We start from the raw sequence: 72,089 nt of genomic DNA on the forward strand, positions 1-72,089 counted from the left end.
ACGCTGACAGCTGACAGTTGACAGGTCACCGTTCGTCCGGGCGAATCGGGCAATTTACGATGTAGCTGCAGTGAAAATATTTCTTTTTTATCGACGCATGTGAACACTGCAACTGTAACATGACAAAGGTTTAGAGACAAATTAATTCAATAAAATTGTGGAGCATGTTCGTTTGAATCGGACTGTCTTTGCTGGATCTAAACTCTTTTAGAATTTTCTATGTCATATTAGGTATATTATTATTAATATTTTGAATGATTTATTGGTTATTAACAGTATATAATATTAACTCTAAACGCTCTAAAAAGGATAAAAGAATACGACATAAAAAACATATCAGTTTTTCCAATTCAGAAGAAAACATACAACATCACATACCTACATGTTATCGTATCTCGTTCAATTATTCTGATACGAAGCCCCGTTCAACCGTAGCTAGTATATACGATCATAAAATAAATTGATATAAATACCGCCATTCCATAGATGTCGAAATTGTGAAAAAAATAAACAGGCATTACACATCATAAAAGTCGGTAGCGCCTCACGAGGGGCGCGCCGTTCCCTGTAACGACCACGTCTTTCATATTTTGAATACTCACTCGAGTTATAAGAATTTACGTCGCTCTTAGACCCCGGTAATGGACATATAAAATCTTATGACCACTCCGCTCTTATGTATTGACTTTTACGGGCCCTTTCGTGTTCCAGCCGTTTTAAGGTTTCAATTCCTCGTAGTTATCTAGGGAGCCGTAAACAAGCGTTTGTGCTGCGATTTTTATGAGCTATTTAATAAACGTTGGTTATGTACTTGGTATTGAATCAGGTTATTTACATAGACGTATCATTTTTCGGTTAGTAATATAATTTTTATACGGCACCCGAAAAGTTTAGGAAAATTAGCTGTGCTTACTTATGAGATATCATTCACGATAATTATGACAAGAGAGTTAGATAGTTAATAAGTACGTAAATAATATCTTTTTATAATATTATGTTCGCAATTTCTTTTCATTGACTTATTAGAAATGAATGTCAAAACACCTACCGTATAGCGTTTTTAGAAAACACGTGATTATGAAATTATTTTATCATTGTCCTGTCAATGGATAAAGTAGTTCTGTTTCCATTCAACACATTAAACAAACAATGGACATTTGCATATCATAATAAGCAATATCTAATAAGAGTTTATTAAACTCTCCTTTCAATATGTCAATAAAATTTCGCGTGTACAAGCGCGTAACAAATCATTTTGTCATAAACGACATGTGTGCTAACAAAGCAGATAAAATAAACAATAGACAGGGAATCTATTAACTATAAATCAAATGCTAGGACGCAACACGATTGAGCAATAAATATCAATGAGTTTAATGTTCCCGCGCAACACACGATAACTGTCAAGCGACGCCATGTTGGAAGCCATATTGATTTATGACATTTTATTGTGAGCTGTCAATATGTTGCATGGAGTTATGAAAGGAAGCTTTGGAGATTAATTGTTCATTAATTAACTATGTTTCTTCTATTAAAATTAATTGTAGTGTCTGCGAGTGTTTAGTGAAATTAATTACTAACATTAGAATAAGAAATTATTAACAATCTTGATATCTCATATGGTGCAAAACCTCTTGGAATCCATATAAAAAATAATGAACCTAGTCAGGCATATAATAAGAAAACTACAAGATAAATATGTAGTCTAATTAACAATTATAGGCGAACAATTCTTTCAAATAAATAATAATAAAAAGCTTTTAGGAATAAGCTGGTGTCCCACAACACAGTAAAGTTCTCGAAAGGGCCTCTGCGTGTTGGATCCGTGTCCCCACGTAAGCCTTCCAAAGGACCGGGTACCTTCCTTATGATGGTACCCGTGTATTATGGAATTGAGATACATAAGCTTTTAGGAATAATGAATATGTTATTAATTTCACAGAAAATTGTGACGGTATTATCCGTTAAACATTGATTTCATTTGTCCATATATTAAATAAGACAGCAACACAATTTCTTTGCATTTATTCATAATAATTAGGTATTATTCCTATATTATCTCTTTTTCTACGACCTCCAAGCAGTTGTAACGTTTCGTAGCTTCATGTTGTTACGCAAGGCGATAATGGCGGCTCGTAACTCCCAATTGATTCTATGACTTTTCTATCAACAATCTTGACTTTACGTGCGACAGACCATTCGAAATTACGTAGAGATCATCAATCTCTATTAGCAGGCTCAATGTAGAGCTTCCGTAGGTATTAAAAATATTGTTTCATGCTTTGTATATTTTGAGTAGTTGTTAAGATGGTTTTATAAGTGTTGGTCTTGTCAAGTATACGCAATAGCTATGTTATAATAAAAACGATTATTTAAATAAATAAAAATTTATAACAAAATTATTACACAGTTATCCTATTTTTATCTAGATAGACCGTAGATTTATATAATAGAGCATAGACTATAGATTTTTCATGATGGAATAATACTTATATAGTATATTTGGTATATACTATATCAGCTAATTAAACAAATCCTTTGAAAGCCAAAGAACCTTGGAAAAATATCCACTAAGAAGGTGTTTTTTGTTGTATTGTATAATAACAATTGACTGATTTTTTTATCATTGTAAATGAATTTTAAATAAAATAGGTATTTGTTGAGAACGGTTAGCTTTCTCTTGAAATGCTGCTTATAATTATAACAAACAGACAGATAAACTTAGTAATATTAATGACGATTGCATTATTTACACATTCATTGTATTTTTTATGTATCATATTTTTTAGTACTATTACGATAAAGTTAAATTATTTTGCACTGAATTATGGACATTAAAAAATACTGACATTTAAATACCTACCTACAGATAAAAACTAAATAAGCGCAAGTTATGCGCTACCACAGTCAATTAATAATAATAAATTAAGTTTATCGCAAGAAATATTGCTTGTAATATTTCTGTCCTGTTTTTATAATAAATTGTTGCGACCTCGATAATTAAATGCTGTTTAATGATTTATATCCAATAATTTGTTATTAATTAGCTTTCGTGTAATATGAGACAACTAGTAAAAAATTATATTTTCTTTTAAAATGTTAATGTCACTGATTACTTTGACTTTTTTGTTCATTGATTTCTAGTAGTTTTTACTTTTATTAAGTTACAGTAAAACATTTGACATTAAAACCAATTTGAATACAACTACCAAGTACCTATTACTCAGCTGAATATTATTGAAAAGGGGCTGAATTTTCAATCCTTGGTTAATACTTATTCGTCGAATAACGTATTGAACTACCATTTCAAAAACGTATTCTTTGCCCGTATTTGACGGTTTACGGGTGATATTTTAATATTATCGTGTAATACTTTATTGGGTGGCCATAAGTTTTAACCATGGATTGAAAAATCGGCCCTAAATAGTCTTGGCGACTACATCTCTTTTGATTACTCTTAGTCTGCGTGCTCGACATTCCCTGCGAAAACAGCACAATATCAGCCAGTTAAATAAAACAGCTAATTTAAAAAATTCAAATAAAAAATTGAACAGTAGCTTTTATTGATGTTATAAACATTAGAAAACCAATCGAATGTCGGTCCGTTTATTGATATAAAGAGATTTATGTCTCCGTTCGTCCGCCGGATGAATGTGCATAAAATTTTATTTATTTCTCACCTTTGATTGATTCATGGCTTTTATCGGAAACTAATAAAATCCCAAATAAAACTTAAATATTTTAAACAACTCGCTTGTTTTTATAGAGGCAAGCTTCTAGGAGTTGGCTTAGTTTTTAGCAAGTAATTTATGTAAATTCTTAAATATTGTTTATAGAGTTGTTTATTCAAAATAAATAACATACTTAAATTCTTTTTAACTTAACAAGATCAATGGGAAATTAAAACAGCGTTTTTCGAGAGACTTGTCTCTCATTACATACATTATAAAATCTATAAAATTTTCGCTACATATTTATTTCGAGATTTTGCGAGCGTCTAATTATCCTTTCTGTGTCATAAATTTGTATCTTAATAATAAAATAAAATTTGAAATTAACAATGACGACTAAATTCCACTTAAAACGTTTTCCTTGATCACTAAACATACTGGACAATCCTAATTGAATTTGAAGTTGAACCAATAGCAAATAGAACCAAATAGTTTAAGATGTTAATAATCTAAATTCTAAATAAAGATTTTTGTAAAGCAAATGAACATATTTCATGTCTTGAAATAAAATTATTTTTTGTACAGTTATTTTTTGTACAAATCAATTTCAATACTCCCGAAATGTAATCAAACCCCTCTCCTATTAGGGGTCATTATCTGAATATAAAAATTTAAACTGCCACCGCCTGACGGCTGTCAAACTTTTTCTATCAACTTCTCAGCGTCATTTGACAGCGCATTCATAAAGCATGATGAATGAACTGTTTTAGTTTAATAAAAGTGCTATAAATGTAGGTAGGTAGAGTAGGGGTTGCATTGACATGACTGCTATCCAATTGCTAGTTTGTTGATGAATTTCTTCAAGCGTCATAGCACTTTTAGGTTATATATTATTAGGTAGGTATACAATTTTTAATCGTGGGCGCATACAATCTAGTTCAAGATGAAATAGTTTAAAAATCTAGGGATCTGTTTTACGACTTGCGGATTAAGTCAACAAAAGCCTATTTCACTTGTTTTTCTAACTGACAGATAAGATTTTACAGAACATAACGAAGTTATGAAAAAGGCTTTGAGTAAAATAATATAATTTATTTTAAGTAACAATAATATCATGGGTCTACATTGCTCTATAAACAATGCTTTAGGGATTTATTATTGACTTGTAACCCGACACCGTTCAAAGAAAACACACGTTATTAACACTGTGTGACAAGTTATTAACACTGTATGAAAATTACCCTAATAATACGTACTTCGTCGCTGGTGATTTTAACCTACCTTTTATTTCATGGAGTGATAACTTCACGTACAATTTAACTAGTAACAATAACTCTCATTGTTCGGAAGCTGCATTGGAACTTTTAAATATTATAAATTTAATGGGGGCGCGACAGTATAATTTCTCTCCAAACTGTTGTGGTAATATCCTAGATCTTATATTTTCGAATTTATTAATAGAATGTAATAACATTGTGTGCTCCGATTCACTTGTAAATATAGACCGCTATCACTGGCCCCTAGTTATAACCATAAATGATATTTATATTAAACCTTTTAGACCTAAATTTATTAAATTAAAAAAATTCTTTAGTGCGAATTATGATGTAATAAATATTGAAATCAGCAAAGTTAATTGGGGTTCACTTCTAAATTCGGGTTCGGTCGATGAAGCTACTGCTTGTCTTTATAGCGTATTAAATAATGTGATCGATAGGTTTGTACCAACAATAAAAATTTCATCACGTCATAGATATCCTAAATGGTACACTCCAGCTTTAATTAACATGATTAAAGAAAAATATAAATTTCATTCGCGATGGAAAACTCATAAAAATCCTAACGACTATGCGGCTTTTTCGTTACTTAGAACTAGAGTTAAAAAAATACAAAAAGAATCATATACGAGATACATTCAGCGTTGTCAAAATTCAATTAAATCCACGCCTAAGGAATTTTGGAAATACATAAACAACAAACGAAGTAACTGTACCTATCCTTGTAGTATGGTTTACCGGGATCGTAACTTAACGAATGGACATGACATCTGTTCGGCGTTTAGCGAATACTTTCAGTCTGTTTTTCAATCTGATAATCCTTCGGATTCTCTGCCCTCGGTATGTGAGTCTCCTTTTACTAGCAATTTATGTACCATCACCATAGAAGATAAGGATCTCAAGATGCTATTCAAACAATTAGACGGTCGGAAGGGAGCGGGTTCTGACGGTATACCAGCAATTTTTATCAAACGCTGTCATACTAGTCTTCTCGCTCCTTTACGTATTCTTTTCCAACGATCTATAGACGAAGGCATCTTTCCAAATTGCTGGAAAGAAGCATTAATAATACCTATTCATAAAAAAAATTCCAAAAAATGTATAACAAACTATAGAGGGATATCACTACTGAATATATTCGCAAAAATGTTAGAAAAATTAGTATACCGACAGATTTATAACCATACTATAAGCTGCATTCCTTCCGAGCAACATGGATTTATTAAATCGCGCAATGTCGTAACAAACCTACTTGAATTAACACATTACATAAATAATAATATGAATAACCGTGTTCAGATCGACGTCATATACACGGATTTTGAGAAAGCTTTTGACAGGGTTAGCTACAATGTCTTAATGCGTAAACTTTTTGCAGCCGGAATACGGGGAAATCTCCTTAGGTGGACAGAATCATATATCCGAAACAGGTGTCAATCAGTCGTACTGGGAGGCTTTAAATCCAACTTTGTCGATGTAACCTCAGGAGTTCCTCAGGGCTCACATCTCGGCCCCTTATTATACAATTTATATTTATTTGATATTGTTAACTGCTTTTTGAATTCAAAATTCTTGTTGTATGCCGACGATAAAAAAATTTTTAGGAAAATAAACACATTAGAAGACTGCTTTTTACTTCAGGAAGACCTAAATAGACTTTCGAATTATTATAAAAATAATAAAATATCTGTAAATATCCAAAAATGTCAAAAAATATCATTCTCTCGTAATAAATCTATTATATCTTTCAACTACAAAATCTGCGATGAAATTATTCCGGCTGCTGCAACTGTAAGGGACCTAGGTGTGATCCTTGATGAAAAACTTTCTTATAACATACACATTGATACAATAACCCAAAAGGCATATAAAAATCTAGGTTTTATTCTTCGCCAGGCAGATCCGTTTGATGATATCCTTTGTCTTAAAGTAATTTATTTTGCTTATGTTCGCAGCATCCTCGAATTTGCTAGTGTCATTTGGCGTCCAATATACAAATGCCACATCGAGAAAATAGAAAGGCTTCAAAAAATTTTTATTAAGAAATTAAGTTTTAAAACTAAATATTTCTCACCAAATTACCCAGAGGCTTGTTTACACTTTAATTTAAATACTTTAGAAGATAGAAGAAATCTTATTGATATGATGCTATTGCATGATATTGTAAGTAATAAGTTTGATTTCTTATCTGCGCTCTCAAACATCAACTTTTGCACCCCTACTCGGAGAACTCGCCACACACCCCTATTCCATGTACCGGCTGTATCAACAAATTATCTTAAAAACACACCGTTTCTAAGACTTCCCAACGTTTACAATGATAAATTCTCATCTGTTGACATTTTCCACTTATCTCGCGCTAAATTTAAAACTGCGATCCTTGATTTGATTAATTTAGAATATAACAAATAATTTGCATACCTAGTTACACTATATCTACTAATATCAATATACTCCCTCATAGACACTCTCATTCACCCACTCACACCCACACACACACACACACACACACACACACACACACACACACACACACACACACACACACATACACGTACATACACATACTTGTTTAGGGTTGAAATTTGCTTTTTAATTATAAAAACCAATTCCAATTTGTATAATTTTAAGTACTTTAAACACTGTTTCTATAATTTCTTTGTTTTTGTCACTTACGTTGAACTGATAATGGTGTACCTTGTTATTGGCGTACTTAATTATTAATTTACTATTTCTTGTATTATAAGCTGTAAGGTACCTTTTTATAAATAAAATAAAATAAATAAAATAAAATAAAAGCAATAATCCAAAACCCTTATTTAATACCAGCATGACCCTGAACTATAACAATTTTGTTTAAAAACACAGTTAATGATACTGCAATAAAATGTGTTTATTCGTACAGACTCCACACTTTTGCTTTTACACGGTATAATAGTTTTAACCAAAAGCTAACTTACAGCTAAAGACATAAGGTTTACAATCCCATCCAAATATTTCTTTAATTGATGCAGATTGTGTGATCGAGTGTACATTTTATACGTGTGTAACCCAGTAGGAAGGGAACAGTAGTAATTAAACTTTTTATTGAACATGTGGGTTTTTATATATCCATAAATTTAAATAATCTGTTGTTTGAACGTTGTAAACTTCGGAATTGCTCGGATCGTATTTTAATGAGAAAAAACAATTCAGCATTTTAAATAGTAGGTAAACGATTATTTACAGAATATTAACATAAATATTTTATGCACAATACTGATAAATAAGATAACTTTGCATATGTCAAGACAAAAATACTTCACACAATAATTATACAGAAGAAAAAGTGTTACCTAGTTGTTTTTTTTTTATTTTTAGCTATTTTAAAAGCTTTAGCGGTCCGCCCTGGCTCCGCTTATTTCTATTTGGGATAAAAAGCTAGCCTATGTCAGGAATGTGGGTAACTATCTTTTAGTTAAATAATCTTAAACATTGAAAATGGATAATTTTGCAACTTATTTTTAACAAACAAACGATAAACTTACATACCCATGTTCTATGTAAATAAATCGAGTTATGCAATTAAATAATATCAATTAAAGGCCATTTAAATTCTAATGTTTATTTTTTATCTTTATTACGTAAATAGCGTATAATTAAACACAATAATGCTATGATAATACATAAGAATAATAAATTAGATATGCACTTTTTAAATTAATGTAATCAATATAAAGTGTACCTATTATTGCTCTATTACTTACTGATTAGTTAAATGGGTGTGATAATAAATATACTAACGGTATTTTCCTTCCTCAGTCGTTTTGGCAGTTTAACTGCACGTAGCTAGACTAAATCCATACTAATATTATAAATGCGAACAGCGAAAGTAACTCTGTCTGTCTGTCTGTTACTCAATCACGCCTAAACTACTGAACCAATTTGCATGAAATTTGGTATGGAGATATTTTGATACCCGAGAAAGGACATAGGCTACTTTTTATTGCGAAATATGTACCACGGGCGAAGCCGGGGCGGACCACTAGTATATTATAAAGCTGAAGAGTTTGTTTGTTTGAACGCGCTTATCTCAAGAACTACTTACTTGTCCGATTTGAAAAATTCTATCGTTGTTGTTGTTAGATAGCCCATTTATTCAGGAAGGCTATTTGCAATAACAAATAATAATATATAATCACGCAGACCAACAGGAGCGCAGCGATGCGGTTAAAACCGCGGGGCACAGCTAGTGTCGTATAATACCTATGGAATGATAAATTCCTGAAAAACATTAACCTCTATCACACGATGTCAAACACATAAAACAGGGAATTAAAATATAACAAAAGAGCAGTTTACAAACAACAATTAAATGTTTACAGTACTATTAACGTTATAATTTTTATATACGTCGTAAATGCATTAAGTACAGAGTATTTACGAGATCAATAGGAACATAAGCGTACGTGTAAATATATTCCGAACAGTAAAGTCGCATTTAATACAATTACCGTGAGGATATATTGGTGTTTATTTGAGAAGGCAAGCGTTTGACCCCGTAAGTTTTCTGATGGTTTCTAGTACGAACTGTTGCGTGAAGGACTATCAGGGAAATGTAACGGGAGTTATAGATCATAGAAGCCTTTAGTTTTTTACAATATTAATAATTATGAAGATTAAGTAAGGACCCGATTATCAAAGACATTTTTTTTTTATGGGAAGAGCAGGCAAACGAGCAGACGAGTCATCTGATGGTAAATGATCATCGTCGCCCACTTGCACCCACAATACCAGGGGTATGGCGAGTGTGTTGCCGGCCTTTAAGGTAGGTGTTCGCTCTTTTTTTGAAGGTCCCCAAATCAAAATCAAAAATCAAAATGTCGAACATTTGCCATCAGCTTTAATTCATTATCCTGAATTACATCTTGTTTATAATTATAACCTAAGATGGATACCTACCGCAAGCGAATTATTTAGCAACAAAAATGCGGCGCCTGGTGTATATTTTTAAGTCACTTAATGCTGTGGCCAACAAGAACATCTTGATTCTGGCCTACAAAGCGTTGTGCGAAAGTCTGCTTCGCTACTGCATATGCACTTGGGGTGGTATGGCAAAAACGCATTTAATTCAAGATGAACGAGCGCAACGCTGTCTCATTAAAGTTGCCTTGAAACTACCATTTAGATGTCCTACCACTGCAGTTCTCAAAGAAGCACAGGTGCTTAGTGTCCGCAAATTATTTTTCTTAAATATTCTACAGAGATACCATATCAATACTGTACCCACGCTTCAAGTAACGAATAAACGGATAGATCGATGCGCTGTACCTGCTATTAAAAGTAAATTTGCTAACAAATCATACAGAGTACTAGCTCCTCGTATATATGTCGTGGTCATATCGTAGATTTGATCATTTCATGATATGAGTGGCCATTTCACGAAATGGTCGCATATCGTGAAATGGCCAACATAGTTTGATCAGATCGTTAAATCGTCAACGTTTCACGATTTGGTCATCCACATTTGGCCAGATCGTATAAAATATAAAGAGTCCATAAAATATTAAAAAATTTCAGAATAACTATATTCTAAAAACTTGTTTAATGTCATTTAAGTTAGTGCCGCGGCAGCGGCCGGCGCGGGCGAATGCCAGAAGCGAATCGTTTTTGCAATAGAAAACAGTTAGGTTAGGTTAGGTTAGACTTTGATAAACAACGCACGAGCCGAGCGAGCAAAGCGAGCGTGCCGCGGCAGCGGCCGGCGAGTGCCAGAAGCGGATCGCTTTTTAAAAAACAAACAATTATAATAATATAGTAGTAGTTTCTTAAATTATTTTATTTAAGTCGCATTTTTTCTTAAATACATATAAGATATCCACATTTTCCATAGTACTCGTACCTCTTCTTCGTAAATTCTTTGCTATGACTTTCTTCATAATATTGTTATTAAACGAATTATGAAGTTTTTAACTGCGAATAATTTAATTTTCGCCAGCGGCCGCCATCTTATCACATAAACACAGAGCTTGCAGCGCCTCTACCAACGATTAATGTAACTATTTTACGATATGATCAAATAATTTTGATCATTTCATGAAAAAACCGTGCGTTAATTGGCCATATCGTGAAACGATTTCTTATCATTGATCTGCCCAAACCACATCATGATGTGGCCATACTAAATTGGCCATTTCATGATATGCGACCATTTCGTGAAATGGCCACTCATATCATGAAATGATCAAATCTACGATATGACCACGACATATACAACAAGTCGAACAATATTAATGTTAAAAAGCTAAATAGGAACGCCTTCAAGAAAACGGTTTTATCATGGCTAGACGACTATGATTACGATGGCATAGAAAATCTCCTTATCTCACAAGTTAAATAAATTATTAATGTAACTCAACTCACCGTAATAATACAGATTACACAACATGTTCACTCGTTACCCAGATAATTTAAACACACACTCCCACAAAACTCAAACACACATCCACCCACACTCATTCACATACATGCACATACACACACACGTACACACACACAAACACACACACACACACACACACACACACACACACAAACACAAACACTCACACCACACATTCATTGGGTTGGCTATCCCCCTTTTATTTTTAATTTTTGCCTTTGTACAAATTTTCTTTTTGTTTTAACCTTTATCTAGACCACAATGTATTAAGGGAAGGGACTGGCTTTCTTAACACAGGCTATGCCTAGCAAGAGAGCCAGAGCCTCATAATCAATATTGTATATTTTAAAGGTGAAATAAAGATTTATTTTATTATTATTATTTTTTTTATCCTTTTTACTTGTAGGTAATTGTGTGTGAACCAATACCTGTGTCACTTAACACAGTAGTGGTTCGGATACAAAATTACAATATCAATAGATTTATAAAGTATCTCGCTTATCTTATACCATGTACCAAGCAAAAATCAGCATCCATAAACGTACATCACTGTTATTTGTGGGAGTGATTCGCTAAGCGCTCGCGAGTGACTCCTGAAGTCGCAGTGAAAACGATTTGCTACCGTCTGAAACATCTTTATTGCGTTAAGAGCGCTTATTCAATTTAACGCAAGTCAAAATCTCCGCGATCTATTACGATACATCGCGGCTTGCGCTATCCTTTTACTATGAACAGCATAGGTCCACAGGAGAGCGCCGAGCAACATGTCCTCTCTCTGGGAAGGCTCGCTGCCGACTGATTTTAATCGGGTCGCGCGCAGTGTTTTATAGTACTTTAAAAAAAATTGTAGAAAAATAATAGAGGTACCTTAGTTGATTTTTTAAATTTTGTCTTATAAGTAATACGTTCTTTTATTGCAATATGTATAAATTATATTCAACTAAGTCAAATATCTTGGTGAAAATAATCATTTTGTCGAGTATAATTTCTAAAAAAATTCACATTGTTCGGATTTTAATTTCGTAAGTTAGGAGTCCAAATTAAAAAAATCTTTTAACTAACTATTTTAATAAGGATTTTTGCAGTTAGTTAAAAAAAAATGTGTGTTAGATCTGTCAGCAATTTCAGATATTTTTAGCTTCGAAATTGACACTAAAAGTGAAATCAAGTAATCATCGGCTCAGTTATCTTGATGGTATTCACAAATACTGTATTAATTGAAAAAAACTCTTAACTAACTATATAGACAATAAAATTCCCTAAAATTATTAGTAATTCATATGTTTGTAAGATAAGTGGTTGATGGACAATCTGGTTTGAAAAATCACATATTTGAGCCAAACAGCGCACGGACCGCGTACACGGCCTTAAGGCTCTTCAGACGGAGCTCTAGCTGGTTTATATAGCATGAAATAATGGATTGTTTGATTGAAACTTTTGATTGGGAAAATCTGCAGCTTCTTGTTTTCTGAAACATCTTTACTTTGAGAGAACTACATCAGATTACAGATTAATACCATATTAACTGCGTTAATAACAACGGAACTATTTTAACAATTGGTTTTGACAATAATTCATTATAGAAGGAGAAAATTTTAAATTCAGTGAAGATGTAGTAATGTTTGTTTTAGCTGTTCTGTTACTAGTGTAAATTATTAATACCTCATTCAACCATTAATCACTGTTAATTAATTAAATAAATAAGGTACTGAAATTTATGAATCCACACATAAATAAAGTAAAACTATATAAACATCGTTCATCTCAAAACCCTTTGATCAATTTATCTGCATCTTGCAAAACTCGACGACAGTGCGACAACGACACGTTTACGACATCGACGACAAAATTATCGTCGCCAGCTATCAGGTGTCGAGTGAAATATCGTCATCCTGTTCCGAATAATTTATGGCCCTGATGAATGAAAGAGATGGCATGTGTGAGTGCAATACCTAATCAAAAGATGAAAATAAATTAGTCCAATACAGCCGTAAATGACATGAGTTGCGATCCATTTATTTTCATTTATAGCCAAGATAAGCAGGGCTCTATCAATTAGGTTTAGACTCTACGATGGATTTTAAATGCGTTATATTCGTTGTGTTGTTTAATAAAGCGTATCAACTTTTAGATAATACTATCTAATCTTTTATATAATATAAGCTGTCAATACCTTTAAAGCATAAATAGGACTACATTAAAAAGATAATACGGCTGTGATCCCATGTGATTTTTCCAAAATATAACTAAAATAGGTGTAAAAAAAAATAGTCTAAAATTATATACAAAAGTCATTCACACCTCCTAAACCTAATTTAGGTTAAGGATAGTTTAGGATTAGGATTAAACAACGATTCTCTACACACACAGATAATTTAAATACACCTTTTTATGCCAGAGCATGCAAAGGCCAAAGGAGCTCGTGGTTCGTCTGATGAAAAGCAATCTCCACCGTCCACGCATTTTTGCAGCTGTTAAGCCTTTAAAGGGTAGGTGTAAGGACAGTATCAATTTTTTCATTATTATTCCTTCTCCATCACCCAGAAAAGTTCCATTAGCCACAAAGCTCACAATGCTGGTGTCGTATATTGGCTGTACCGACAGGCGTCACTTGTTACTGCAACTTAACAAGCTAGCGATATGCTTGGAACTGCGATAGTGTGGATTAGGCTTTTTATTTGAATCGTTTCTATTCATTTTGTAAATGAGGCTTTGATACATATCTATTTAATGTAGTTTTGTAAACATTTTTAGTTGAAATCCACTTTAAGTGTACAGCAAACTATATAGATTAACATTATTAGAAAATAAGAAGGTACGTATTATTATTATTTATTTAAATTTAGAAACTTCAATGAGAGTTAATTTTTTTATATGAAAAAAGGTATTACCTACACTTCACAATATTACGGTTATAATCAAAGTTATAAATAAAATAAAATTAACGATGCAATAAAATGGATAATATATATTCAGGAGACAATAATGAAGTGAAACAAAAAAACAACGCAAAATATTTTAATGTCGTACTGATTTCAAAGAATTGAAATTTTATCGGCCATTTACATGAAGTAAACAAATAAATAACATACTTCATGGTCATTTCGCGGAAACACAATGATTGATTTGGAAAAGTATTTATAGTAAAATGTGTGGTATTTAATTGTTGTGTCAATGTTGAGAATTTAAATAATATATTTTGTTATTTCTATGGAATTTTATATTTATTTATTCATAATTATACGAGTTGAATTTGAATGATAAATTTTGTGCAACTCGAGCATGTTTTGGAATGAGTAGTCGTTGATATTGCAACGTCACATTATCACGAATTAGAGACTACATATTAGCAATATTTTAGTTTTCAACCAAATTGTAGTATTGCTTGATCGAGTACCTAATTCGATAAAGCAATAAACATATTTTGATCTGAACAGTAGAAAATAATACACATTACAAATTAATGGGAAAATATTCCTGAATTTCAATTCTTATCTTTACTTTGCTCACTCACAGTATTATGATTGTTATTGGTGTACCTTTTAATTGGCGTATTGAAATGTTAATGTTATTTCTATTGTAAGATTAGCTGTAAGGTACCTGTACATAAATAAATAAAAGAGCCATCTCCATATAACGTAGCGTCGTCTCAGCAAGGTGCTTGTTACGGGGTTGTTTACCTCCACCCTGCGTTGTGTTGGTGATTGCTTCCACGACACTACTATCGGATTTGCGAGTTATCAACGATACCGTCATATTTCTCTTGTCATCTTTGAATAGTTTAACGCTACTTGGATTGTGTTAAGTTTTCATTACTTTATCGATCTTCTACGTATAGGATTGACATCTAATGAAATGTTTTAGTGTATCAATAATGATGTATACCAAAATCTAATTCTGATACAATTCTATAAGCTACACGATAAGGAAATAAATAATGTATTATGCTGAATAGACCAACGTTAGATAAAGTTTAATTAAGAGTATTATTGTATATACGCAAATTCTGTTCAACCAAACTATTACATATAAGCCACTATTGAAACCAGCATTTCTCTGAAGAACTAGCGTTCCAAAAACTAAAGCCAAGAAACAAACCGAAGCAAGACATCTCAAACACGATCGATCAATTGTCGCAAACATCGGCTAACAATGTTGACATGCACACGTCGCCTCGCCAATTACTGGGACTGTTGGAACAGCTTGCAAGCGCAAACAAAATCTATGTTAGTTTGAGCGGCTTTGAGGAAACTATTATCGGTAGCGTCAGTGGATGTTTAGGCTAGACAAATGAAATTATTAAATGAAGCGGGCACAGAAATGTTAATTATACTTGTATACATAGTGTATTATTATTAGTCTGTGATTATACTAAAGCTCTGATACTGAAAGTTAACACCATAATATGACATCACCGAAGAAAGTATTAAAGGTACAAAAAAATTTAAATGTCAATACAGTGATAATCTAACATTTTAAATAATATGAGTCAAGCAATGGTACTTATATGTTAAAAATATATTATGTTATGACGATTCTAGAAGAAGTCTTATTGAATAAATAAATGTTTGAGTTTGATTTGCAATGAGCATAAATTAAATTGCAAGAAAGAATACAAGCAAATATATTATAAATGTCGATACAATGTTTGTAATGTAAAACCTACCGTTAAGATATAAAAACTCCACATCTAAGATACATATTAGGATACAAAGCAGGTTAAACAGTAATTAGTAATGCATGATGATTATTAAGGTCAATGACATTGCAAATTAATCAAAAACAATGTAATATGTAAAACAAAGTATGGATCAATTATTTTTAAAAGATCCGCTACAAGTTATAGGTAATTATTTCTTAGCATTTCAAATGAATATGGTTTCACAATAAGTGAATTCAGTGCCAAACGTTATATTGTCTCGAAGTAAAGTTCTTTGCCCAAATAACACAAATTTACTGACTTACTGACTACTGTGAGCGTGTAACCGTTAAGACATGCATAGGCTGGTTATTTAGCAGCGTGTAAGGAATAAGGATACGTATTATTTCAAACAACACGGGAAATCTCAAAAAAATTGTTGATGATATTTTGTGACTTTTCTAAAGCATTTGACAGCGTATAAGTAAAACATTACACTTTATAGTGTTATAACTCAATTAATATGGAAATAAAGGTTTAAAACATAACCGAATGGCTTCATTATTTCATAATAAGATATAGGGCGTTATTGATAAAGAAGAAAGGTCTTGTGGTGCATCGATTAACATTGGTGTTCCACAGGGATCTATTCTTGGTCACTGTTTGTTTTTGATATAAACTAATGATCTACTTTTTAATTGTCCCTTATTAATTTCTATATTATATTCCTTTCGTAAGATTGTTCTATTGTAAACGAACTTTTGAAAGCATTTATTTTCTTTCTTAGATATAAATATTAAAGTTCAGCGCTAGACCAGTTCGCATGTAGTCCGCCTTACAAATTCATGCACAATTTACTCCGCGTCGCGCGAGACAGGCCCGCCATTCCGTCAGATTTACAACACGACTGACATTTTAACGATAATACGTATTTACGACTATTTATGTGTATTTACGCGTATTACGACCGGCGTAAAAGCACGCCCGTTTAATTGTGAAATAAAATTGAATTTACGCGATACGTTTATAACGTTTTATGACTGGATGGCGGAAATAGGACGCGCTGATTTCGACTGCAGTGATTTAGTGAAGATTCATTGGTTTCAGCGACGATTTGGCGGAACCGTTTTGTGAAACGATGTTTTTATTTTTAATTTTACGACTTTTCGTAATGGATTAAGTCTATATTGTTGAATTGTTTATGGACTATTAGGACTTGTGCTTTTAAAGTTTATAAAATTATAACAATTCGCAGAAGCATCGTTCGAATTGAATAAAATAAAGTGTGTTCGTTTTTTTATAAGAAATTATGCGGATAAAGTAGATAATCAAAATTCCTGTTTATAAAATCGATTTTAAAATCGTTAAGGCATCTTATAATAGTTTTGTAAAATGGCTTAGAAGAAGGTTTTACAAAATTAAGGCTGTTGGTAACAAGGAATAAGATTATTGAAAATACCGTATACAAAAAATGTAGCAATTATAGTCTAATTGGTTCAATTTCACATCAGATTAAGATGACTCTTACAATTTAATTATAAATCACGTCAAAAGCATTAACATGTTTGAGCGAAAAGCCGCGTTACATCCAGGGCCGACCCGACATAAAAGTCAGTGAGCCATAAATCGTAAACAATAACTACTGGCTCCGGACTAATTCGAGACACAGTTTTATTGGTCAGAGAGCCGATGAGCTTCACGTCTTATTTAAGTGTGCCTTGCGCTATTTAATATTTATTGTATATTTGCTGTGCCTAAAGAGCCTAAAAGGTGTCTACCTTGAATAACATTAAAAACCCACTAGTTTAGTTTGGTGAAAACCGATTAAGGAAAATTTGGAATCCTCACTTAGATAATTGCTTGAGACTTAGATCACAGTACAAGAACTACTTACTTTTGATAATAATCAAGACTTTCGTAATAAAAGTGCCCTTTTTCGGTAAGTCTGTATTTGTGTGCCCCTAATGGGACAGATGTATTTAATATAGCTTTTCTTAACAAGTAGATTATCAGCTTTTATTGTCCTGCTAGACCAAGGCTATCTGTTGTTAGTCTTCACAGGAAATTGGACGCAGTAGCCGAGGGGTACTACGTTCAATACTCATTGTCACACATCCTGACATTATGGGTACATACATTTTTGTCATTCAACCCTTAAACTTAAAGTTTAGCCACAAGTATTAAGCAGTACATTACAAGCATTCCCAACCGCTAAATGCGAGTCAAACTGTTAAGCATTAGAAGCCACCAGTATGCCAGACACGTCGACAAGCGATTATCATATAAACAGCCCGCATTACGTCCGAGGCTTACGGGGAATATTTATAAATGCTAAACGCACCTTAAATGGGAATACTTGCAATACATTTCGAAGTAATGGATTGATGAATGTACGCTTGGATGTGGTATTTACGTAACGTAATTATGTGCATATAAATCGGATGAGAGATCGTGGTGATGAGTGGATACGTGAAATAGATTGATTAAAGATACCGTTTGTGGATAATCTTTGTAAATTTATATGATACCTACTGTATAAGGCCGGACAAGTATTCATGAGTGTTGCAACAGTTTAGGGAGCTGGTAATTACTCAACCGTAGTTTTTCTGCATGCTCTTGACGAAAATAATTGTCAATGAATTGTAATTCTACCTAAATTCATTAAAAAAGGAAGTGAAAAGATAAACACATAAAAATGAAGGAACAGATAGTGTGAGTGCGCGAATAAAAGACTTAAGTACTGAACAGATGAAAACAAAGAATTTACAAAAATGAAAACAAAAGCTATAATATTATGTGATAACACCAACCAAGCAAATTATAAAAAGAGGTAGGTAATCCAAAGGTAATCAAAACTAAATATCGTCTTTTCAATATAAATAAGGATACATTAATCTTCTCTATCATTCAAGTCCTTAAATCTTAAAACAACACAACTTAACTTTCAATAAATAATACAAAATAATTAAATATGCCACATCCACGCATATTACTCAGTGTTCTGCTAGCAAGTAGCATGAGGGAAGGGTATCGGAGTGTCGGCATTTTAATTGATATGTCTCAGCCATTTCACAGCCCGATTACCCTCGCTTGTCCACTTCTACGGATATTAAAATACCTTTTAACTTATTGTGAAACGATAACTCAGTGGAAGTTAATTGAAATTTTGGCGCTAGAAATCTATTTGCTATGGTTAAGAGGTCAATTTTTCGGTCTGCAGCTTTTTGTATTTTTATAATATTATCGTTGGATTTTTTTACTAAGATATATACGAATTTTTTTACTAAGATAGTTAACAAGGTAGTAAATACAAGAGATTTTTACTTTAAGGATTATAAATTCTTTATTTCCTTTTACCACCCTTTTACCAAAAACACATGAACAAGTTTAATTACAATTTTATTAAGAACAATAACATTAATGTAAATTTATTTTCCCTGATCTTTACGATCAGAATTAAAATGATCCTTCGATTATATTAAAGTCTCCTCTTATAGTTCTTTTAAAAGGAAATGGTGGCAATCAAAATTCTCCAATAAGTCCAACACATTAAACTGTCGTCAAATATTTTGTCATTAGGACTGTTACCTGAATTTGTAAACAGAAGCTCCATCTAAGTGAAGTTCGGTGAATTTATTTTTGGGTTCTGTATATTTTTTTGTAATTAAATATAACTGTATGTGTATGGGCCTTTTTCAAATTTCTTCGAAGCCTTTTTTCTGTCTGCTCGAGTGACACCGATGAATTGAATATGGTGGTTCGAAAAGCTTTAATTAAGTCTTCTTCCTTTTTTTATTTTTGTTTTTACTTACTTATGTTTACTTTAATGTAAAACTGTATTCTACTTACAAATAATTACAAATCTATCGAAATTGATTCAGCTATATTTGATGAAAGATAAATGATCTGCATGTTTGGTTATACGTCTCCTATAATATTGAAATAACAGTTAGAATTAAGGTCTCCCCAACTTATCTAAATAGCAATATAAACAGCTTTCCACACAGCAATAAATGTCCGTTCAACCCGAATTTCTAAACAAGTCGAAGATTTTTTTATAGACGTGCCAAAAAACCAACAGCCGGCCAAAGTCGTTAGGTCGATCGAATCTTATATGGGTGGTTATTTCGGGCCAAGTTTACGAGCTGTGGAGCCGATAATCTGATTGTATTTCTGTTTATTGCCGATGTAATGTGTCGTATGGCTGCTGAGGCGGCTACGTATATTATGGTGCATTAACATTTTGTTCGATAATTTAGTTGACACCGAATGACGATAGCGATGATAACATTCCGTGGTATACTCGTACAAATTGGATATTCGTATTTGTTTTTAAATGTGACGGTTTCAATTTCAAGGCTTTATCTAAATTGAGATTGAAATTGTACGTCTCGAATAACGTTTTATAACGATATGAGACAAATGAGACTGACACACTTTTTAAAGTTTTTATTTTCTTCGTTTCTTTTCTTCGACTGTTTCCAATTAACGTGAAGTTTACTACATCAACTGTCGTATAATATTCTCAGATGTGACAAAACTCTTTTCCAACTCTTATAAGTGCACCAATCAAAAAAGAATTCGTCCTTGTATTATATTTTGCAGTTCAATTACTTTATTGTATTAAAATTCTCCCGTTTACTATACTAATTTCATTCAGTATACACACTCAATTGATTCCAGTCGGCAAGACCAAATAAAAACGTATTTATTATTGCTATGCAAAAGTTAACATCGTACACGATACTGCGTAACACAAGATGCTATTAACAATCCTCCGTGTCCTAGCAGTGATCATTTATTCATATAGTACTATCTTATCGGCGTAATACAAGATGCCATAACAAAACAGACCATACGTTTAAAAATGGCGTCTGAGCGTGCTTGAGTCCAAGCACGTTATAATTATCATTTAAATTGTGCCCACCGCGTTACAAGATGACAGTTGACAAATGTAATGGCGATAGAGGGGCCGCTGACAGCGCATTGAGAATTTTTATGTGCTCATATCCAATGTTTTATATGGCCGTGTCAACTCCCCTTTTGAACACTTGCATACTTAGCACTTGATCTACTATTCCATTGTTAGATCTTACTGCACTGCAATACGGTTCAAATTTCTTTACTTCTACAATTTCGACTGCAATGTTACTTTGGTTATTCTATACAGGAAGCCAAGAATACTTATTCTATTTGTCCACACGTGTGGGAACCTTATTTCCAGGGGTTAGAGTTTAATGTTGAATAAGATTTTTTGTGTCATATCAGAAGCATACGATTGTTAGTTGGCAGCGCAGTAGATGTTTTGCTCGTAAAAACGGAACTTATACCTAATTGCGTATAGATGGCGCTCTATTTAATTCACACTTGATTGGCCCGTTTCATGTCTGTCTGTTCGAATGACGTTTTTATTGTTATTAATTGTTTAAGTGTTAGCGTTTTAGTGCTTTTTGTTAACACATGGTTTGTGCATATGTTTGAGAATTTTAAAGTATTTTTTATTATTATTGCTCGGCAAAATACATAAATAGCATAGTCATGTAACTGTTCATTTGGTATGACAGAAATTTTGTTGTTTCGTAAAACCCTAATAGATCATTTTTATTTATTTTTTCCTAGAACAATAAGGTATTTTTTATTTCCTTCGATCTTTTGACCTGTAAAAAGAAAGAAATTTAAAATTTAAAGCTTGAATCGATTCAATGCAATCAGTAAACACCTAAATGTTAATTTGGTTGGTTTCAGAAAAGGTTAAAAGCTAAACGCACATTAAAATGCCCGTCGATTCATAAAATAAGTATGTTAACAAAACAAATGTTAGCTATTATCCAACGTTCTTACAAAATCTAAAAAGAAAATCAAATAAATTCCTAAACAAAATGTCGGCAACCCTACCACATACGTCGTTAAACAAGTGACAATAATAATTATTCAACCGATCGTATCATTTTACTTCAAACTCTATCTTTTAACACCTTACATACTTTGGGTCACATTATGTATAAATTACTGAAACACCATAATTTTGAACCGTATTCCGTTAAGGCTTGAGACGAGAATTGGATATAATTTTTATAAGAGCTACTGATAGGGCTGTAATTAACCGTTTATCGATGAAATAACTCGATGCGTCCGATCGTATCTTGACCTTCTCACAGTAAAAAGTTAGGGAACGATTACGTACTCTGTCATGTAATTTGACACCTCACTCGGTAGCGTTTAGAACACACTGAGCTAAAGTTTCCAAAAAGTTTCATTTTATATTTTTAACTTATTAGGTATCTAATGCTTTAGAACGTTGGACGCTTTAGATAGTCAAAGTTTAACAGAAGTTTCAACTCGACTTATGCAATTATATTCTCCTGTGTTAATAAAAGAAAAAAAAACTCAAACATGAACTTGTGTCCAACTCTAATTTATATCTTTGAATAATAGCATCGCTTTTTACAAATTTATTTTAAATTAAAATAAAATTTCTCCCAGTGAACCCCCATCCTTATCTACAAACAAACCGCTGCGCTGTCGTAGTCGATAATAATCGAGTCACGGCAAAGCGCGTAAATATCGAGATGGTGTCGATACTCGACTCGACTCGATCGAGATAATAACGATTTATCGACTACCGCCCGAGTAGCGCTACTTACTACTCGCTCGTTTGTGGAGTCGACTTTATGGCTGAAATTCTAGACTAATTATTGGTTCCGTTTACTTTATTGCGATTTAAATGAGGACGGAGATAAAACGATTTGTTTGGAGTAAATTATAATTCTGGTACCAATTCAGAGAGATTAAATTATTGCTAAGTATATAATTTATTATACTATGCTTACCTACCAACTTTGTCTTTAAGATAGAAGAGGAAGGTAGGTTTCTGTACTATATTCAATTCATTCAATTATAAACCATTTTTTTTATAACAATTGAATTTTATTTGAAAATTTTCACAAGCATCATTAGATAGATAATTAATTAGACAGATCTTACATACAATTCAAATTAATAGAACGCATGTAAAAACATAAAAATGGAACATCTACGCATATTTATTCTTTGACCACGAATTCTGCCCCGCGCTATCAAAATAGCCATCTGATGAACGATCCTACGATACCCATAAACAAATTTAGAGTTAAATTTATGAATAACCACAAGATCTCAATGAAAACATTGTTATAAACTAAAACGAGTATACTCCACGTCGTAAAACATCGGTTTTATGTTCGTATCGCACATAACACGCGATATATGTTTAAAATAATGTTTTGTTTGCCTAAAATATGGTCTGTTTTTACTATTAATCGGGCGTTTCATGGTTTTAAGTTTTAAATCATCAATTTGTGAGGCTGCGAAATGTATGGCGTACTAACGGCGCTAACCTACTAAAGGTAGCCTAATTTTAGTCGAAAGCGCTGTTCTAGAATTTATTTTGTATTATTCTTTGATATTTGATTATGTTTTACTACCTAAAATCTACGACTTCGTCCAAATCCTGTCCGATACATATTATATCATCAGCAATCAGATAGACTGAAAAAAGTATTTTTATTATTACCTAGCAGCTTCATGTCTAAAACCATTCTATAAAAACGTTGTATCAAATTACTATACTCTCAGGCCTATCTTATTCCTTTTTCATAAATAAGTCGTTTCAGCCCCAGAATAAAATAGCCCCATAAGACACCACCATAAATCCAAATTTATATATTAATATGACATACACACAACTCTCCTGTTTAATATAAAAACAAAGCAACAAAGCATAGAGGAAATGCCTAGCTATAAAATAAAATCATAAATAACTCATCTGACGTATCAATGAGAGATATTTCGCCTTTCATCTCTCAAGACTCCATTAACATTAGGCCGATCAAAAGCAGTCTGTCGTTTATTGCAAATAGACACACTAACACGTGCGAAGTGAAACGGCTCTAAAAACTTGATCAAATGTTTCTGCACTTTCAATATGCCACGTGGATAGTCGTCGAATATCAGCAAATAACAGTTAACTAAATTAAAAAAAAAAATCTTAAAAACACACTTAGTTTTCACTTTATAGGTACTTTTTTCAATTATAGTATTGTAACCGAACCTTGGTAAAAATTAGACAGTTTTAATTAAATCTGTCCGTTTAAAGCGGGTTAAAATCGAGTCTAAAGGAGTAGACAACATTCAAATATATTATACCTAAGCATAAAAAGTAAAACATAAAGGAGCATAAGCATGTTAAAACGCTCCAAATTATTGTAGTCAAAATGTATTTTTCGTAATTCGACGCAATAAAGTATTTTTCTTAAACTTCTAGCTGCTGTTTGCGAAACCACTGACTGGAACAAAAAATATATCATAAAATTTGCAACATTCATAAAACTCCCGAATTTTATAGTTATGAAGATAATGTGCATGTTCACTTTTAAGAAAAGCATTACTGAAGCAATAGAGACAGAAAAGCATTACTGACTTTCCGTGTATTTATTGTCGCCCTAAGGTAGGTACTATAAAAAAAATATAACTCTAGGTATCTACTTCTACTATTTTCTAAGTGGCAACTCTCGATACCAGTGAGGATGGATCTGCCTATGCAATGTCTATTATTTATGACACTATTAAAACTCAATATATTTCGATTTATACCTTCATTAATTAGAGTAGAGTCCAGAATAACATAATTTCAGCCTTAACGACCTCCACAGCCATTTATATTTATTCATGGACAAATATACACGTGTCAAGTCACTCAAGCACTAAAACACAACTGAACACTAAAATATTTTTCCGGTTACTTTATTTATGGGATTAGTGTCTATTAAATTTATTGTGTTAACGAGTTTACGTGCATGTGCTTTGAGAGTTATCTGTTGATCATAAAACTGTGTGATTTAGTTTTAAAGTAACAAATATCACAATTTATGTCCGTTTTAGAAAAGTGTTTTGTTTAACTTAATAAAATATGTAGTTTATGTGTATTGGGTGTACTAATGGCTATAATACGGCTTTTAATGTATGTAGAGCGTTAGTTTTAGAGAATGAAAACGATGATAGTTTATTCTATGCGATTTAAAATCCAGTAATTGCATCACTAATATTTAATTCTATGTCTAGATATCTTTAATTTAATTTATTGCTATTAGCTAATCTTATTTAAAATTTGATCTATATTTTATATAAACTTGTCTGGTTTCTGGTAGTATAATTTATTAAATAATCATTTTATAGCTGAGATATTATTAAGATTATCCGTTAATATGCAAATTCAGTAATTTAGTAGATATTTGTAGCACATTAAACTAAAACTTTCTGTCTCAAAATAGTTTCTCGTTTAAATAAATCAGATATACATTTTTAAAATGCCTATTTAATAAACCTGATGATAGCTACTAAAACATAAAAAAAATTCGTTTATTTCCTTCATAACAGATTCGACAAAATGCATTACAGATTCGAGACATTCTTTATTACAGATTCGACAAAATGGTCTAATAAGATGCAACATCCTACAGTTACAATATATAACCATCAGTTAATGTTGGAGTTAACTTCGTATTAATACGGAGCCGTGAACATCACGTGTTTACGATTATAGTCGAAGAGGGCGCGTCCCGTCAACAAATCGTCTAACTTAAAACGTCACATAGATTAAAATGACGATGCGGTAATAATAATTGTGAAGATTAGAATTTCAAATTGGAGGAAAAAGTGTATTTGAATCATAGTAGCTAGTATTATATTTTGACACCTAGTAGTCCTGCAATTCGCTACATTTAAAATGTTATTCTTTAATTATTATTGTAGACAACAACTATCAACTACGTTTTAGGTACATACATATATCAAGAATGACATAAATGTTATGTTTTAACGGTTAATTTCTATAAAAAATAGTCTTAAAACTGTTAAAGCTTTTTTACAACAAATTGTCACACAGCATAACATTACAAAAGTAGACACAAATAAATTTGATGACATTATTTTAATTGTAATTTCTGGAAACCCAGTGTCTCTAAACCTATAAAATTTTATATGAATATAAACATGCCAGAGTATTAATTACAGTACAGGTAATAAATGAAACACTATAAAGTAAAATTGTAAATAACGTAGCCAATTAAAAGGCGAAATAATTATAATGACACACCACGCAATAATGAAGTCAAATATTTCATACGGTGTTCTATACTAACACTTGAAATATTTACACAACCTTATAAGTGCAAAATGAACAGCTAACGCGACACATTATGCGAGAACTTGAGAGACCTCCTGCGTGGTGGCATTAACGTCGACACCTGCTACGTCTGCCTAATTAATTAGTCTTTGCCGTGTTCAGATAGACATGCTGTTTGTTTTACATTCACAGTTTATGGGACCAATTAGGCTGAGCTTATTAACTGGTGTAAAACTTACAAAATAGCGTGGAGATGTACTAGATAGTAGGTACATTGGGTGTATTTTGGTCAGCTGTCGAGAAACAAAATATGATTGACTTATTTTCCTTTCGTTGCCACTAAAGTTATATAGCAAAAGCTAACATTATATTTGTAAGACACAAGTAATACATACATATTATATTAAATATTTCTTTGTTACAGGACTTTTGAAATAGACGGATGCGTTGTGCGGGTACTTGGCACTTGCAGAAGCTAAGGATTACGAGAAAATAATCTGGATGATAGAATAAACATTTTACAGGCCATATTTTGTTCGGAATTTTTGAATGATAAACATCAAGTAATTGTAAAATCTTGATACTTTTTACAATAAATTGTAATAATTAAAGCTTTCTTGAATTTAAATTCATTGCGATTTAAATTTAATATGTATTAAACTAAAGGATTTTAATTTGAAGGTTGTTAATTGGTTATCTATACTAATTACTAAGTAATATTATAAAGCTGAAGAGTTTGTTTGTTTGTTTGTTTGTTTGAACGCGTTAATCTCGGGAACTACTGGTCCGAATTGAAAAATTCTTTCAGTGTTAGATAGCTCATTTATCGAGGAAGGCTATAGGGTATATATCATCACGTTACGACCGACAGGAGTGGAGCCACGGGGGTGAAACCGCGCGGATCAGCTAGTTAAAATATAAAATGTAAGATCAAAGATGGTAATTACTAATTAACGTATCTACACTTTTAAAGGATGCGTATTTTAAATGAAATATAATATCTTTATATTCATATTTTTTTATTTAAATTTTGAGCTACTTTTATTTTATGAAGATTTTTATCAGAAACGTTTTTAGTATAAACCTAGATGAATATCAGTCTATGATTTACGATGCCTTCAATAAAACAGTTATTTTCTGCTAGCTTTCCCTACTAGTTATTTCGCTCTAGTGGTTCTAAAAATATGCAGATTCGTGGCTATTAATTAAATTTTATTCTAAAACTTTCATTAAAATTTAATAGAATCACTTAATAAAAGTAGTTTATTATATCGTCATAGAAATTGTTTTCTTAAATTATTTGGTGACTTCTCTGTGATAAAATTGATGTATATAATTTATAGTATTAGTAAGTTGAAGTGGCGTTGGGCTGGGCATATAGCCCGCAGAACCGATGGCCGTTGGGGCAAAAAGGTTCTCGAATGGCGACCACGTACAGGACGTCGCAGTGTGGGACGGCCTTCAACGAGGTGGACAGACGACCTGATCAAAGTGGCGGGGAGCCGCTGGAGTAAGGCCGCTGGTGATTGGTCGTTATGGAAATCTTTGGGGGAGGCCTATGTCCTGCAGTGGACGTCCTAAAAGGCTGGAAAGGAAAGGAAAGGAAAGGATATAATTTATACTTTGTGTTATTTATAATTTTACTTCTTGATGGAAATGCAATTTATAGTAATAGAAATTAGAAACACACAATTCACTGGTTCCACTTTATTTATAATTTCATTACAATAAACTTCGACCGGTTTCGAAACATCATCGTCAGGTGATGGTGTGATCATCACCTGACGATGTTGTTTCTATTACTATAAATAATTGATTTATGTTGTATAATAAAATATTGTTTGAAATCGGTTTCTTGTTTTAATAGATAATAATTCTAGGTCTTTACTTTTTACCTCAGAAAGGCAAGGTTAGCAGCAATAGTTAGTAATATATATTATGTTCAACAGAATGCTTCTAAATCATTTACCTGGGTATTTTTTTAAGTTTTCACATGAATCGAATAAAAATCCGTAAAGCTGTTGTTGTTTTAATTAACCGTGTGCGGAAATGGAAGGGTAGTTATCAGTTAAGACGTACAATATACAGGATGTTCGTTATCAGCGAAGGGAGGCAGGTTTATAGCACTTCCGACTTGCATCACCCTGTATAACGGGGGCTTTGTAGCGTTTTGTTTCGACTTTTTGCTGATAGCGCGAGGGTTGAGAGACAAAAGTTTATAATCATGAACGCTTGAATTTTTAAATGAAACACAAGTTGTTGGTGAAGTTTTCTATCGCTTGAGTTGAGGAAATAATTAAAATTTAAAATATATTTGATGCGAAAACAATCCACCAGAATGCATCCTTTTTCTATAATAAATTCGAATTTCCGACACATTCAGATTTTAAGGTTATAAATTTCATACAATAATTGTTTTATTTCCTTGATAGTTACCTATTTACTTAGATGCATATTCGCATATCCAGAATATTTCCCCAAAATAAAATAAAAAATGGATTACGCATAAAAAGCACGAAGCGCGAATCTTTATGTGTTGCGCACATCAAAACAAGATCGTCCAGACGATGCTTGTTTGTCAGTCTGTCTGTCCGAATTAATGCCCGTCTTCATTTAATGGATTCGCATCAAACTATGTTTGTTTAATATCAGGAATTCGCCGTTCCAAATTATACCATTAGTCCTGAAGAATTTCATTTTTAGAAAGAATGCAATAGCATTTTTTCAAATAAACTACTGTGTAAAAAATTACAGTTGTTTTATATCGGAATCTTATGTGGCTATTTTGTTAAATTGTGAATTTTTAAAACCCTATTCTTACTCAGAAAGAAACTGTGTATGTAAACTGGGAATAAAAATACCTACATATATGAATACTTAAAAAATAAATAAAATAAAACCATGTTCTCTTCTCTAGTTTTGTATTAATTTGTAAGTATGACTCGATTATCCCCATAACGTGACATAATATAGGGTAGACTGGGTACGGTTGAAACAATTTTACTTATAACGACCATAACTTTGCTGTTTATAATCCGAGCGATGAAAAATATATGTTAAATAAAAGAGCATGCATCTGTCTACTAATAGGCGCTATGATTTTAGTTCCATGTGTATTATTTTTTATAGTAGATCAAATTAAAAAAATGAATCCGATTTGTTTCAACCGTCCCCATACCAGGGGCGGTTGAAACAGTGATTGGGGTCAGTTGAATAATACAAAATATAGCATTAAAATATGTTTTATTGTTTGTTTATGTTAAATCTAACAATAATTAAGTAACTCTTTTACAATAAGGTCTGCTCTCTAAATATGGTGACATACAAACAAGACAGAAGTACCTACTCCTCATCTTCTGATGATATCTCCTCTTGTATTTTTTTATTTTTTGCTTCTTCGGTGTTACTTTTACATTTTCCTCCATAAAATTTCTTCCTTTTTCCTCTATCCAATCGCTTTTTCACTTGCTTAGCTCTAGTTTGTTTCAATATTAATTCTTGCTCTTTTCTTTTCTCTTCCTTATCTGGTGTGTCAGTGTAAATAGAAAACTTTCCGAGTTTTTGCCTTCTATTATTATACCTTCTATTGTTATATCCTCTATTATATCCCTTTTTTTATTTTCATGCTCGCCAGAGTCATATCGCATTCGAATTTACCTTAGAAGCGAATAATTGTGCTTCTCTGCCACTTTTCGCAATGATCTCCGGTTTTCACTTCCACATATGCATCTTTGTACTTTGATAGGTCTATTTATCTTCCCGAAATCTCTCTTACACGTACTATCGGCATTTAAAAATACAACAAATAATTGAAACAATGTTTCAACCGTACCCAAAAAAAAACGTTTCAACCGTCCCCAACTCCTACTTTAGGTAAAATACAGTTATAGTAATTGTAAAAACAATGATACACAAAAACTAGTCACAAGATTCACTTCAAACAAAAACGCACATTTAATACTGTCACTGAAATAGATACGCCAATAATTGGAAAAATCTTCAAGCAAAAATACTTACTTTTGGTCATAAAAACACAATAGGGTCTTATAAAATCAGCTGAAGCGCGCGGAGACCGACGCAACATTGTGGTTCGTGTTTAGAACAGTTGTGCGCTTCATTTTCCCCTTGGAACCCTAACCCCCCCCACCAACGGTTTGCGAGATATTCGTGTTGTTTCAACCGTCCTTTGTTTCAATCGTACCCAGTCTACCCTAACAAACAGAATCGAAAGAGTTACATGCATTCATAAAATGGCCGTATACCCTATCCGTACTTTACTGTAAAATGAAATAAATATATTTTTGAGACTAAGATGAATAATATAGGTATTTGTTTATTGAGTTACCTACTAAGATGTGAATTGTAGATATAATGTACATTATAGCATCGTTTAGGTGATGAGCTTTTTATGAAATATACTTAAGATTTAAATGGAAAATTCTATAAAAAACAGTGTAACCATTAAAAATATGAAACATTCAGCTCGGTAGGTCAATCTGTGGACGCTTGTGGGCGACCGATTAACTAGTTACCGCACGACAAATCATTGCGGTTTGTTCGTGGGTGTTCGTGTTTTTATTATTTTCTCTTTGTTCTTTAAGTTCTGTATTTTATTGTTATCTTTATTTTATTGTATAAATTCAACTGTACAATTTTATTAAGCTTTATTCGACACAGTTTCACTCACGTCGTAGTTCGTAGGTACATAATGTTATGCCTTCCTAGTTCCTCAATAAGTAGTCCACTTATTGAAAACAACCTGACTTTCAAATCGAACCAGTAGCACAGAATAAAATATAATAGTGCCAGTATTTCTTGAGATTAGCGCATTCAATCAAGCAAAGTCTTCAGTTTTCTGCTTTACATTATTACAAATTACATGTGTGAAATAAACTTACTTTATTTCATTTGGGCAAATAATAAATTAAACAGTGAGTTTGTGTTTTAATTTTTAATCAAATAAAAGTTGTAATGTTGATTCAGTTTGTATGCAAAATTGTGAATTTGTTTAACTATAGTAGGTATTCTTTGGTGGGTTCCTAAGTTAGCGAGTGTGACCACATTGTCTGAAATTTAACACACTGCTATTGAAGCTCATCTTTGTTGTACATAATGATAAATCTAAAACTGAACCAGAACTGGATATTTATAATCCTAATGATTTCCTTTGGTCCACTCAAACAAAACAGCTTACAAAGTAAAATTAGTAAATGACTTGCTTCGTAATCCTACTAATATTATAATTAATGCGAAAGTTTGTATGGATGTATGGATGTTTGTTACTCTTTCACGTAAAAACTACTGAACCGATTACAATGAAATTTAGCACACATATAGAGGGCAACTTGGATTAACACATAGGATAGTTTTTACCCCGTAAATCCCACGGGAACGGGAACTATGCGGGTTTTCCTTTGCAAACGCGGGCGAAGCCGCGGGCGGAAATCTAGTTAAAAATATACTTACAATGTTATTAACTTAAGTGTATAAACAACAAAGTCGTCGATATTATAGTAGTATTCGCACTGAAACATGAGATTACCCTCTGTTCAAATTTGCGGGTACTAAGAAAGAACACTCGAAATCCAGCTTAGAAGTGCAGTCACGTATAAAATTCTGTTTAGTAATAATATACGAAGGTGAAGTCGGTACAATTTGGCACACGACTGTACTCAACGGGCAGATAAGCATCGTACAGTCGAGTGGAAGAGTGATTAAAGTGACTCCTCGCTTTGAAGCCGCCGGCCACGCTATGTCGACTCGCATTAGAGCTACTGCCGCTTTTATTTTAGATTTTTTTTACTATTTCTGTTTTGAATTTTGTTCGCGATGCTACTTGTGTGGGTATCGGTTTTCGGGTTTTGTTTGAACTGCCGAATGGTTACATTGTTTTTGGTCTCTGTACCTTTACAAATCAGAGGCATCTCAATCTAATCCCGACGGAAAAAGCTCGGCTTGTAAGTGTGCTTTTAATGGTGTTCATTTAAAGCCATTTCATCTATTACTAACTGAAACTGTATTTATGTCAGTACTCAGTAGAGCCTGTCGATATTCGGTTAAGTACACGTCACCTGTTTCAGTGGAAATCTGATAAACTGTAATCCATGAACCTTGCCTAGCTAGGTATTAACGTTTGACAGTATGGTATTTAAATACTATCTGAGGTATATATGACTAACAAATATATTTTATTTTGTATATTTAAGAATAGACGATGGGATGCTACACTTAGAAAAACAAGCCTGTTTTACTGGTGTATTTGTTACGTGTTACTTATTAAAGACACCTTTTATCACAATATCCCCGCACAATAAAAGCCACAAAAACAGTCCACCATCAAACGGTACAAAAACAAATTTATATCCATCTGCATGTCATTTCGCTTATCAGCACATAAAATTTAAAGGCAAGTGTTAAGTTACATTATCAGTAGCGCTATAAAGCCGGTACTCAATTATACTAGGTACTTTACGTGATATAAACACGGCGAGACGCTGATGATAATTTAGATAGCTATTAAAATAAAAACGTTTTATTTATTTGTCAACGTGTAAAAATATACGAGGGTTAGTCGTTGCGTGAGTGTTGGAAATTGTTCATTAGACGTTGGAAGGGTTAAATTTATTTAATACTAGCTTTCCGACTGCGGCCTCGCCCGCGTTTTCAAAGAAAAACCCGCATAGTTCCCGTTCCCGTGGGATTTCCGAGATAAAACCTAGCCTATGTTGGTCGGTGAAGATGCAGCTTTCTAATGGTGAAAGAAATTTTGAAATCGGTCCAGTAGTTTATGCTTGAAAAGCATACATACAAACCTTTCCTCTTTATAATATTGGTATAGACTATAGACATAGATTGATTTGATATTGAATGAATGAACTTCAGTGCAAGGTAAAATATGGAATAATGTTTTTGTGAATTATGTAATTGTCACAGCTCCAGGTTTATTATATGACTAGCTGCTCCGCGCGGTTTCACCCCAGTGGCTCCACTCCTGTTGGTCGTAGCATGATGATATATAGCCTTCCTCTATAAATGAGCTATCTGACACTGAAATAATTCTTCAAATCGGACCAGTAGTTCCCGAGATTAGCGCGTTCAAACAAACAAACAAACTCTTCAGCTTTATAATATAAGTATAGATAAGTAGGTAGGTACTTAATCATATTATATTATCTGCTGCATTCTGAATTACACAAACATATTTATTTTTCAAACCACCGAAACAGTAGGTATCCATAGTCCATACTTAGAAGTCAGTATAAAATGTCTGCACGTTTTACATTACAAACAAACCACTCATTCCCCAACAATCCGAAACGCTCGTAAATTGATGTAATTTATTAAATACGCAGTGTATTTGTATAAAAACTGTCATGTCCCGAGTGCCATGCCACAGTGTACGTTCGCCAGAACACCTAAAGCTATTAGGATGTCACAAAAAGTGAAACAGGCCGGTTATAACGTCGGGATCAAAGGACGCGCCGTGTTTGAAGTACCGACGCGTGACTTGATGACGTCACATTAAGTTACTGCTTGTGCTATGCTATGGCGCATAGCGTAAATATTTTACTCTATTATTTATAACGTTTTATATAGATTTTCAAGTAAAATTTAAGCCTAAACTTGATTCATAGATGAGGCTGTCACTTCAAAAACCTTAGATTAAAAATAATGCGCGAATTTTTTTCATTGTGAGCAATGTTCTTAAGAGCACATTTTTTACAAAACTTAACAACAACAGAATAATGTTTTATAAGTTCTAACGGATTTTATTTAGAAATTACATGAAATATTAAGACAATTCACAACTTACATAATTACTTTTTAAACATTGCTCATTGTCCATTCTACATTTTAATTAAATATTAAAATTAATTTTATTTTGAATGTACACAATGCGAACATTATCAACGTAATACCAGAGGTAATACAATATATTTTATAAATCACACGATTTCACAACATAATATTATTTAACCTAATTATAATTTTTGCTTTACAAGAATTAAGCATACGCAGAGAAAAATATATCTACTTACATTTAATTTTGTTTTATTGCGAATAATTTAAAATTTCGTATATAATATATTTATAATTAAGAATTCATACATAAGATAAATTTCTACACTTTTCAATTTAAACTGAAATCTTAGCTGTGAATAATCTAGATCTAGAAATATTAAAAAATATAATCTATTTAATTTTTATTAATTTCATTTTTAATGCTAATTTCAAATAATATTCTAATTAAAATATTTGCATTTTATAAATGTAAATTGTTTGTACTTTGGCCATAGTTAAGATAAATTTCTTTATTTTCTAATTACATTAAATTGATAAAAGCCAAATCACTATCTATTAAAAAAACCGTATCAAAATCCGTTGCGTAGTTTAAGATGAGACGGAGTATGCAATGTAGTGAAGTATGAAGTAAGTTAAATAAATAATGGTTAATAAATAAAAATGTCTGCTTTATTTCCTCAAAGACTGATAGCATCACAAATAAAATTAATTTCAATTAGATGTGGAAAATAAACATTTGCTTAAACTTACAATTAAACAATTTTCTTTGGAATTTTCCATCTTTTTAAAGTAAATTTTTCAATTGAGATACGATAAAAAATTAATTATTTAAAAACAAATTTTAAAGCGTTTTAATTAATGCAATAGATTAGCTTGACTATTCGTGTATTATTTTAATTTTTAATTGCGGAAAAAACATGTTCTATTCCCTAGTTAGAAATATCGTAACTATAATTCTAATGGGTATATCTATAATTTAAGTGTCTCTATGTATCATGTTTCTATGAGCATAATGTACTTAATACATATTCATTAAATGAACTTAATGTTATTAAAGAGTACCTACGTCTAGTATTATCTATTTTCTATAGACTATAAGTATTAGTAGGTATTTATTATTATACTAGCGGTTCGCCCCGGCTTCGCCCGTGGTACATAATATTTACGTTTTCTCTACATAAAAATTAAAAACCATCCCCGTACTTCAAGGAATATAATAAAAGAATTATCGAAATCGGTTCAGCCGTTAACACGTGATGCCGCGCCGGTGAAACGGTTTCATTTTTATACATAATATAATGCACGCTGAGAACGAAAGTGACCTAATTCAAAATTTTGCAAAAATGAGTTATACTCATAAAATGACTCAAAATAAGGTATTCTATCATTTAATAAATCAAAAACTATCCTATGTCACCTAGAAAGAGAAAAACACGTATGTTGCGTCTCTTTATAATTTGCGTATTTTATACGTCCCTCCGCTAAAATAGTGACCGTTTTAGTATTATGTCGGCACAGTGATTACATTTCTTAGTTTTAAAGTGATTCAATCCTGATTGCGGCGTTTTTTTACCGAAAGGTAAGTAAATATTTTGTCAATGTTCTAATCTTAAAAAGACCGTTTTTCGTATTAGGTCACCTTCTTACTAAAATGCAGTTTTTGAATTGTGACTTAAATCATATTATGTCATTTTTGTATTATCAACTATTCTAAAGGTAACGACATATTTCACGTTATGCCTTTACTTTATTAAATGCTTTCTTTGTGTAAGTGTATTATGTATAATTAGGCCGTTTTAATAATATTTTGATAAGTTAATTTTATGGCGTATTAAAGTTTATGTCGTTGTTTCAATAATAATTTGTTTAAATATTTATGTTTAGGTCATTATATGAAGAGATTAAAGATGATTTTATATTACAAATGGTTCAAGAAAATGAAAAAGAAAACGAAAAATTCATACCCAAAAAGTTATCATGAAATACAAGAGTTTCCTCGCTGAGTGATCATCATCATCTGAGGCTCTACAGCTGCTAGTGGGCCTTGGCCTGGTCCAGTATTTTCTTCCAGATCTCTCGGTCCTTTGTCTGAGTTCTCCAGCTTTTCACACCAATCGTTCGATCCCATCCAACCATCGGAGTTTCGGCCCATCTGGTTTTCCATAGAGAAGACGCAGAGGTGCCTTGTTGTCGTCCATACGTGCCTCGTGTCCGGCCCAGCGTAAACGGCTTAGTTTTATGGTCTTTATGACATTCGGCTCCTCGTACATTTCATAAAGCTCATGGTTATACCGCGTTCTCCAATGTCTATTTTCCAGCACAGCACCGAAAATCCGTCTAAGGATTTTTCGCTCGAACACCAGCAGGCAATCCTCATTTTTTTGCTCAGGACCCAACTTTCGGACCCGTATGTTCTTAGTAGGGTCTTTTATAGCAGTACCTTTATGTTTCGGGATAGCAGTTTCGAACGAAAATATCTTAGAAGGCCGAAGCAGCCATAATTCGTTTACATATTTCTGCAGATATTTCGTTCTGATTTGTTATTAATTATGCCAGGTACACAAAGTCACGTACAGCCACGAATGCCTTGTCGCCGATGACAATATCCTACCAAGTTTCGTAAGTAGCTTTCAGGTATTCTGTTTTGGCAGTGTTGACTTGTAGACCGGGCTTTTGGGCAGTTCGTTCTATAGCAAGATATGCGTTAACAGCAGTAGAGGATCACTGCTGGTAGCGTCCTCGCGATCCAGGTCTATGTCATCCGCGTATCCCAGTATTTGTATCTATTCGAAAAATAGTGCCCGATGTCTCAATTTCTGGAATCTCGGATGCATTTTTCTAAGGCTATGTTAATCAGAAGGCTGGAGAGCGCATCACCCTGCCTAAGGCCTTCCATTGCCCTAAAAGGTTCCAAGATACTGAATGGATCCGAACGACGCTTTGTTATTTTTTTTTAACATCATTGCTGTAAGTAACACCAATTGTGGTGGAATGCCGATCTCAGTCAACGCTTGGTACAGGAAATTTCGGTGAACATTGTTGTATGCAGCCTTGAAATCCACGAAAATAATATGACATTGAACACAAGTGTTTTTTTTTTCAAGAATCTGTCGCAAGGCGAAAATCTGATCAGTAGTCGACCGGTTAGGGCCCTAAGCGCACTGGTAGTCGCCTAGTTTGTCTTCTGTGTATGGAGATATTCTATTGAAAAGGACATAAGCGAAGATTTTATATGCCGTGTTTAAAAGAGATAAACCGTGATAATTCTGCAATCAAATATGTCACCTTTCTTGTGCAGTACACGCCGCTGTATATACCCTATATTACAGCGGTGTTCCTCTCATCGGGCGTATTAGATTATATTAGAAAAATTTAACTTTAATTTTTCTTATGTCACTGTGGCAACCCTGTACTTAGTCTGTGGTTCTTGTACCTATGCAATGTGTAAAGAAATGTCCTTTTAGAAAGAATAAAGAAAATTGTGCTAAATAATCGTTGTTATCATTAAAACCCATAACTTAACAGGGCGTCGTTTCAGACTTCCACACCTGGACTATCAGCTCGTAAAATTTCTCCTTAAAGCAAGTTTCAGCATATTTTAGCAATTTCACAGAGATGTTATCAGTTCCTGGTGGCTTATGATTTTTGAGTTTCCTAATGGCCAATTTAACTTGGTCTATTTGTAGGCAGAGAGATATCTGGGATGTTAGTATAATTTTGTATGGAAGATGATGTTTCAGCAGTTTCTGTGCTATTTAGCAGTTCTTGGAAGTACTAATTCCATCTTTTAATAATATCGTTCTTACTACATATTTAGTAGCTCGCCATCTTTACTTTTACAAGCTGAGGTTCTAGGTTTGAAATCTTTCCTACCTCTATTAGTTTGGATAGAGCTAAGTTTCTCGAGTCCTTCCTTGAGTAACTTTTTGCAATCTCTTCAAGCTGGTTGACATCAAAACATTTCTTCTTCTAGCTCTTATGTAGTTATTTTTTTTCCTTCGTCGCGCTTTATGCTCTCTCTCGTCTGCAAGTGTAGGTCTGCTGTAACGATAGGTATGCTTCATTCATTTCGTTAGTAACCTTTTGGCATTCGTCGTAAAACCACTTGTTGCTGCATCGTATCTCATTACCTAGATCTTCACTCGCAGCTGTTAGAAGAATTTGACTTAGTACTTCAATTAAATTAAACAAAAAAAAAACAAGATTAAGAGCAGTGGTGGCTCAGTGGTGAGACCTCGGACTTCGAATCTATAAGTCCGGGGTTCGAGACCAGGCGAGCGCGCAGGAATTAAATTGATTTTTCAATTTATCTGCGCATGTTGTAACATCACCACTGCTCGAACGGTAAAGGAAAACATCATGAGGAAACCGACATGTCGAAGAATTAAAAAGTTCGACGACATGTGTCATCCGCCAACACGCACTTGGCCAGCGCGGTGGATTATGGCCTGTACCCTCATAGGAGGCCCGTGTCCCAGCAGTGGGAACGTATATGGGCTGATGATGATGATGATGATGAAAAAAAACAAAAAAACTAAACTAATAATACCAATATTAGAGTTTTTTGCCCCATACGTATTAAGTAAATAGTAAAAATAAGTCTTGAAACAAACAATAAATATAATTTCTTAGTTAACATTTGGTTTCATTAGACTACTTCTCATTAATATTTTAATACTAAGTTGACATAATTCAGGTTACGTCCAAATGCATGCATAGTAAAAAAATACGAAAGTGACTCATTCCCAAACTAGTCAAAGACGATTTACAAGTTTTCAGTACAAAAGTGACGCAATATCTAATGGTAATTTTTAAAAAAAGATAAAAAATATTTAAATTTAATTTTATTTATTTTTTATGGGTTGTATGTTTGGACAATATCCTCTAAAATGATATCAGACTTTAATATCCTATATAACTTTGCATGCAAACAAATTATGACATGATTTGTAAATAGTTCTGTAAATTACGAACACTTTTTTGATGATTCCCAAAAAACAAGAATTTCGTTTTAGGTCACTTTCATTCTCAGCGTGCGATATATTACCACAGATAACACTATTAACTATACTACTATAGTCTATACTACCTTATCTTGTGTAGAAAAATAACTTTTTATACAAATTAAATTCCGATTAGTTAGCACACAAACTTTCTTTTATAATATGACTAGCTTTCCACCCGCTTTATCTAAAAGTTAAAACCTAATAAATTACATACTTCCAAACTCACACATTTATTTATTCAATTAGACTTCTTCTAGAAGCACTTTTGAAACGTCATTACATATTTTTAACATTTACCACCGATTCGGAATCAGTATCTACGGTGAAGAACCGGCAAGAAACTCCAAAGACTCCTCTTGAATCACTCTATCTATTATAAAAACCGCATCAAACATAGGGACAGAGAAAGCGACTTTGTTTTATACTATGTAGTGATTAGAATAATATAATGTGCATAAGCTAAGAACACATACATTTAATCCACATATTAAGGCGTCACCGTACCATCGGTCATAATATTTCAGTGGTAGCAACACCGACTAATGTATGGCGACAGACAGACAGATAAATTGCTTATAATTTATCGTTGCACGCCTCCTAATTACAGTGTACGGACGTTGAGTCATACCAGAAAAATGATTTGTGGTTAACTATCGCAGAAGCAAAGCCGTGTAACGGTATACGTATGTTTAAAATAAAATAGTTTGTTTGTTTGTTTGAACGCTAATCTCAGGAACTACTGGTCCGATTTAAAAAATTCGGTGTTAAAGGTTCGAGCACATTATGTCGGGCCGCAGCGCGTCGGGGCGCAGCGCAAAAGTCCACCCAAATCGCTTCTATACAATTTGTATTTGCTATGGCACACTATGCCGGGGGGTAGCGGGTCGCATTCTTGCGCGGCGGATTTCCGTCAGTGCGATGCGGCCCGCCCCGCCCCGCTGCGCCCCGTCAACAGTGTGCTATAGCAAGCGGATTGGTGTGCACGCGCGCACGTGTTCATTTCACGATATTTGCATTTTTTATTATTTTCGTGATACTTTGGTGTTCACAAAAATGAATGAAGAACTTTTGATTAATTTAGTTCAAGGATACAAAGAACTTTATGATTTGCAAGATCCTCATTACGATGATCAACAAAGAAGAGACAATATTTGGAAGGAAATAGGGGATATAATGAAAGAATCTGGTAAGTAAACACTGTCATGTATTTATTTCTTAATATGTAATTACCACCATAACGCACTTGTATTATGATGTACTATAATCACTTTTTTTAGAAACTTACGTAGTATTTATTCCAAGTTATATGATAAACAACGAGTTAACCCTAGATCACTACCCTTCGTCGATTCGACGACGCGTCACCAAAAAAATCGCTATAACTTTTACGCGCGCGACCGTATGGTTTTCTGACTTCAGCTAATCTCAGCCAACCCGTTGCGCTTGCGATGGACGGTAGTGCTTTGTACGTGGAAGGTCCACACGCGCTGTTCCAGCAACCATGGCTCGTCACATCGACGAAGGTTAGTATTAACGTAACTTTTCGTACTATTTAGTTAAGTTAAAATTACGTTATTTTATCTTTTATAATGGTGCCTATTATTTTATTTTTTAGATACGATTCATACGTTATTTTTAGAAGTTGAAAGCGATGAGGAAAATTCATCTGCGAGAGAGCCTGAAGACCACATTGAGGCTGAAGAGGCATGAAACGGACCCTCCGATGATGAAGTTTCTACTGTCAATAAAGAGCAATTTCCAGATCAAGATTATGAGGCAAGTAGTAATACATCTCCCCACGTTCTATTGAAGATGAGACACCTAGCACTACAGCTGACCCTAGCGATTTTATTATAAGACCATCGCGTACCATTCATCGTGGGAAAGACAAACACATATTATGGTCATCACAACAGTCAAGGTCACAAAGCAGAAGACCTTCAAAGAACATAGATATATAGTACGTGGGCCTGTACGCTTTTTTCAAGATATTTTAGATCCTCAATGTTTTTCAAGTATAATTACTGGTGACATTACTGATACTCTGCGGAACTCAATCACATAAATTTTAAACATGACAGTAAGAAACAATGTGAAAGTTATAAATGAGACTGAGCAAAGTAATGCTGCTAATGTACCTCCATAACAAAATAAAATAAACATATATGCTATATGTCCCTCCGTATAGCAAAGGTAGACCAAAAATAGGTGCACTAGGTGCAAAAAATCGTTGTGTGGGGAACACAAACTTGATGTGTGTCACAAATGTTTTAGATCCTAAGCTATTATCAAAATTATATTTTTAATTAATTTTCCAGACATTATTTTTGTAATTAATAGTTTATTTCGAGCAATTTAGAGGTTTATATTATATGTACGAAATTTTTCAAAAAAATTAAGAATGTTCATAAAGCGTGTAAACTGTGATCTCATTTTGATGACTATTTGAATTAAAACTATGTTAAAATAAATATTTTTTATATTTTTATATGTAGATTAATACATAACTACAAATATATTTTTTTAATTAAACCCTTAAATCCCCTCCAATAAACAGCGTAGTCGAAACGACGAAGGTTAGTATTAAACGTCGAAAAATAAGGTTAGTGTTCTAGGGTTAATGAATTACCTTAAAATAATAAACCCTTCATATGCGAGTCGGACTCGCACTTGGCCGGTTTTTTTATAAGTAAGCGGGCAGTATCACTTAAATCACCTTAGTGTCAAGATATTAGTTTCTTCGCATACCTCTTCTAATAACCCTTGTCTGCCACTCAACGGTACCAGTTTGAGATACGAAATATCTTTTAAATTGATCACGGACACACATTGCGTCAAGTGCTGCATGGCTTCCAATATATGGCAAATCTGTGATAGCTTCTGTTACCACGTTTCTCTGAGCTTCCTCTTCAGACCAGTAGCACATGTCGTTTCGCAGTAAATTGTGTAAACAACAAGTAGCTAATATAATAACATTAACATGTTTCGGTAATAACGAAAAACGTCTTTCGTATACTCTAAACTTTTTCACTAATAGACCAAAAGCATTTTCGCTCACACGCCTAGCTCTACTCAGCCTATAATTAAAAGCTTTCTTGTCTTCGTCATTTGTCAACTGATTTCCTGGATATGGTCTCATCAAATGTCTGGTTAATGGAAAAGCTTCGTCTCCAACTATGACATGTGGTAACTGTATGTCTGTACCCGGTATTAAACGATCAGCAGGCAAATTTAACTGTCCATCAATTAAAGCTTTGCCAAAATTAGAGTTATTGAGTATTTGGCTATCAGAATTTTTACCCAATGCACCAACATCAATGACTGTAAAACGGTAGTCCGCATCGACTAAGGCTAATAAAACTATAGTAAACGTTTTTTTGTAAGAAAAATAAAGGGAACCGCTATTCGGTGGTGCTTCTATAATAACATGCTTTCCATCCAGTGCCCCAATGCAATTTGGAAAGTTCCATTGCCTTCTAAAACGCTGTTCTTTGCGTTTCCAGTCTGCTTCTGTCGGTACGGGCATTACATTAGGTGACAGCTTCTTAAATATGGCTGTACATGCCTCGTAAATAATTTGTCTAATTGTTGATTCACCAAGTCGAAAAGTAGTGGCTAATGACTTCATTGAATTTCCTGTTGACAAATATCTGAAACAAAAAAAGCTATTTAGTTCAAACATCATACATCTATTGGCCGATCCTTACGTTTATACAAGTCAATAAGGTTATGTTTAATGGTGTCCTTTAATGGCATGATTATTCTAACTTTACTAATACCTATTTTTTTTCTTCCACAGCTACAGCTTGCAGAGAAAGATGGAGACGTGTAAGAGACAATTACAGACGCGCTAAAAAATTAAGGAAAACAAAAAGTGGACAAGCTGCTACAAATATGAAGAAACCAAAATATGAAGATTTATTGTCATTCCTTATCCCCTATATTAGCAACGAGGATGAAACTTTTTCAAATTTTCCACTGAATAATGTTTCGCAAGACTCAAGTAATGAGGATAATAGTCTTTTAGATGATAATCATAGCCGTGATAGCCCCGGTTCAAGTGCTGGTACTTCTCAAAGCACTATAAGAAATCGTCCTGGTTCTTCAGAAGACATTTCACCTCGTCCTTATAAAAGAAATTCTAAAAGTTTAGATACTCCACCACAGCTTTCACCAACACACTCGTTATTGCAAGAGTATTTAGAAAAAAAATACAGGGCCCAGAAAAATGAATCTCACAAAATAGTTGACTTTTTCAAGAACTTGGGAGAAACTGTTTCAAATTTTCCGGAAGATGTACAAATTCGTGTGAAACGTGAAGTTTTTAAAATAGTTACCGATGCAGAGGAATTGGTTTTCAGGGACAAATCTAAACCACAATATGTATTAAAATTATCTCAAGAAAGCGCGTCGCCCATAATCGGTGTTTTAAATGATTTAGATGCGCAACCTCCAAACCAAATTATAACACCAACTTCAACAAATGTGAATACAAATAATAATAACACACAGGAAGAAATTGGTCTTGATCTTGATGATAACGCATTAAATGTTTTTTTCCATTAAATCCATTTCATGTACACGAATTGCGTAGGTATTATATTTTTGTGTTATTTTATTTTATTTTTCATTATATTAAACTAAACAATACTGTTTTTGATTTATAAGCTTAAGATGTTTCATTTTTATATTTTTGGTAATAATGTTTGATAGGTAATAATAATGGTAAGATTTTTGTTCTGTGATTTTGTGATCATAATATAATATTGAAATTATTTATTTCGTTGTTTTTTTTTTAATGAAAATATAAATATTAAAAAGACAAATACACACTACCCTAACGTACGATCTCACTAACAATTATATAAGATACAATTTACACAGCATTAACTCGTTTACGCACTGCCAACCCCATTAGGGATAAAGGCGTAATTACATATAAGTATTTGTGTAAATGGGAGGTTATAAGGATTATTAAAAATCACTAGGTATGCGCTTTAGTGAAACTTACCTTAAACACACCGCAAGCCGCTCTTCTGGTCCGATAGGCTCACGAAAAGTTGTAGTTTTTTTATGCAGATCCTCCTTTATTATGTCAAGGATTTGAAAATATCGATCAGAGGTCATCCGAAAATATCCCCAAAACTTGGCTTCATCTGCTAAAAGATCGGGGAAAAGATGATGGTATTCGCCGAATATCTTTCTCTTAGAACAAATGGGATGTATCCATATTTTACGTTTTTTCTTTTGATGAACTTCTTGTCTATGCCGTTCTTCTTCTTCTAAGAGCAGGCAAAAAAACGAAAGTTCTTCGTCAGAGCTATCCATAACGTACAGTTGCACGCAAATTCCGGCAGTATACTGTACTAAAAATCCGTCAATGAGCTGCGACCCGGCCCGTCAATGATGTGCCAAGTACGCATTTTGCGCTGCGATGCGCCCCGTCCCGCGTCGCTGCGGCCCGACATAATGTGCTCGAACCTTAAACAGCCCATTTATCGAAGAAGACTATAATATTATATCATCGCGCTAAGACCAACACAATAGAAAATCTATTGTATCGTGGTCCGATCGGGCCGCTCGGGGCTCAATGGGTTAACATCTTTATATTGTTGTGTTTACTTATAAATTGGGCTTACTGGCAAAACTTTAAAATACTTTAATAATTAACTCTTCATAAAACCACAGCACACAACAGAAGTTCATAAAATATATTCGAATACAATATTGATCTTTATTTTGAGTTCAATAAAATCATTTTATTAAAACACTTTACTTTATCTTCAATTCAGGAAGGCGGTTTTCATATAAAGTGCTCTTAATTTTATGTTTATGTGATTGTGGGAGAAATAAAAACCGACATTCGAAATTAAATATTTACGTATATTTCATCCATTTTATGACCTTTATAACAACAAATTTTTATGTCAACAGATACCAATGCTTACAATATCACTTAAACAATCTAGTGCAGGCAATAATGTTTACCGTTTTTGCTTTACAAAGAACATTTACGACTTTAATCTTTTCAAGATTATCCGAAACAAAAAATAGAACCACTTTAAATTACATTAAAATGTAAATTTGAATTTAAATGTGTTCGACGCTATTTAGATTATATCGGAGTTTAAAATCGCTATTTGAAATAAGACAGCATTGTGTTGCGGTAACATTTAACGATGTAAGACTTCTTAATTTATTCGAAAGCATAGTATGTGAAAATATTTCTCAAAGGTGGACATTAAAATACAAACACATGTAACAATCCTCTCTACTTGTACATAACAAATTAAATTAAAAAAACTATTTAAATTACAAACTATAGATTTGGTACATAAAAATTTCGTTAGTCTAACTATAAAATAAACCGCGCTCGCGGGACAAAGCGATGCGAGCGTTATCAGTGCACAATAACATCACGAATTACAAGTTAGAGATCACAGCTGGCGCGCCCCTCGGGGCCATGTCCGTCGATGATATGAGCCGACTAGAAACTGCAGAACCCTATCCGATATCTACACTGTCCTCAGTTTCAAATGTTCGTTTGGCTTGGGCGTTAATGTTCGGCGCCCCCCTTTTTATTAGCGTGGAGCGCCGACGGTCCTCAAGGATGCAACGGCCTCGGTCCAAATAGAGGATACGAGGGGAAGTACGCCGCCAGCGACGGGTGCGGCGGCAAAGGGAAAGGCAGAGGCGGTGACGACATCAGGTGCGACGGTTTGCTGTAGGGGTGGAACCTTGGCGTCAGAGGCGACAACGGAGGCGTTGGATATGTCCTTTGTAGTAGCGGATGTGTGGCACTCAACATTGATAAACTCGGACTTGAATCACCGCTGGCCGTGTGAGATCTTAAATGTTGCAAAAGTTCTTCTGATGTTGCAAATCGTTTTCCACAATACGCCGAATCTCCAGCCATCCAACTGCATACAAAAGGTAGCTGCGATGCCGCTGCTAAAGCTGCTAATTGCGCGTGAGCATACGCGGCCGCTGCTGGGTGACCAGAAGGTAGTGAAAAAGGAGTTTTAGCGTGATCACACTGCGCACAGCCAGCGGGGCACACGGCAGATTTAAGCAAATGTGAACTTAAAGAACATCCAGTGCAATAGGGATCTCTGCAAATACCTAAATCACTACCGGGCGCTTTCATTCTAGCATACGCCAGGTACGGATTCAATCCATTTTTCAAGGCTTGGTGCTGAGCAGCCATAAGACTGCTTGTCATTAAATCCATAGGTAGAGGGAAACCGGAAGGCGGCAATCCTCCTAGAAAAGCAGATGATGAAACAGGTACGCTTGGTTTGAAGCTCGTAGGTTCTTTGGTTTCTGTACTGGACGGTAGACTATTTGAGTACGGTAACTTGGACGCAGTATTCGAAGAATCAGAATTTGATTTCACTTGGGCAGGTGATGAAATGGGACTGGATCTTTCATCTGATTTTTCTGAAGGCGTTTTCCGATGCGTAGGTGGTGAGGTCCGTAGCGATGATGAACTTTGGTTGCTGCTACAGCGCGCTTGCACTGGGGTAGTAGAAGCACTCCCCTTTGAGGAAGGAGTCTTCGACTGAGTATTAACTGATGCCCTGTCCTCAGGTGTTCGAGTCTTTTCTCTCGTCAGGCACGATTCGTAAGGCTTGAAACTGGGTTTGTTGTCTACATGCGTCGGTTTGTCGTCGTACTTCTTGCTAGCCTTTTCAGCGGCTGAAATGAGTTTGGGGTTCGGTGTATCAGCGCCAATAGCGCTGCACGTTTGCGCCAGGAGTGCCAGCGGGCTCTTTTTCGCGTCGAGCTGCAACAAAGAAGGAATGAAATGAAACAGCGGTTTGCGAGTGACAGCACAAAGGGAATTGCGGGCGCCCGGGGCGCAAGGGGGAGGGAGTGCAATCACGCGGTCGACGCGCCATTATCCGCGCGTCTGGCAGCCGTCGGCCCCGCTTGACATTTCACTCGGCTCCCGCATGATGTAATCTCGCAGTGAAAAGGCCAATTTGTGCCGCTGAATTTGCGGCACGCCTGAACTTGCCGAGCTGTCACGTCTCTTATCATGGCAAAGCGTTAGCTCGAGAGGAAATTTCGCCGGAATATTGTTTTACATTTCTGAACTTTTGTTCCAGGTAGTGATGAATGATTTTAAAAATGCAATATAAGATAAAAGGCGGAGGTTTTAACTTCATGTTTTAATATTTAAGTGTGCAATGTTATGTTATTATTTTTATCAATCTAGCTTAACTTTAGAGCTAATATTTTTAATTAAATTTGTATAGCATATTTTGTAAAGGACGATTCAGAATATAATAAAAAAAATTAAAAACCAAAAGTAAGATGTTGATATGAAGTGCGTTATTAATTCATATAATATTCAAATCTGCAAGATCCGAAACCTATTATTAAAAAAAAAAGAAAATTTACTGAAATTGAATTTTTAATTATAATTATTTTTACATTTATGTTCATAACATTCGTTGGTTTATATAGAACGAAAATTGCATCAATAAAATCTTTTAAATATACTCCCATTATTTCGTAGATGACATAACTATTGTTGTTATTTATTCAAATAAAATCAGAAATATCTTGTAACATAGATTTGGCTGTTTTTTATTTTGACTAGGGTTTACACACATTTTGTACATTTTACATCAGTTGATATCAATCAAAAAGGTTTTTATCATTATCGTTAATGGTTTGTTATTTTAAAGACCTGTTTGTTTTTATTCGGTTATTCACTATAAATCATCTTTCTGAAAAAGCATTCACCGTATGACGTTTAATTTGTTTTATTCGGAGCGTTATTAATTTTTTTAGAAGCTCTCGTCGCGCCATCATCAATCATTCTAAATTGAATGTCTTGTTTGTTCAAAATTAATATTTCTTTGTTTAGAACGAAATCGAATTAATGACTTTAAATTATTCGGACATGAAGTTTTTTTACGTCTCTATCACGATTATTATAATAATAAGAATGAAGTGTTTTAAACAAATAAATAAAAGATTACAGCAAATATAAAACGTTAATCACCGTGATAAATCTTTGGCAATTTACATTTATTTATACTTTGTTAACAATTTTGTTACCTTGAGACGTTTTAATTGCCTCGTTAATTACTTAATCGCAATTTATAAGCTTTTTATCTTTTTGGAAACGATGTTTTTATAGATATTCTTACAATAACCTGTTGCATGATTCATAATAAATAGATACAATTGCAATTTGAATAAATCTATATTCCTTCCTTATTTTTTAACTCCATATGTTTAATGTTATAAATTTAATTTAAAAAAAGTTAGAAACTAACCGTCGTTGGCAAAGGCGACAGGTAATCAGGCCTTAAATACTGATTGCTGGACGTGAGCATGTTGCTCCACAGTAAATTATCCTTCTCCAGTTTAAAATCACTTATTGACACTTCACGATCCAATATCACATCACACACAACACAATCACGGGCACGGTACACGTTCCTCGTTCGACGGTTGACGGCAGACTAAACCTGGCTGTCGCGCCCCCGGCCCCCTCGCTGACACGTTGTCACTCGTCGCTTCGCCATTTTTGCGTTGTGTACTTTGCGGGAGCTTTGCCGTCTTATCCCCACCGCGCTTTGACACCCCGTTTGTTATGTGTCTCGCTCGCGCGCGGGAAAAATTACTAGAACGCTTTCCGTTTTGATGAAGGGATTATATTATAAAATATGCAGCGCGGTCAAAGGCGATGCGACGACAGAGATGCATCGCCCGGGAAATTGAATAGCTGAGGATAAACGGCGCGGCAATCATTTAGTTTTAGCGTCATTTCGTTTGATGCTGTTGAAGTTTTTACGTATTTGATTGTTCCTTCGTTGTTGATATGAAATATGAATTTGTATTTATCTCGTGTTGAAGACTTTATGAGTTATAAAAGAGAATGGAAAAATAACGACTGTTTTAATTGTCCCTTGGTCTTTTTTATAGTCGAGAGCGGCTTGATTTATTAAATGTAAGCAGACGAATAAAAACAATTCGTTTTTTATTTTATTTTAACTTGAATGTAAATAATAGGTAATGTAAAGAACAAATAAACAGCTATAACTTAAAACAGTATTTTTAAATTAGGTAGGTAGGTATGTCTAGTTTATAAAATAAAGAGTTGATAATAATTAATAACATGAATACCTACCTAATTACTAATATCGACGATCGAAGTTTTATGCAATGAAAATTTATAATAACCTCGTTTTTTAAATTAGATTTCACTAATATATGGCCTAAATATACCTACAATGTAAGAAATAATATTAATAGGTATACAGACACAGTGTAATATTGCATAATCCTACCAGGTACCTAGTTGAGGGTTAACTTTGGACCACCAACACTGAAGGAGGGTTAAAATGACCACTCATTGTTTACACGGGTTAAACGCACCAGTCATCGCAATTTTAAATAAGTAAGAACAAATTATCGTAATGATTTTATTGTTATTTCCCATTGTTTCGAATGTTTGAATAGGCATTATTTACTTTTGTCAGAAAAATATGAATGGTGGCGCCTTTAAATATTGCTCTGTAATTCTAGATGTACAATATGTTTTAAACTAATCGTGGTAATTTAACCATACTATATTTTTTTTCGATAAAAATATTTTTCAGTTATATTTTTTGAAGTGAAAATTAAAATTTATTTGTTCAATATGTGTAGAAGAATTTTGTACTTAAATTGTTTCATCATAATGTAGGCTTTCAAAATAATAATACCTCTATGGTATACCGTATAAATCAATGACCTATTATACTAGTAGACGCGGCATACGCCAACATCATTGCACTAAAAAACAGCGTAATTAATTAATACCTACTTACTAACGCATTATCACCAATACAGTTGTTCTCTCTTTCACTCTCACGCACGAGACATAATACATGTCTCACTCATGTACTTCGTAATAACAACTGCCGATTAAAATACAAAAAGAACGTCCAGCCACGACGCTGAATGGTGCGTGACTAAGTGAAACTCCGGCACTTACCTGAGTTTTTTCTTGCCAAAATAGAGAGCGGGTAACGTATCTAGCTCTTTTATATATCATAGGTATAAATAGGAGAAAATTATAAATTTTTAGTTTAGAGCTTCGCGACGTGCGGCTTGTTTCACGCAGGTTACTCGCTGGCGGTAGGTAATCGACGCCGACGTGAAGGTAGGGTTGCCACAGCACAATCATTTTAAGCTAATAAAAAAAAGGGATAAGTATAAATATATAATTAATCTATAAGTATATTATAGCCTATAGGTCACTTAAGCTGGAAATATTAATTGTAATAAGTATCATAAAATATATTTTTTAGGTTTACTTTTGTTGTTACTTGTTATAGACAAATATTATAATCTGTATTTTAAGTAAGAATTAATAGTTAGCAGTTACATAATTGTCTGTGTATTAGGTACTTATAATAAAAGAGGATTAGCTTTTTGGTTCGTTACTAATGTCGTGTGCGCACAATGTAGCATGCTATGAAATATTAAATAAATAATTTATATTAAATTCATTAAAAGAAGAGTGTATTAAATTCATTAAAAGTTTACAGAATAGGCAGCCCTATAAAATCAAACGCGCCGCCATGTCACGCGGCTACTGTCCGTGGATTGGATGTAATGACGTTGATATTTTACTTGCACTCCTCATGCTGACACAGCAATTATGTAATGAGAAGGGCTTAATGGACTATCGCAGTGAGTGCCTAAATCTATGGAGTTTTAACCTCTTTAGATCGACAGGTATAGTGGAAACATATTTAACTTTGTGTATAAATGAAATGTGTATTTAGAAAAATATGTAAAGGAATCTGTGAATGTTTGTTTTAAGTTAAAGGTTCGCTTATTTTAAGAGGATAATCAATTTCCAGAAATATTTTTATATTATTATTTTATCATCAAAAAATTTTCAAAGAAATGAGAAAGAAAAGCTTAAACTTACTTTTACTTCCTATTATTGTTCTATTTATAAAATTAATGTTTAAATTACTATTATTATACCGTAAGCTTAAAAACACACCTTATGAGGTTTTTTTAATCTGTTCGAAATATTTATCTATTGTAAAACTCGTGAAGGCTTTACTATCAATTATTTTAAATACATAATCTAAAATAAAAATCTCAATTTTTTCTGCAATGACGTGAGTTTTATTCTTAGCGCAGCATAGATACAATAATTTTAAAATATCTAAATATCGTAGGTATAAGAGCGTATTTTCAATGCCGTGTCAATATAATTACGGTGAAAAATAATACTCTAATGGTAAAATTTGATACTTAAATTACACAATAATTTTATAGATATCACTGTCTTGTAGGAAGCTTGTAGGTATCTAGGTATCCCAAAAATCTAAAGAAGTACTTATATTTTTATTTTGTAAAGAAAGGCGTAAATTAAGTCACGCGCAAGTCAACGCGATGTCTGCTAAGATATTGAGATAATCTAACATTAAAAAATGGCAAAAGAGTATAAAAACAAGTAAGATATTGTTCTTAGTATCACAGTTTGGTATCTCAACAAAACTTAGGATAAGCACCATAAATCTCATGGTAAAGTGTTAATCTGCAAAGCGCTTGTTCACACTGTATAATTGTTAGAATGTGTTACCTTTTGTACAAGATAAAGGCAGTTATAAGAACTTTAAATCTACTTTTTAAATATTAGTTGCTTAGCAGTTCTTTAGTTTGTAAACATATCTGTAAATCAAAAATAAAATGCAACTTTATTTTCGTACAATATACGTACAGAATATGATATTCTGGATTTAGTTACTAGATAATCCAAACCCTTATCCAAAATTATATAATTCTTACATCAACATTAAATTGCAAAAATCATACTTAAGGTAAAGGCTCCTAATACGGCGGTAGTCAAAATCGCTTCCTAATACGGTGGTATTTCTATTTTCGAGTTTTATTCCTGTTTTATTAATTTTAAGTACACCAAAACGAAAACTATTTATTCCAAATTTATTACTCCATGACTTAACTAACGTTTGCAAGTATAGCACATAGACAACACAACAAGATCAATCAATCTGTGTAACGGCATCGACATGAGAGGTGTTTCCATACAAACGCAAAACAACAAAAGTAAGTACACTAATATTTATAAACTAAGTTTTTCGTATTAATAAGCCGTTCAAGTTTGTATATGTATTGTTTATTGCATTTTCCTACTATAACACTCACTATTTAAATAGCTTGTTTCATATTTGTAAGTCATTTTCTACCCAAAAAATAAGAAATAAAATACCGCCGTAATACGATACAAACTTTATAGATTAATCCTAATACGGTGGCATAACTCCGAAATAGGAAAAATACTGGGCATGTTTAATTGTTTATAACTTTCATTTTATTTACTTATTGAATTAATTGCGAGATTAGTTGAAATAATTATTAATCTGATAAATTAGAAACCATATTCTGCGGTATGTGTTCATAATTAGAAATCCAGTTAAATATGAAAACAGTTGAGTACAAAATGTTTGTTTCTTAGAAGGGGTAAAAATAGGAAGGTGTATTTTAATGTATCACAAATCATTTATTTTGTATAACTTGTTATCATTTGATTAAGCATTTACATTCCCTTGTTTATCGAATTTTTGATGGGTCAGAATTAGGATTATTAAAAACACGAGTAGTTTTCCTATTACGGTGGTAGATATTTCCAGGTAACTCTGTATTAGGTTATATGATCTCCTATTACGGCCCTATTCATAGAACTTAAAATTACCAGATTTAGGGTTGCGTAAATAAATAAGAAGTTTTGTGTCTTTTTTTGTGGATTCTTATTTGATATGCGTGTTTTTTTTTTTCGATAAAACTAAAAGCATAAATGAAACACATTAAAAGTGAATCAACGTAATCAAACCAATGGTCAATGAATAAAAAACTTACAATTTACTTTACTAACACATTCCTATTATTTAACAAATATTATTTGTACGGAACTTCAATGAATATAATTTCTGACCCTCCGTATTAGGAGCCGCCTACCGCAGTATTAGGCTCTGACCAAAATCATACCTCCGTATTAGGGAAAATCGACCTGACTATTTAAATATTTTTTTAAAATAAGAAATATCATGAAAATAAACATAGACTCAACAGCAATACAAAATTTAAGCTCTACTTTTAACGATAAAGTGGTTTGGCACCTTTAGAAAGACTTACAAATGCTTATTTTTGATACTTACTTTCAAATGTTGCGAAATACCTCCGTATTAGGTGCTTTTACCTTACTACTGAATTTCAATTTGATCTATTCAAGAGTACTAAGTTTTGAAGCGTCATAATATAGAAATAAGTAATATGTTTTACTTACATTTAATAATATTTTCCTATAAAGGCTATAAATAAAGTTCCAAACAATTCGATTGCTTCTAATTTGTGGCTACATCCTAAGAAAAGTTGGCACAATAACACGTTTGAAGATCCAGCTTACGATGCAAACTTTGAAATAGCTGTTGAAGATAAGAATAATACAGCTCAACGTAATCTACCGGGTTTCATTATTTACTGAGACATTGCTTTTTAATTTGTAACTAACGCTTGCATATCGTTAGCAGTTTTTTGTTAAAATAATTATTGTTTAATATTATTTTTCAGGAAGTAAAAATAATTAAGTGTTGCTTGCAATTTTTTTTTATAAGTAGGTACTAATGGATGGTTTTAATAAAATAATAGTCTCTTTTACAAGAAATAAAGATGAAGTGTTAGGTACTTGCAATTTTTTTTAATAAGTAGGTACTAATCGATTGTTTTTTGAGGATAATGCAGTATCTACAATAGCATATAGGCTACATTTTATCGTAATAATACGAAAGTGAAGTCATTTCTTATTTGCACTTTTCACTTTTACGTGTTTCAACCCTTTATTGTGTCTGTCTGTTCTTCTTTTGCGAAACGGCTGGACCGATATTGTTCCTTATTTCCTATTAAATTAAAATCCAATCTGTATTTTCATATACAAATAATATAATTTCAGTACAGATACATCCTTATCGTCTATGTCACAATACGCTAATGGGAGACGTCCGTCGCCTGCTTGTATCGCATCCTCCCTGTGTTTGATTCTACGCTTCTCAATATTTAGCCAACTGCATTTATTTAAGGAAAAATAACTAATAGTACATTAAGAGATGACGTCTTGATCATGCTATGGTAATTTTTTCATTCTTGCTAAGCTTCAACAGCGAGTCCTCCTCCATAAATGAATTATCATGCTTCCTGAATCCCGATTCCTGATCCCCGATGAGTACAATTTGGAGGTCTTCAAGAGGATAGTGAACAGGTAGGTACATTCTAGGGAAGCGCGCTCCATCTTTGGCCACATCTCAGCTTACCATCAGGCGAGATTGTGGCCATAGCTATCACATAAATAAAAAAATATACAACATAACAAAAAATATTCAGTATGCAGCTTTGTAATATGTATTGGTGAAAGCAAAATTATTTATTATTTAATATAGTTAGTACGATTTTTACTCTTAAAATACATGGCCGACAAAATAACTAAAATATGTATTCCCAAAAGTTTGACAACCATTGCCTCGGAAGCAAGATAGTGTGCTCACGAACTGTTTGCTTGAATACCTGCACTCCTAAGCGTGTGCTATTTACCCGGCTACCAACTTGCCTGTCATTAGCGTGTTTGTTTGAGCTTTATGTTGAGTTTTGAGGATCTAAAACTGACTGTTGGCTTGTTTCTGGGCTTTAAATGTCAGCTTTAAAACACTGATAGTGTACTTGAATCTATCTCAGAAGTATTATGTGTGTTGAAAAAGTGAGAGGAATAATGAAACAAATTTCATTAAATACAAATAAAGCACAAATTTAAATGTTTGTTACAACTCAAAATATATTGTACATGTGATGAATATGATTTTATTTTATTAATTATTCTGAAAGTTTTAAAGATGTTAGTGCAATCTCCATGTTCCTTAGAAAACTATAAATTAATATTTAATTAATTTTATTTACTTTTCTATACCTAAGTTATTGTTTTTATGAACTTGCACTGTACTCGATATTCTGATATGTTCATGTTATTTTTTATAGCTTCTAGAAATAATAGTTTCATGCACAAGAAAACAAAACCAATAAACCTCCTCCAATAAGAAGCTATTTACATATTATAACCCCATTACTCGTACAAAGGTCTACAATAGTGAGCATTACGTGTGCAACTTTTTGGCGCGTTAATTCTCTATGATTGATTATCCCCGCCCTAATGAGCTTCAGACTCATCTCCGTAGTGTGGTACAAGTTATGATATCCTTGTATTTTTGCAGATGCATTATTCATACATCTGTTTCACTGATCGATTTTCTTTAGGGACAAGTAAGTGATCAGCCTTCTGTGTCCTGCCAGACCAATACATTTTTTTTCTTCGTCTCCGCCGGGAATCGAACCCAGGACCCCTCGATTCTACGCTCATGCGTAGAATCCAGGGGGCACTGAACCAAGTAGGCGGTCAATTATAGGAAGTAATAATTATAGTTGTATTTTTATCATAGCTCTATAAGGTTTGTCGTAATTTCTAATTGAAATATCTGGACATGCGAGATTGCATCATGGTGTGAGGTGGTACTATAATATTCATGAACTTGCTGATCCTTGTACAAAGTATTTTACAAGAGATTAAATAACAGTCTATAGAGGACAGTAAAACCTACTGATCCGAACAATATATTTTGTGAAAGGGCCAATAAATATGATTTCATTTTCAGAAAACATCACGCATGGGAGATGAAGATGAAAAATGAAGAGCTTCAGTGGCCACTGTTACTAACAAGAAAAATCGCTTCCGCTCGTAACTTGGCGGCACATTATGAATTATGACCGCTTTACGCTTACAATAAGTGCATAAATAGGTCTCAGCTGATGACCGGAATATATCTTATGGCCATCTATCATTTCTGACGTTGTGGGGAATTTTATATCGTTAGCGCAAATTGGGGTTAAATTATGATATTATCGTAATAACCGAGTATTAGGACTGGTGTGGCGGAGTCCTTTCTTGTCTTACGAGTACGTTGACTGATGCGTTTCAAAGAAATAACATAAAATTGTGTTGTTGGTCGTAGTAACTAAATAAATACCTATGATGTTACATATTTAGTATCGAGATAAGATAAAAATATTGAGTTTTTTTAATTATAACAGCTCATGACGTTCTCTATGAGAGAGCTAAAATTTAACGAACTTCTTACTTATGATTATCTTCTGTGCAGTGTCTGTTTATTTTACGTGATGAACTTCAGAGGAGTGAACATTTCCAATGAAAAATAAGAGAAAAAGAAGATAAGCAATAGATAAATCACGTAAAAACAGACAGCTGAGACAGCTTAACCTATACTATGCTCTATTTCACCATATTAAACATACTCACTTCATATAGTGACACGAAAACCCGTGTCTCAATAATACATTTAATAAAGACAGCAAATATGTGACTTAACCGCATCTAATAAGCAATTAGGGACGACTGGGGACGATATTGTGGGCACGCTGCTTATATTGAAACAAGAAATGGTAGTTGGCAAATTGAGGCCTTTGGCTTGATTACGTGTTATGATAGAAATATTTATTAAAGGTTGTAATAATTGTATACTAGAATGTAATGTTCTTTCAAAATAATAAATTACAAGTTACATTCGAGCGAAATAAACTGTCTTTCTTTCACGCCACTGAGCATGATTACTGAGAATTATTTTGGAAGGAGATAGCTGGAAGCTTATTTTCTGATGGTAATAATATTATTTCCAGTCTTTTAAGCCTTTTTTTCTTTTTTAGCTTAAGAAGCATTACTACGAAAACAAAATGTTAAACGTTGATTTTGACAACAAATAAATATGATTGCTTATAATGCTATGCTTAGTTTTTTGTTTCTACACAAAATATAATTGCAATGAAATTGCCTTTATAATACGTAATAAGTAGGAGCCTCAAGATAGCAACTGGTAAGATTGTTTGCACGACAATCGTTTGGATAAAAGAATTATTCTTTGTTCTTTTCGTAACACATCTGGTCACTTGCAGTATATTTCAACTCTTTAATTTACTCAAATAACAGCAAAAGACCACTCAATCATTAGTTAATAACATACATTCACAGAAATGTTCACTGATGTCATAAAAAAGACATTATACCATTCAACGAGGGCTTCAGACCATGAAATTACAATAAGGCTATACTTTACCATAGATTACATAATGTACTTAGGCTTTGCTCCACCCTCTTGTCTTTTTCTTCGTTTCACTTGAAGTAACAGTAACTGTTTGATGACTTTTTTAGTTTACATTTTTCCTACATAATTTTGTTAGGACATGCTAGTATCTCGTGCAAAGAACAAGAAAAAATACTAGAATATACAACTTGAACATAGCTCTCAATAATTTTCATACCACCTAGAACTAACTTCATGCTGTTAAATTTAGGTGTCGGTGTGCGCGCGCATCGTAAAAATTCACTCTCATCATTTTTCTCCATCGCGCCAAAAGAAGTATAACTTCAATAAATATTTTTCTACCACTAAAGCAAAGAACGTTACAACGAAAAGTTTGTAACTTGTACCTATACTTGTACATATACAATATACATGCACACAAATTTACATTAGTGTTGGATATCTCATTTTTCGAACACCATGCTAAATGCAATAGGATTGGAACATCAATGAAAAATACAGACCCGAGAATACCGCGTATTTTTAAAATTATTTAAAAGCTCTGCTAGTTTGGGAATATTTCATTACTCACAGAGTAACTTTCAAGGGAAAGATTTCGTATTAAGTTTATAAACAAACATGGTATTAACAGAATAAAGTCGGAGTTTGCTCGCTACTGATACCACTGATCCTTCCAATGTGAAGTATGGCACGAAGTCGCTTTTATTGCTAAGTTTTCTTAATAAAAACTTTAAATATTTGCTTTGACTGTTAGTTTGAACGTCCAAATGCATATTTATGTGTACACTTTTACTCATATTAGGTACCTATTTACTTAAGATCTTCTTCATTTTTTATGAAAAAAATGTCCTTTTTGAAGGTAGAAACTAAAATGAATTAACACCTTCCCTGATAATTTCATTACATACTTACATATCAAGTTACAAGAAACATTTAAATCGATTTACTTTATTTTTTGACCTACGATTTATTAGTTACAGAACTATTATAATAGTAACTGAAACTATCATAAACTTCGATGTGAAACAAATGACACAGAGTAACATGAAGTAGGCACGTTTCCAGATAATCTCTGCTGACCGCTGCAGCTGTCCACGTACGCCTTTGATTGCCGCCGGGGAGACATCAGGTGTTAAATGTGACACCTCTGTTTTATATTACCCTGTTTTATGGAGGTAGTGAGTTTTGGGCACATTTATCCGTGTTTTTTGTTTGAAGAGTGATTGATTAAAAATAAAAGCTAAGTAAGGATCTACAGGTTTATTGATTGTTAAATAGTAGTTATTAGTGTTCGTAATAAATATGTGTTGCCAAAGAGTCTAACAATGCTATGCAATGTAGGTACCTAAAAATATTATAAATTATCATATTACTTTAAAAAATGCATTTAACTACATAATGATTTATGACGTGTCACAAAGTAATTATAATTAAAATGCAATTGCATTATTACGAAAAACAAAAAACTAACGCAAGCGTTTATCACGCAAATGCGGGCCGGGCTCAAAAGGCCCCATCGCGCGACAAATAATTTTACAATTTACAATTTATAACAGTTCAGATTGAATCATTTATACGCCCGAGGCGTATACGTGCATCCCCTAAGGGATTAGGGGGATAATTTTTGGGGATTCACAGAGTGCTGGCGAAAAGCAATTTCCGTGCCCGAGGCTATCGCTGTCGCAGTACCAAGTGTTATTAGTGGGCGTGCTTTTACATTAAACTCTCTTTGGTTGACTTAACTTCGTTTTGCATCCGTCAGCTTTGGGATATTGTGTTTGTTTTCTGTCTGCATCAAGTATTAACATTTGGCGCGTTATTAACTAACTTTGATGTTGAATAAACGTGTCGCGGTCGTGTTAGAAAAAGCATTGCACTTATGTGTATAACAAGCTATATGTATATGCATTATGCATGTTATTAAATTTACCCTTTCATAAATATGTGGAAACTGTTTTTAAGAATTCGTGAAGTATTGAAAACCGAACCACTTTTCGATACAGTGCCCTGTGCCAGCATATTTATAAATTTAATGTAGGTTACATTAAAAAAATAATAACTGGCGAGGAACAAATACGTCTCGACGTTAAAATTATACCTCTTACGGTAGCCACGACATTATAATTACATATTTCAACAGCCATTGTTGGAAAACATTCAACCGCTTCAATAGCTTTCGAATGCGATATAAAAAATTCTATTGTCATCTAAATAAGCACTCAGAACCGGTATAGAGTAATAGCCGAGATAAATACAAACACGATACAATAAGTCGTTACACGTCACACATTTAACTCACGATTTTAAAGAGTTAACCCTCCAAGACGGGTTTCACGAATTTTTCATTGTGTCGGGTCGCTGCGACCCGCGTAATGATCCCACGTCCCGCGTGCGTGTTCCGATAAAGGGTTAAGTACACTAACAACATGACGTGAGTCACAAATCCACCATTATTATGTTATTGTGGAAGCGGTGTCGTTGCGGCCCCGCATTTACATACAATTTAACATGAAATGTGGGCAATAATTCATGGCGGCTGTTGCGTTATTATTTCTATTATAAAGTGTTCAACTTGACGTTTTTCTTGTTGCCGTCTGGCGTAGCCCGCTAATGTTGAGTTATGGTATAACGGTTTTACCACTCATAAGATTAATAAATTTTGCTATTAATGTTATTGAAAGGAAAGTGTTTGAGATATTAAGAATTAATAATACTCAATCCATTTATTGGAATGGCTTAACCAAAAAATAAAATTGTTCACCATTCGAAAATAATAATAAACAAACACATGACTATCAAAGCGGAAAATTTAAGCAAAAGAAGTATGTTGGCTAGAAAATTAATGATTGTGAGTATGGTGCTTACCATTTGAAATAGAACAAATGCGCTGCGGCAGTCAATTCAGCGGCAATCGCTATTTGAAAACAAATTAATCACCGTATCGACATATAACCGTAGCTCACGCAGCGAACATTAAAACAAAATAGCATAGAACAAAACACGACAACGACATAAACGCGTACAATAGAGCGATCAACGAATCGACGCATTACCTATGCGTCGCTTAGCACGAATTCAAATGAAGGCATTCCGTTTAAAATATTAATCGATGTGAGAAGCTTATTGAATATTTTTACCACGATTTATGCCCAATTAGCAGCCGGTGCGTGAATTGAATTGTTTGTGCCCAAAATGTGAATAAATACCACAATATTTACGATAATGTCCGGCTGTTTGAAAAGGCGGCTCCGTTGGTTCACAGCGGGAGAGAAACGCAGTTGTTTATTGAGCGCCGGTGAAGGGTTAGGCCCTTTGTACGACGTTTTCATGTTAATTTACGTGTTGGCCGACAAGGTGGTCTTTCAGACCTTGACGCTGATGTTAAAAATGATATTTTAGTGTTAATTTGTTGAGCGCGCTCAATTTAATAAATGAATATTTACGATACATAACTTGTTCCACAATATCGTTTAGTTAACTGACTTTAACGGGATTAATTTTGAATTTATTTGGGAATATGTTGTAATTAAATGCTATGAATTTTAATGAGACGCAACAGTTGGTTAGAGATTGTTTTGTATTGTGATTTAAGCAGCGAAATATATACGTAATTTCTCGTTTAAATATAATTTTAGGATTAGTAAGGTATCATATAAGCATCCACGATAAGGCACAGCTATAGCAGAAGCTCTGAGGAGTCATTCAATTAAGTTTTAAATATTAAGTGGGAAATTTTCTATTTCATAGAATTTCTCATGATACGAATTTGTACCTTTGCGGTCCCCTACCTGTGTAATTATTATATTTATTATTCTTATGCTCCATAATCTCAGGTCTCTAGACTCTAGTGACAGCTTCCAATAAATTATATTAATATTATGAAACGATATTTTATTATATTTACATACTAACTTATATACTCTGTGGCGACTGGCGTTGTTTAGACCGTGTTAGTGAATAATTGCAGTAAATATGTCATCGTCCTTTGATTCGGGTGCATTAATAAGCGGCTTGTATGAATTATTGCCTGTGAAAATAGATAGCGTTTGTAGTGATGTGACTCGTCGATAACGAAATGTCGATAATCGGAGGAATGTTTTTATTTTTTTAATATTGACTAATTTATGAGTAGGTATCTATCGTTTGGGATATTAAAATTTAATTTTAAAAACGATTTTAATTAGAAATGTATGTATTATTTTAGCTGCTAATAATCCATAAATCATTTGTTATTAGTTAACAATTTAAATGCATCATGATTTCTAAAAGCTCTTCTAACATAAAAAGTACAGATATTATAAAATTACACTTACACTACAAGAATATATTTAAATATTTTGTTTCCGTTCTCATAACACAATACCACAGAATATAATATTAGGCAGAAATACAATTGATGTCAATGTTTACACTTTGTTTGTTACAATACAACGCAAAACAACACAAATACCACTCCTAGCCTACCCCTTGCCGCGCGCAATCGTTACATTAAAACCCATGCGTTTAATGGAAGCATTTATCGATAAACATCGTACAGCACTAGCGGCCAGCACCTGCCTCTCATAAACCATGTCAATATAAATTTAAAACGACAAAAATAACCCGTTCCTTTAATCTTCGTTAACCACTCGACTTTACGGCGTACAAGTCAGGTTTAATTGACAAATAAACATTTGCATAATTTCTCACACGATTTATTACTATTTTAGAAGACATAAATTCGAATTGAAAACTTGTATCTCTATTAATTTAATAATGTTATAGAAAAAAAAATCTTAATTTTTCCACGCGGACGGAGTCGCGGGCGGAAGCTAGTTACAAAATATATCTATTTTAATTGATGAATCTTCTATACACTTTCGGTCTTATTTATTGGTTTACATTGGCTTGTATTATTGCATCCTTCCATACTTTCCCTGAAGTTTATAATTTTTTTTGTAAAATAAATACGCTATAAATCTTTAGTATTATCTATTGAAAATTATCTGGAAAATAAATGATTATTGACTGTTAATTATATATTTAATTCTGATCATTAATACTTGTAATGTAAGACATTTAATTAGAAGGTATTTTGATATCAACATGTACTTTCAACTTTCAAGTAATTAATGTAGATATTTTTATAAGCTTGCATTTCTACATTTGCACATTACATTACAAAATGTTAAATATGTGATATTAAAGTATCTATATATAATAAACTAGCTTGCCGCCCGCGGCTTCGCCCGCTTTCTCTAAAACGATTTGAGATTTAAACTATCCTATCTCTCAAGTTGGATTGAACTGCACATGGTGTGCAAATTTTATTATAATTGGTTAAGTGGTTTAGGAGTCCATTGAGGACAAACATTGTGACACGAGATTTATATATAGTTTGTAGTATTTTCGTTCATTATTGAGTATAATAATTATAATTTCAAAATAAAATGTACTACTGCCTACTGTGTTATGTATATTCTAAATTAATTTATGGAAATAAATTTAACTGAAAAAAGCATAAAGACTTGAAAATACTTAATATATATGTACTGTAAATAAATTTATTTTATTTATCGTTTATTCAGATTCAAAGAAGTAAATAAAAGCTTTTTTTTTAATTATCTTTTACTAGCTGCTGCGCGCGGTTTCACCCCCGTGGCTCCACCCCTATTGGTCGTAGCGTGATGATATATAGCCTATAACCTTCCTCGATAAATGGGCTATCTAACACCGAAAGAATTTTTAAAATCGAACCAGTAGTTCCCGAGATTAGCGCGTTCAAACAAACAAACACACTCTTTAGCTTTATAATATTAGTATAGATTTATTGCGCGAATTACAGCTTGGTCAGTATGGACGTGGATCGTCGAGTACTAGCTCACGGGGAGCACTCACTACTCACTACCTTATAACTTATATAATATACATATTTTAAAAAGCTTTGAACACTGCCCACTCTAAAGAAACTTATATGAGTCGAACAAATACACAATTGAGTACACGTCGAAAGTAAATAAATTATGCAATATGTAGAACAAGGAATAAATTATATCACGTAACGTGTTCTTGTATTGGAGTATTATCAAACATTAGCAAATATAACAGATGAAAGATGTAGCGTGTTGGATGCAAATAAATCACTCCGATATAATGGATGGTGTGATATAAATCTATTTATGCGAAGTTTTCAATGTTCCCTTCGCATGTTCCTGTACCATTTGTTTATTATTGATATGTACTGGTTAGTTATAATATTGGACTTCCTTTTATTAGCATACAATGCTTGCAAATTGTGGATAAGTTTGATAAATAGCTTTGATAGTTTGTGTACATACTTCTTTAAGTTACTCTAAATTTTTTTGATTTGGCATGAGGATTCTAATTTCGCTTTTTTATGTGTCTCTTCTCAAGTTTTATCCTCACTCTTTTCTGGATATAAAAAAAATATTTTCCTGTAACTCGTGCGTAATTTATCCGAACTGTCATGTTCCCAATTTTTATTATTTTAACCCAAACATTCCAAAACAGTCCCCTTTGAACCCGATCCATATGAATGCACATAAGTAATCGCGCATAATATATGTATAAAAAACAGATACAACTGATCCATATAACATTATAATGAACGTTCAGTTCGTATTTAAATTAACTGAGCTCAAACGTCAATCGGCTATCAACTAGACTCGAAGAAGCATAGCCTTATCAAAACAGAATGTAGACATGTAGCAATCAGGCTCCGCTTCACAAGCAGCCGCCGATACAATCGAAACTGCAACTGCATTTCAGTGACGCGGCCTTTGATACGTCCATCGCTTGTCTGTCCAAACGATTGTATCAGCCACCAGCGTAACTAGAACCCTCGATCTATTAACTTCCTCTTCTCAACGTTTTAAAACAGACGCCGCGCGGGGGACGAGGCGGATCAAACTAACTGGCCCAACGCCAGTCTTTGAATACAGAATTCATTTCAATTACAAGAGAGAGGTGATAAATTAATGCCCCAGTACATTAGACGGTGATAATAAAACACACATTAAAGTGTAATTGCTGACAACCCTCGCTCCCTAATCAGGGGAAACAAAGCGCGCCGCGTACATTGCTACTTCGTTATTAGCGATTCCGGAACGTGTGTTGTGAATAGCGCAATGGTCCGCGCGCTCGACAATAGGGTTGTCAGTTGTTTTAGATAAAAGTTCAAGCAAGGGGTCGTGTAACAGCGAAACTCACTCTCGGGGGTAATCGTGCACGAAAGCGTCTAGTAATAAAAGTGGTCATAAAATTGTAGCGTTACGACCCGTGAGACGGTAGAGTGCACTCGATAGTACCGAGATAGAGGTTTTTTGGTACTATCGTATTGATTTATGGCTCTGTTTTTCTTATTGACAGCAGAAGTGCCCCCGAATGTTTCCGCTTGGCTTTGTGAGCCGAGTGCGGTGTAAATCAAGAAGTCCCAATATTACGTTCACGTGAGCCTCGTAAAAAGTTATGTTTAAAACCGTATTTTTGTGTATAAGTAAGATTAGAAAATGGAATAGACATGTTTTGTGACAGTTTATGATCAATTTATTATTTATTAATGTGTCTATTATTTATGGACAACTTCCCTTATTTTACGTAGGACTTATGACGATAAAAATATATACACGTATATTGTTTCATTTACTTTACAATTTATGATTTGGAACCACTAGCATTACAACCAGATTTAAGGTAAGTCTACAACAAGAACCTTGAAATAATTTTCATTATCCAGATAAATAATTTACCCATTCTTAACGATCCTTTAAAGCAGTTGAACAAGATTTGAAACTATCAGAAGTTTGAACAGTTGTTTGTCGACTCGTACAAAAGTTCGTTCGTTATGACTCCAGTGTTTGCCAAACAATATTGCAAAAGCTTCAATTGGCGGCAATATACGAAGTTTTTACGACTATCGTGAATTATATTATGAGAAATGGTTGTATTAAATATGTTGAAAGATTTACTAGCTGTATTCGTTTTATTTAAAGGAATAGATTCTTTTCTTTAAAAATAAAATTTCAAATGCTGCATGCATGCATGCTTTGAATAGCTTAACGCTTGGGCTTTCAATCTATTTTACGTTGTAAATTGTTCCTAAGTACTTAATTAAAAAATAAATTATAACATTCTATTGTTATTAATGTTATTTTAGTTGCCATGCCATGCATAGAAATACAAAATACTTTAGTACATTGGCATATGAACACATGAAAAAGCTTTTGAATTCGCTCTCAATAATATCTCAAAAATAAACCCAACCCATTTTAATTTCGATTCGAAAAGCGTTTAACATAACAATAGGTAATGAAGTATCACTCATCCACACTCGTATTACGCATAATATATCATACTTGTTTACCTGTCAAACTTTTTATCCATGCGTCATTTGCGTACAGAAAGTCGCTCAGCGTGAAAAATCCTTAAGCAAACTGACCATAGAAGTGTCATTCCGTTCGTTATAAAGAGTCGCGAGCTTTGAACGACCTTTTCACAGAATGATATTGAGCGACAAGGAGCTTGTGAGGTAATGACGCATGAAAGATTGATCGAGGTAGCCTTGTAGGTACGTGTTAGGCTGCGTATCGACGAGGCAACTCGTTTTTTAGGTTAAATTTTGTAGAGTTTGCAGTTGATTTAAAATCATAATGGATTAAGGTCTTGACCTAATTATAGTTTAAATGTTAATTTATAATTATTTATAGAAGTGTTAAATGCTCATAATAATCAGAGAGGACTTAATGATTTATGACAGTCAATTCGTGTCTATGCTGACTGCATAATTGTAATTGCATAAAAATGTCGTATAAATCCTTTCAACTAAAATATTTTAATCAATAATACAAACAATGTACCTTAGTCCCTATCTTTAAATATTCTAAAATTATTGCATTAATAAATAATAATAATCAGTAGATAATCAGATAAATTTTAACCTGACTCAAATTATGAATTTTTATTTATATTTGAGACGGCTGAAAATAGAAGAAAGAGTAAACGAGAAATAAAACCCTTATAAAATTATATTAACTACAAAACGCACTATGCAAATCGGCTCGTGTATAAACAGCCTAATGTCCACAATGTACTTAAACTGAGAAATTTATTGTTCAGTTATTGTGCACTATGGGGACGTTTTTACGTTGCACGAACATTACTTGTCTTTGTTGTGATAATATTAACTCGTGTTTTCATAATAACACGCTTTTATTTAAAAGCACTTCACTTCTTAAGAACAATAATGTCTTGGTGAATAGTCATACTAATACCAATTCATACTAAACTAAAGCTTTTCCAATTTTCCCTGTAAAATTTATTTTTAGTTAATTTTTAGCTAATTACTTACATCAGATTTTTTTATCTTTCAATCTCTATTCACTACACATAAGGAATAAGGAAAAATAAAGCAGAGTATAGTTGTGCAAAAATATGACAAGAAACATAATAAGAACCTAACTTTAGATTAATTATCGTTTTCGCATAGCATTTAAAACCGTCGAAGAATTGTTACGAAAGCTTACCTATTTCAACTTGCAATGAAGCATAAACTCCAGAACTATTAATTCTCAATACGTAAAAATACATACATATTTAATTACCTTCCACCCACGTATAATATTCGTATATTATAATAATTATAAATTTTTTATCTTACAGCTGTTGTTTTACAATGTAAGTACATACATAATTGTCCTGTTTCCATACATTTTCATAGCATGTAAGTCAGTAAATGTTATTAGTTTGTATAACTCGTTTGTTGCTACGTGAGTTTTTTCAATAGAAATGTTTTAACGATGCTTATTGAACAAAAAACTAGTTCAAGGGTAGGTTGCTTCTAATTAGGTATCCTTAAAGTTTATCAGATTTATAACGCAACACTCATTAGTGCTGCGTTTATCTGAATTAAAAAAACATAGTTTTTTCTTGTTAAATGCACTTGTAGAGTTAAATGGTTCGTTGATTGTATGTTCCAGTTTTTATGATTCTTGTTCAAGGCTTGAAAAGGTGAGAATTGTGTAAGTAAAATTAATATAGAAATAAATTAAAGTTATTTATAAGGTTTTTAACGATTAAATATATTCTTGGACTGTTGCTAACTTATGAAAATCGTAAACCTATTTATTATATTATATCCTGAAGCTTAAGATGAAAACCTAAATAATATTGTAATTATGTACGTTATTACAAAAAAAAAAAAGTTATGTACCCACTTTAACATTCAATTTAATATTCGGTTTTAAGTTTTTCCAAAGGAGAGGATTGGAAATTGCACCGCTCGATAGAATTGTAATTTTTTGTCAATTAGCACAGCAATACTGTATGTCTAAAATTTGCCTTTAATTATGCGGGCGAAGAAATCTAGTTGAACAAGTTGGTCTTTAGATAAAAAAGTAAAACACAAGCGTTATCTATAACATTCGCTCTATTATATCAATTAACAATTCCATATCAATTCTTTATTAACCTTTTTACAACACTTATTAAACAAACGCAGCGCCGTACACGGTATGTACCTTAGCATTCTTAACAATCCTGCCATACTCATATCTTTTATAATGAGTGTAAAATTGTCTAATGATTGCAGATTCCGTACAGGTTACCATGATGTCCATGTCTTATAGCAGTATTACTTCCAGTGTGGGAACGGGATGGCACTAGACGACCTATATAGCGCTGTCGCTTTTCCTTGAAAATATTATTGCTTTAAGACTTAGTACGGGGGCTGGTATGGTGCAGACTGCAGTCTGTCATTCCATACTGCATAACTCGACGTGACAAGTGACAATTATCCGTCATCTTGCGCTCATTATTTCATCACCTTTGGGGTGATGAATGCGGGCTTTTTGCCGCTTTTATGGAGTTTATTTTAAGTGTCTAGAATGTTAATATGAAATGTTATTGTTGTTAATGACGAGCTAATTACCTTCTGTTAGCTTGGTGACGCACATTTTTGACAATTTTCTTAACTACATATATATATTTTATCTTATATTTATATCCTTCTAAAATAACATTTCAAAGTAGAGTTCGACATAATATTATTTCATACTGAATTTTTTTTGTTTGATAAAGATTAAAGATGCTTTCTTAACCTGTTCTAGGTTAATCATATCTAACCAGAACGTCTGACCAAGGCAGTCGCTTTCATTTTTTTATTATTTATTAAATTTAAAGGTTAATATTGCCACCTTATTGCCACTATAAATATAATCTATTCACACATAGTCAGCTGTCAACGAAGCTAAATAAACTTAAAATTCAATCGAATACCGTTAACACGCCATCTACTAAATCTTGTCATTATAATGGTTTAAATATTTATTTCTTCTCGAAAACGCTCGAATTCGTCAGTGTCACAAAAAGCGACACAATAGCGCTTTATATTATTCGAATAAATTATGAACATTATAACGAAGCGACGTACAGCCGCTGCCAAATCATTTTATTTATGTGAAGAAAGTGCGATTTGTTGTGTGCATGAATTTTTGAATTTTTATTTGATGTTGAGATATGTTTATTGCTTTTTTATTTTTTGTTTATGGTTACGTGAATTTTTATTTGAATCCTGTTTGATATATTTGAAGATAGCTATAACATTTTCTGTAAAACATTCCATATATTCATTTATTCATGACTATTTTATTAAATTTATAATATTTTACGGTCACGAATAGATAAATTTAAAATTTTATAATGTGTATTTTATTAGAGCAATATCGATATATGCATTCCATATAATACGGCCTATAAAGTTTCTCCATATGTCGCGTTTTCTATGTCCGTATTTATCGAATTTTAACTAGGTAATATTAATATGTGAAAAGAGACAAAAAAAAAATTGCTCGGAGAAAAGAGTTTATTTACCTAATGAGCCGAACAATTATTTAATCTCTGTAATTACCTATAGGTTTCATATTTTGTCTAATTATTAATTACTAGCTTTCCACCCGCGGCATCGCCCGCGCAGTCAAAGAAAAATCCGCAAAGTTCCCGTTCCCGTGGGGTTTCCGGAATAAAACCTATCCTATGTTCCGGGGTAAAAAGTAGCCTATATCCTTTTTCGGGTATCAAAATATCTCTATACCAAAATTTAATGCAAATTGGTTCAGTAGTTAAGGCGTAATTGACTAACAGACAGACAGACAGAGTTATTTTCGCATTTATAATATTAGTATTTAGTATGGATATGGACCAGACCCACAAACATGATTGGTTATAAGTCAGAAAAACATCATTAGCGCTTTGTCTATGAGCGCCATTTATCAATTGAAAGAAATAAAATATTATCCATCACCAAAAATATACGCTTTAAATTCATCTTAATAAAAAGCGAAATAAACAAGCCTGGAGATGAGTCAGCCATATTTATGTCAACACTGACACAAATCGTTCACCAACGCATTTGAATTGCAAACTGGACAATTAATTCAGACATAATTGCTTCGTGGAATTGTGCAGATTTTTAGATATATCTCCTTTATACTGGTGTTGGAGCTTTATGTGTGAATCAAGGGACGTTTACGATTAATATGTATCTACGTCAATCGGGGTTTTTTTAATAATAAATAATTTCCAGGATATTGTCATTTGGTTAGTAGATTTTTGGATACGAATTGCACTTGGAAACCTTTGAAGCAGTATAATATAGTCAAAAACTTGAGGGACCTACAATTACAGTTGTTGAGTTGTATATTTATTACTTATGTTACAGAAACGTAATTATGATACAATATGATAACTATTAACTATGAACCTAATTCAGGGCTCAAAGCTCAATATTTTGTTTCAATTTAGATTCACTACAACATTTATATACGCCCTCATTAGTTCATCACTGTTACTCAAATTAAAGCAAAGCTACACACAAGTGTAGAGTAAACAATATCTTCGTCTGGAAGATCAAAATGCGAGCCACGGAGGGATTGTTTAAATAACAAATGCAACGTAATTAACCGAATCTCTGTAAACATTACCGGCGCTCAGATTTCAAGCCCCGCGTGACATGCTTGTTTTGGCACAGGGGTGGCGTGGAGTCGCAAATATCAATAAAAAAATAACACGTATGGGGTAGTGTTTTCAAGGCGGTGTCGTTGAGAGCATGTAGGCAAATGTGCATTGTAATACTGATGATACTCGGCCACATGTGACATGACATCACGATACGTGGGTGGGATGAAGGTCGAATATTGATCACAGGAAGATACTAGTTAAAATATATGTGCCCATATTGAAGGGGAGAATAACAAATGCATGAATTTGCAGCATTGACACATAGAACAAAGTTTTTCTTCGTCTTTTAAAGATGAAAGTTAGTTGTGGTCAAATAAAAGACTGTATTCCTAAAGAACATAATCGTTTCATTATATTAACCACTTACAATGTTATCAAGTTTAAATTCAGATTTAACCATCATGTTATAAATGATTTTCTTATGCACTTTACATAGGTAAGTTTACATAAAAAAAAAAGTTTTTCAGTTTAATTTCGAGATTTGAGTTTAATGTACAAAAGTTTTACATAGAACTTTCCCGATACTTAAATAGTAAAAAAAAAATAGTTCAGAATCAGAATATTTTTATTACATAAAAAAGCTCATTTTCATTAAGAAATTATACATTTTATTATGATAAAATTAAAATAGAAAAAATTAAAATCACTACAGCAAAAAAATGTTTTACTCATCTCCACAGATTGCCCTGTGCACCCCCATCAGAGCAGCCGCTAATGGTTCTGAAGTATTGGCATTGCTCTTGGCCTTTCGCCTTATTTATGTCCCATATTAAGGCCGTGTACGCGGTCCGTGCGCTGTTTGGCTCAAATATGTGATTTTTCAAACCAGATTGTCCATCAACCACTTATCTTACAAACATATGAATTACTAATAATTTTAGGGAATTTTATTGTCTATATAGTTAGTTAAGAGTTTTTTTCAATTAATACAGTATTTGTGAATACCATCAAGATAACTGAGCCGATGATTACTTGATTTCACTTTTAGTGTCAATTTCGAAGCTAAAAATATCTGAAATTGCTGACAGATCTAACACACATTTTTTTTAACTAACTGCAAAAATCCTTATTAAAATAGTTAGTTAAAAGATTTTTTTAATTTGGACTCCTAACTTACGAAATTAAAATCCGAACAATGTGAATTTTTTTAGAAATTATACTCGACAAAATGATTATTTTCACCAAGATATTTGACTTAGTTGAATATAATTTATACATATTGCAATAAAAGAACGTATTACTTATAAGATAAAATTTAAAAAATCAACTAAGGTACCTCTATTATTTTTCTACAATTTTTTTTAAAGTACTATAAAACACTGCGCGCGACCCGATTAAAATCAGTCGGCAGCGAGCCTTCCCAGAGAGAGGACATGTTGCTCGGCGCTCTCCTGTGGACCTATGCTGTTCATAGTAAAAGGATAGCGCAAGCCGCGATCTATCGTAATAGATCGCGGAGATTTTGACTTGCGTTAAATTGAATAAGCGCTCTTAACGATTGTTACAGCTGTTATAATAAATTGTCGCTAAATTACGACGTTTTTATTGTGTAGCAGCGAATCATCCGCTGTTAGATACACACATATATTTCAGTTTATTTTATTATCTTTGTTCATATACTTAAGTTTATACTATGTATACGTTAATGATGGTTTCGTTACACTACTTATATAAATGTTATTCAGAAATCATACACTAGTTTAGTTTAAGAAGACCTCCAAACACGAGCATTGAGCATGCTATCCACTATATGTATGACTGGTAGAAATAACTAATAAAAACTTTACAATAAGTATAAAATAATTATAATCTGATGCCTAGGATATTATAACATTATCCTAGTACATTGTTGAATAAATTATTCAAATGTTTAACAGCTCTATGCTCTAAACTAAGATA

At 33.1% G+C, this 72,089-nt stretch overlaps 2 protein-coding genes and 1 pseudogene across 2 annotated transcripts; 1 reads left to right on the top strand and 2 right to left on the bottom strand.

Annotated features, from left to right (window-relative positions):
• Nucleotides 1–39,778: 39,778 nt before the first annotated feature.
• Nucleotides 39,779–43,758, top strand: LOC123693262. The gene is made up of 2 exons (XM_045638267.1): nt 39,779–40,165; nt 42,779–43,758. Exons 1-2 carry the CDS (start codon nt 39,898–39,900, stop codon nt 43,543–43,545), a joined length of 1,035 nt encoding a protein of 344 aa, XP_045494223.1. The 5' UTR covers nt 39,779–39,897; the 3' UTR covers nt 43,546–43,758.
• On the bottom strand, nt 41,602–44,459 carry LOC123693260 (annotated as a pseudogene).
• A 382-nt stretch (nt 44,460–44,841) lies between these two features.
• On the bottom strand, nt 44,842–48,483 carry LOC123693261 (zinc finger protein Elbow). Its single transcript, XM_045638266.1, has 2 exons — nt 48,273–48,483; nt 44,842–46,765 (listed from the first exon to the last, which is right to left on the bottom strand). The coding sequence occupies exons 1-2, from the start codon at nt 48,330–48,332 to the stop codon at nt 45,584–45,586; spliced, it is 1,242 nt and encodes a 413-aa protein (XP_045494222.1). The 5' UTR covers nt 48,333–48,483; the 3' UTR covers nt 44,842–45,583.
• Between the last annotated feature and the right edge of the window lie 23,606 nt (nt 48,484–72,089).

Source organism: Colias croceus, chromosome 7, assembly GCF_905220415.1.
Source record: "Colias croceus chromosome 7, ilColCroc2.1".
Classification (NCBI taxonomy): Eukaryota; Metazoa; Arthropoda; class Insecta; order Lepidoptera; family Pieridae; genus Colias; species Colias croceus.

Coding starts and splice junctions, on each gene's coding strand:
- LOC123693262 (XM_045638267.1), top strand. CDS start 39,898: ATGCGGCCCGCCCCGCCCCGCTGCGCCCCGTCAACAGTGTGCTATAGC. Junction 40,166..42,778: donor GGATATAATGAAAGAATCTG/GTAAGTAAACAC, acceptor TTTCTTCCACAG/CTACAGCTTGCAGAGAAAGA.
- LOC123693261 (XM_045638266.1), bottom strand. CDS start 48,332: ATGCTCACGTCCAGCAATCAGTATTTAAGGCCTGATTACCTGTCGCCT. Junction 46,766..48,272: donor TGTCGCCTTTGCCAACGACG/GTTAGTTTCTAA, acceptor TCTTTGTTGCAG/CTCGACGCGAAAAAGAGCCC.